At 48.7% G+C, this 69,904-nt stretch overlaps 1 protein-coding gene, 1 long non-coding RNA gene and 1 pseudogene across 6 annotated transcripts; 2 read left to right on the top strand and 1 right to left on the bottom strand.

Annotated features, from left to right (window-relative positions):
* Window positions 1-2,172: 2,172 nt before the first annotated feature.
* Window positions 2,173-5,978, top strand: LOC117087313 (annotated as a pseudogene). Its single transcript, XR_004438755.1, has 2 exons — window positions 2,173-3,296; window positions 5,549-5,978. The product of XR_004438755.1 is annotated as an uncharacterized LOC117087313 (transcript).
* A 12,738-nt stretch (window positions 5,979-18,716) lies between these two features.
* On the top strand, window positions 18,717-69,217 carry LOC117087317. Its single transcript, XR_004438760.1, has 10 exons — window positions 18,717-18,895; window positions 22,228-22,557; window positions 29,065-29,199; window positions 30,178-30,289; window positions 31,838-31,948; window positions 38,787-38,899; window positions 61,899-62,041; window positions 67,557-67,692; window positions 67,976-68,465; window positions 69,153-69,217. It is a non-coding gene; the product is annotated as an uncharacterized LOC117087317 (long non-coding RNA).
* On the bottom strand, window positions 46,822-57,634 carry LOC117087293 (ral-GDS-related protein-like). 4 transcript variants are annotated; one of them, XM_033217346.1, is made up of 14 exons: window positions 57,482-57,634; window positions 56,888-57,044; window positions 54,717-54,894; window positions 53,173-53,366; window positions 52,710-53,032; window positions 51,737-51,943; window positions 51,264-51,367; window positions 50,755-50,824; window positions 49,113-49,187; window positions 48,553-48,627; window position 48,271; window positions 47,938-47,960; window positions 47,467-47,588; window positions 46,822-46,958 (listed from the first exon to the last, which is right to left on the bottom strand). In XM_033217346.1, exons 1-14 carry the CDS (start codon window positions 57,620-57,622, stop codon window positions 46,919-46,921), a joined length of 1,710 nt encoding a protein of 569 aa, XP_033073237.1. In that variant the 5' UTR covers window positions 57,623-57,634; the 3' UTR covers window positions 46,822-46,918. The 4 variants fall into 4 exon arrangements, with proteins under 4 accessions (XP_033073237.1, XP_033073246.1, XP_033073255.1 ...); XM_033217355.1 differs by lacking the exon at window positions 57,482-57,634 and having other exon boundaries at window positions 54,717-54,890; window positions 56,935-57,107; XM_033217364.1 differs by lacking the exons at window positions 54,717-54,894; window positions 56,888-57,044; window positions 57,482-57,634 and adding an exon at window positions 53,482-53,645.
* Window positions 69,218-69,904: the final 687 nt, after the last annotated feature.

The raw sequence follows: 69,904 nt of genomic DNA, 5'->3' as shown, positions 1-69,904 counted from the left end.
TGATTCTCCAGCTCCCAACCTCTGACCTCACTGACTCCTAGGGATGGCAGGGCTACTCTAAAGGATCCAGGACAAGCCCGTGAGCTCCCACATCAGCTCTAGGAACTGAGAGGACAATATCGCAATCCCTCCACCCCCTGGGTCTCAACAAGCACAGCTCTGCTGCTCAGGGTAACCCCAGGGAGACGGACCAGCAGCCTTCCGTGTGGAACACATGGCTGGCGAGGTGGAATCACGCCCCCACGCCTGAGGGGATAGCTCTGCCTCCGCGGGTTCCTGTTCAAGTCAGGTTAGGCCAGAAATTGTCTCCAAGAGCCCATTTACCCTAGGCGCCCTGCAAGCAGGCAGAGAAAAGCCCATCCAAGGATCTAGGCCCAGCCACCACCCCACCCCCTTTGGCTGGAAAAACGTCCTCTAGGAACCCCTCAGCCAGTGACACAGAGGGTGGGGGATGAGAGGCAGGGGCTGGGGCAGTTCTCTGCCTTCCACAGGACTCTAAGCTCTGGGCACTCCCCCACACCACTGCCTAGGTTGCCCTTTTCATGGCTCGAGGTTCAGCCCTCCATCCCCTCCTCCCTCCCCTCCCCCTGCCCAGTCTTCTCACATTCAAGGGGACAGTGTCCAGGCCTGGCTCAGTCTCTGGGAGGATATGGTCAGGATCTGGGAGCCCTCCCAGCTCTGGCTCCAGCCCTGAGGCTGCAGGGGAAGGGGAGGAGGGCTTACTGGCTGCCTGCTCTGGGCAGGGGGTCTAGGAGGTCCCTGGGGCACTGGGGCTGCTGCTTAAAGCTCTGACCCACTTCAGTCACCACTTCAGCAACAGCACCTTGGCCCTGGGGGAGGGCAGGCAAAGCCGTCATGCAAGTTTGCCAAGGAGGAAACCTGTGGTGCCAAGGTGGCCCCAGGACAATACTGGCTGTACTGAAGCGGGAGGAGAGGCTGTTATGTCCAGCTGGCAGGTGCCAGGAGAGAAGGGGATATAGGCACAGGCCCAACAGGGGTTGGGGGTCCGTGGATGATCAAGAGCTAAGACATCCTGCTGTCCTCTGCCTTGTCTCAGGGGCCTAGCCCCACAGGATGACAGATCCAAAGGAAGGAACCTTGAATCTTCATAGGGTAATTAACACACACACACACACACACACACACACACACACGGGAGCTTGGCTGTCATCCCTCACTATATGCCCTTGGACAGTGCTCAGCCCTTCCTGCACAACAGGTACCCATCACAGGCTAGACACATGCTCCTTGCTTGGGGAAGTGGGGACTGCAGATCAGGGCCTCAAACATTGTGAGGATCCCAGAGTTGGGACTGGGGCTGCAGGGGCCCAGCAGGCCTCCAACAGAGACCTAGATTTCTGCTGAGGGAACCCTGGGAAGTGGGATACTCCTTGAGCTGGGTGGGTCCGTACCTCACCCTGGTCCTCAGAGGAACCAGGGCCCCCACCTAACCCTGCCTGCCCCCCACCCCCCGCCCCACCTCTTGTCAGGGAGGAAGACTGAAGCCAGTGGCAGATACAGCCCGCCTGCTGCCAGCCTGCCCAGAGCTGGGCTTAACGGTTAACCTCACTCTTCATCCGGTTTATTCCCCAGGCTGGAGTCAGAGGTGGGGGCTTGCCCCAAATCAAGAAGCAGGTGGCAGTAAATATTTGCCAGTGCAGGAGTGCCCATGCAGTGTGAGCAGGTCCTACACCACAACTGCCAGCTGCAGGGAAGATTCCTTTTTTCTTTCTTTTTTTTGAGATGGAGTCTCGCTCTGTCACCCAAGCTGGAGTGCAATAGTGCCATCTCGGCTCACCGCAACCTCCGCCTCCCAGGTTCAAGCGATTCTCCAGCCTCAGCCTCCTCAGTAGCTGGGATTACAGGCGCCTGCCACCACGCCCGGCTAATTTCTTGTATTTTCAGTAAAAACTGGGTTTCACCATGTTAGCCAGGCTGGTCGAACTGCTGACCTTGGGTTCCGCCTGCCTCGGCCCCCTAAAGTGCTGGGATTACAGGCATGAGCCATGGCGCCCGGCCTAATTTTTGTATTTTAGTAGAGACGGAGATTCACCATGCAGGGCAGATTTCTAAAACCGGGCGGGGGTGGGGGGGTGACAATAACTAAGGCTGGCACAAGCAGTGGAACCCCCACACCCGCCTAGAACGCTCTTTGCACCGTCAAAGCGACTATTCCCCAGTCAGCACTGGGGCCAGAGGGTAGAGAGGTGCCAAAAGCCACCTCGTCCCGGCCGAGCTCGCGTCTCCCTTGGCGGCTCCAAGCTCTCGGGACAGAGCTCTAGCGCCAAGAGTGACGCAGGCAGGGCCTCCTCCAGTGAGACCCGGCCAAACCGAGGAACCCACTGGACTAGCTCCGGCGCGGGATAGGGCGGGCGCTCAGCCTTAGGGTCCGGACGTGGCGGGGCCGGGGTGGATGGGGGCGGGGCGACTAGGGGCGGCCTCCTGTGGATTCGGCGCCCGACCCGCTGCCGCCATGGGGTCGCGGCTGGGCCGGCTGGCTTGTCTGGCCCGCCCGAGGCTGGCTCCGAGGCCGGGGCGGCGGCCGGCTGCGCCAGCGCCCTTCGAGCTCTGAGTGCGGTGGCTCCACGTGATCCAGTCCACGCTACGCGAGCGGCGGTCAGAGCGCGCCCGGCAGCTGCTGCCGCTCCTGCGCCAGGTGAGAGAAGGAGGCGGCAGCCCCAGGGCTGGCGGCCAGGGAGGGTCTGGGGGTCTAGGAGGCGCGGGGTTATGGGTTGTAGGCATAGATGGGCTGGGAGGCGAGGCGGAGCTGGTCTCGGGCGCGCGCGGACGGGTTCCGAGGGCGCGACGGGCTGCTGGGCGCCGGGTCTTGAGTGGGCCAGAGGGCGGCCGGCTGGCGTGAGGGCTGGGTGAGGCCGGCGGACCGTGTGTGGAGGAGGGGGCCGCTGAGTGTGTCCGGGTCTCTGGGGTTTGAGAGGGGTTGTGTGTGTTGAGGGTGGCCCCAGCCTGGAGCTAAGAGCCCAGATTCAGGCCCTGGCAAGATGGGAGGGGCCCGGGAGGAGTGGCAAGTGAGGGCGAATCATCTTGTATTGAGAGACAGTGGACGAGGGTAGCTTCCCCCTCTTCCAGGATCAGGGAGGCACTGGTGGACCCTGGAGAGGACCCAGGGCTGGTCTGCGGGTGCAACCTCACCCCAAGACACCATGGCAGCCCACACAGAGCCATCGCATGCATCACCAGTTCTCCAGCAGGCAGCTCATGCTCTTAGAGTACACACCCCCAGCATCTGTGCATCACAACACTCCGTCCGGTGGTGGCCCTGCTCCTACACACACCAGGTACACTAAACCCAGAACCCAAGCCCTGGGTTGTCCCGGGATGCTGGTCCCCCTCATCACCTGGGGAAGCCACTTCTCTCACCAGCCCATCCCCACCCCTTGCAACAGCTACCACCACTACCTGCCCCATCCTGTGAGCGGAAAGTCTGCCATGCAGATGCTTGGCCTGCAGAAGGTAGATAATTAGAAATGGGGAAACTGAGGCATGGGGCGAAGTGGTCATCCCAGGGCCCACAGAGAAAATGTGGGGCAAGCCAGGGCCAGAGCCCTTCTTCCTGTCTTCCTTTCTCAATCTCCTCCAACTCTGGGTTCAGCAGGCTGGAAAAATGGAGCTGTCTAGCCCCTCAGAAGGCAGGCTGGCAGGTTGTGGTCTGGGGCCCTGTCTGGGTCTGCCAGGCTCATCAGCCAGCCTTCCTTCTGGATCTTCTCTAGCTGGCATCCGTGGCAAACAGCAGAGCAGCACTGAATCAGCCAGGCAACCAGAGGCAGGGATCTCAGACTGTGATGCTGTCTGGAGCCCAAGACACCAGTTGGGCATTTTAGCTGGGAAACTGGAGGGAAAGAAGGATCCTCAGAGACCAGCTAGGTCACCTCTTTCTGTCTCAGAGGTTGGGATTTGAGGTCCAGGGAGGGGCTTGTCCTGCTCCATAACCTGCAGGGACCCTGCAGCTGTGACCCACGGACTTCCCTGCCTGGCCCAACTTCCTGTGCTTGGGACCCACTTCACCTAAGGATTGGAGAAGGCCCACATGGGGTCTAGAGGCCCCTCCTCGCTGTGGCTGCCCCATCAGCTGTTTACGTGTCCTCTAAAGAGACCGTCTGGGCCAGGCACAGTGGCTCACAGCTGTAATCCCAGCACTTTGGAAGACCGAGGCAGGCAGATCATCTGAGGCTGGGAGTTCGAAACCAGCCTGGCCAACATGGAGAAACCCTGTCTCTACTAAAAATACAAAATTAGCTGGGCATGGTGGCACATGCCTGTAATCCCAGCTACTCAGGAGGATGAGGCAGGAGAGTTGCTTGAACCTGGGAGATGGAGGTTGCGGTGAGCAATTGCACTCTAGCCTGGGCAACAAGAGCAAAACTCTGTCACAAAAAAAAAAAAGAGAGAGAGAGAGACCCTCTGAAAGAGTGTTCAGCCCCACACCAGTCCTGTGGGAAGAGACAGGAGGAGAAAGTGGAGGAGTGAGGCAGGAAGGCCAGGGCAGGTCTGTGCAGGTGGTGGGGTGAGGGATGGGTAGGAGAGGGGGCTGGAGGCCTGAATCCTGGCAGGAGTGGTGGGGAGAGAGAAGGGATGACTAGGTGAGCTGGGGGAGAGAGGAGGAGGGAAGAGTGTTGGGGGATTCCAGGGCTTCTGGCCGAGTACCTGGGAAGATGGGCATGGAGGTGCCCTACACTGAACTGGGGCATGGGGCATGGGTGGTGAGGCCGGCTTCAGGGTAGCATGCCTTTGAGACATCTGAGAGAGAGATCCGTCCCCAAGGGAAGGATCCAGACCTGTCCACCAACAGATGCTGGCTGCAGCTCAGGAAAACCAAGGGATAGGTGGGAAGGCAAAGGGTCTGAAGGGAACGCTGGGGAACAGGGGAATTTGAGGGGGTCAAAAGGGAGCAAACCTCCCTCCATAAGAGGAGAATTGCATGGATAAGCCCTAAGCCCAGAGAAGGCAGTGTCACAGCGCAACACTTCACCTCGAGGGAACTGGTCTAAGGGTTCTGGGATTCACTTATCACTTCCCTGATGGCTCCCATGCCCCTTCCCTGTACTTATCCAAAGGGTCCACGAAGGCCAAGTGGCTCACACCTGTAATCCCAGCACTTTGGGAGGATCGTTTGAGCCCAGGAGTTTGAGACCAGCCTGGGTAACATAGTGAGACCCCATCTCTACAAAAAAAAATGTTTAATTCACTGAGTGTAGTGGTACCTGTCTATAGCCCCAGCTCCTCAGGAGGCTGAGGTGGGAGGATCCCTTGAGGAGGCAGAGGTTACAATGAGCCGAGATCACACCACTAGACTCTAGCCTGGGTGACAGAGCAAGACCCTGTCTCAAAAAATAAATACATAAGCAAAAAAAGAAAGGGTCCACCCACCACTGGATGGTTGGCCCATGGCCCCTTGTGGGGAGAATACAGCCAACCTTAGGGAGGAGATGGAGAGACAGGAACAGCAATAAGCAGCATCTGGCTGGCTGGGGTGGCGCCTGGAGATGGGAGACCCGACGGGCTCACTCAGCTCTCTCTTCACCACTCACAGGACCTTGAGGGGACCCTCCTTACTGACATCCTCTACAGAGATGTGGCCTTCCTCAACCTGGTCGACCCCATCTCCCATGACCTGCTTGTGAACCAGGCCACCACCCCTGCCTCCACCTGGGACTCCACAGCTGCTGGGCTGGGACCCGAACCCCAGGCCTGCTGCGCCAGGTGACCCACCACCCGCCTGGCTCATTGCTACTGACTTATGATGCTCTCAAGCACATGGTAGTGGGTGATGAAGGTCAAGGAGGACTCACAGGCCCCCAGAGATCCAGTGCAAATGCTCAGCCTGAGATTAAGGGGACAGAAGGAGAATGGACTCATAGGAGGCCAGGAGGCCAGCCCCGGCTAGAGGCTCAGCCTTTCCTCAGTGAGAGGAGCCCCAACACCCATAGGGTGTGGACCCTGAAATAAAGAGTGACACTCGCCTCTGCTTTTCTGTATCACCGACCTCAGGGTCACTGAGCAACAGCCCTGCTGCTGGGGTGGGGAGAAAGGGTGGCTGTGTCTATCCAAAAGGGAGGGACAAAGGTCACATTGACCTTCCCCCAGGTGTTCCTTGGGGAAGTCCCCCATGGAGTCTAAGATGTGGGGGGTCCTGGGTCCATCCCTGTGGGCTGGGGAGTTAAAGGAGGCCTCCAGGGAACAGGCCCTCACAGCAGGGCAGGGCTTGGGCTCCTTGAGAAGGGGAGCTGCGAAGGAGCGGGTTGGGAGCCCCAGGAGGAGCAAAGCTTTACATGGAGCCCCACAGCAAGCTCATGTCGAGCCCCGGCGGCCAGCCTTGCCACCAGGGCTCTCTGGGCTGGGGACAAGGCTGCATAGACCAGAGGCAGGGGCCACGTGACTAAGTGGGAGGATTTGGTGCCTGCCTCCCACAGGGTACAGTGCTGCCTGCCACCCCCAGTACCCAGCCCTAGGCTTGTTGTACTTGGTGAAGGGCAGCTCAGTGGGGTTAGCACAGACAAAGTGCTTGTGTGTTCCCTCCAGGCCTTGGGGGTCCCCATGTGGGAGAGCATGTGGGGTTGGAGGTGGACATAGCCAGCAGCAGGGGGCCTCAGTCCTAGGGCTGTCCCTGGCAGGGGGAACTGTATCCATTCCTCCCCACGCACCATCAGGGTGGGCTCCCAACCAGAAGCCGGATGCCACAGTCACCCTCAGCCCTGTGTGAGGAGTTACAGTTCAGCCCAACCAGGAGACAGGCAGGGCAGGCGGGAAAGGAATTTAGAGATGTCCGGGGGGATACTGAGGCCCAGAGTAAGGAAATCATGTGCTGAGCCAGGAGGTAAGGTCTGGGGGCAGTGGGCCCCTGCTAGATGAGGAGAAACTCAGCAGCAGAGGGAGGCTCCAAGGCTAAGGAGGAGGCAGGGGTCCTCCTGGACCTACACACCCCAACCCACCAGCTCTGACTTTTCCTCACAGCCATGGCCCACAGAGGACTGTGAGCGGCGTATCCATCCCTCATGGTGCACAGATTCCAGCACTTTCCCAGGCTGGCTGGATGCATAACAGTTTCTCAGGAAAGAAGGAGATGGCCAAGGAGGGTGAGGACGGGACAGTGTTGGGTCCTGGGACTGGGATGGAGGCAGTGAGGGAAAGGATCTTCCTTAGGCCCCACTGATCTCACTGCTTTAGGTGGACTTCTTACCCAAAGTCTTTGGAGAGACTAGAGATGTCGCGGTTCAGCCCAGCTCTGCTCCTGACTTGCGTGGGACCTGGCCAGGCCTTTCCCTTTTTGGGGTTTCTGCTCCCTCCCCTCTGTTAAATAGGACTTTCAGCTCTCAGCACTCCATCCTGGGGTCCAGCCCCCTCCCAGCTCTCCTTGTTTTAGGGACTGGCCCTGCCCAGCAGTTCAGTAGCCATAGAAATGTTTCCCTATGCCCCTACTCTGGAACAGGGGGTTCAGGCTCCCCAGAGTGAGGCAAAATGGGGTAGATGGTGGGAGGGGCCAGTGGAGAGGATTATGAGAAAATGAAAGCTTAAACCAACATGCACTTATTCTGTGAGCAATCTATTATTTAAATCAAAACTATGAGAGCCGGCCCTGGGCCAGGCAGGCTGATAAACCTGTCACATAAGCAGACATCTGAGCTCTCCCTGAAACTCCTGTTGGAGAAATGCCAAGCTCTCTGGTCCCTTGTGCCCTGCTTTCTGCCCACCACTGGCCCTAAGCCAGCCCACAGACCTTCCACTGTCACTGAGAGATTCCTACCAGGATGGTGCGTGAGGACCTGAGCTGGTGTCCCAGGCAAGCTCTGCGGGAATCCAGGCAGCAGTAGATAGTTTCAGTCTCTCCCTCTTGGACAGAAGCACATGATGTGTAGCAAAGCCAGAGCCTGAAACGGATCAAGTGGGGAAGGTTGGCCTCACTGCCATGTAGGTGTTCACAGCTTTCATGGAGCCTTCACGACCACCAGCAAGGCCGTCCAGGGCAGGGCCACCAAGTTCCAGGAAGTGGCAGCTTGTGGCTCATGCAGCCTGGTGAGGCAGAAAGCTCTGGCCAGGACAGCTCCAGCCCAAGCTCTAAGTGGAGGAGGAAGCAGGTGGGCCATACTCAGGCCGGTCCTCACACAGGCCTAGTCTAGGAGGCAGACAGGCCTGGCCTTGGTCCCAGCCTGTCACTTGCTGGTGATGTGGTCCTCTCAGAGCCTGTTCCCTCATCTTGGGAACGAGGTACACCAAGCCTCCCATTATCCCACTGGAGTAAAGATGACATAAGTTTTGGAAAGTGTCTACCACATTGAGGGGAGGAGGGTAGGCACTGTTTGATGTCAGCAGGGCCTCCACCCAGGGCTCTCTGGGTGGCAATGACAGGAACCCACACCTTTGGGACTAGGCCAGAGATGAAGCCATTTTTTAATTCAACAAGCACTTCCATAGCCTCCCTTGGGCTAGGTACTGTTCTGATGGCCTTATACTCCTTTAATTCTCTTCTCATTTGAAGAAGGTAGGTGCTCTGTTTTCCAGGTGAGTCGACTGAGGCAGAAAGAGGTTAAGAAAGGGGACTTGTCGGTCGGGCACTGTGGCTCACTCCTATAATCCCAGCACTTTGGGAGGCTGAGGTGGGTGGATTACCTGAGGTCAGGAGTTCGAGACCAGGTTGGCCAACATGGCAAAACCCCATCTCTACTAAAAATACAAAAAAAAAAAAAAAAAAAAACAGGCATGGTGGTGAACACCTGTAATCCCAGCTACTTGGCAGGCTGAGGCAGGAGAATTGCTTGAACCTGGGGGGCAGAGGTTGCAGTGAGCTGAGATGGCACCATTGCACCACAGCCTGGGTAATGGAGCGAGACTCTATCTCTAAAAAGAAAAAAAAGAATGGGGACTACTTGTCCAAGTTCAAAGAGCCAGGAACTGGAGGAGCCAGGGTATAAGTCCAGGTGGCCTGGTGTCAGTCTGTGACGTTAATGCCTGCATGCTGCTCCCTCACCTGCAGCCATCTCAGGGACTGTCACTGAGGCTGCTCAGCCCCAGGATTCACCTACATGAGCAAGCCCCTTCCAAAGAGGCCATTTGAAGCAGGAGAACCATCATGGTCCTCCTGTGGGGAACAGACCTCCAGCCTCATTGTCCCTGGAGCAAAGCCAGTCAGGACCTCCCTGGACCTCACTTTCCTGATCTGCAGCTAGTTGGTGGAAGGAGCCATGATGATCTGGCCTTTGCCCTCCCACAGGATTGCAAGAGACTAGCGAGGAGTGAGTTTGGAAGTACTTCTCAGGCTGAGCAAAACCCAGCCGGCCCAGGCCCAGGAGTACAGGCCCATAGCCAGCTCTTGCAGTCTGCCTTCAGCTCCCTGGGACTGAGACTCCTCACACCTCAGCCTGCCTTGCAGGGATGCTGAGAACATCAAAAGCAAATATGTAGAAAAGATACTGTACTCCACAGGCCCAATGTGACCAAGACCCGGGAACTTCTTTTCTGTCCTACAAGGGAGGATATTTGAGCCCAAATAAGGTGCTTTAGGACATGAGCCTGCAGGAAAGGTCAGACGCTGCAGGCGGTCTTCATCTCAAGAATCTAGTCTTGGGCAACTGATCCTAGCTGCTGCTATCAACCCAGCATGGAGGTTTTTCTCTGGGACCTGGAAGGAAAGGAAAATGCACTTCTTCCACTTACAGCTAGTTGCCAATCACCCATGAAACCTAGTATTTTCTTTTCCAACTGTGCACTACATGTGGTTTTTTGGGTTTGTTGTTGTTTTTGAGACGGAGTCTTGCTCTGTTGCCCAGACTGGAGTGCAGTGGCACAATCTTGGCTCACCGCAACCTCTGCCTCCCAGGTTCAAGTGATTCTCCTGCCTCAGCCTCCTGAGTAGCTGGGATTACAGGCACCTGCCACCACGCCTGGCTAATTTTTATATTTTTAGTAGAGATGGGGTTATACCATATTGGCCAGGCTGGTCTTGAACTCCTGATCTTGTGCTCCATCTGCCTCAGCTTGCCAAAGTGCTGGGATTACAGGCATGAGCCACCTTGCATGGCCTGTTTTTTAAAAATAGTGTTTTATTTTTTAAAATAACCCTTCATTGAGGTTTAATTGAAACACGATAAAGTAGACATTCCAAGCCTTACAAGATTTAAGTGTGCGATATGATACATTTTGTGCATGTATACATCCATGAAGCCACTATCACAATCAAGATAGTAAATGTACCTGTCACCCCCAAAGTTTCCTCATGCCTCTTGGTAATCCCTCCCTCCTGCCTCTCCCTGCCCACCGCCATCCAAAAGCAACTGTGGATCTGCTTTCTGTTTCCATAGTTTTTTGGGATATATGGAATCATATAGGATATAGTTTTGTGTTTTTTTTTTTAAGTGAAATCTCACTTTTTTACCCACACTGGAGTGCAGTCTCAGCTCACTGCAACCTCCACCTCCCAGATTCAAGCAGTTTTCCTGCCTCAGCCTCCCGGGTATCTGGGGCTACAGGAGCATGCCACCAAGCCCAGCTGATTTTTGTATCTTTAGTAGAGATGGGGTTTCACCATGTTGGCCAGGTTGGTCTTGAACTCCTGACCTCAAGTTATCTGCCCACCTCAGCCTCCCAAAGTGCAGGGATTACAGGTGTGAGCCACCATGCCCGGCCGGAAGTACTCTTTTCTATATGGCTTTTCATTTAGCATAATTACTTTGAGACTCACTCACGTGTACTAGCAGTTCCATTTATTGCCGAGTATTCCACTGGACGGTGTGCCACAATTTATCCATTCATCTGCTGATGGACTTTTGAGTTGTTTCCAGTTTTTGGCTATTACAAATAAAGCGGCTATGAAAATTCATGCATAAGTTTTTGCATGGACATATATTTCCTTTTCTCTTGGGTAAATACCTAGGAGTGGAATGCGGGATCATAAGGTAGATGTATTTTTAATGCTTTAAGACTGTCAAACTGTTTTGCAAACTGGTGGTGCAGTTTTACATCCCCATCAGCAGTGTTTGGGAATTCTTGTTGCTTTACATCTTCAACAGCACATAGCATGGTGAGTTTTTTAAATGTTAGCCATTCTTCTGGGTGTGTAGCTGTACCTCTGTGGCTTTAACTTGGCATTTCCCGAATGACTAATGATGTTGAACATCTTTTCATGTGTGTGTTTGCCATCTGTATCTTCTCAAGTCTGTTCACATTTCTTCTGGATGTTTTATTTTATTATTGAGTTTTGTGAATTTTTTTTTTTTTTTTTTTTTGAGACAGAGTTTCACTCTTGTTGCCCAGGCTGGAGTGCAATGGGGTGATCTCGGCTCACCACAACCTCTGCCTCCTGGGTTCAAGCGATTCTTCTGCCTCAGTCTTCCTGAGTAGCTGGGATTACAGGCATGTGCATCACGCTCGGCTAATTTTGTATTTTCAGTAGAGATGGGGTTTCTCCATGTTGATCAGGCTGGTCTCAAACTCCTGATCTCAGATGATCCACCTGCCTTGCCTCCCAAAGTGCTGGGATTACAAAAAATTAGCTGGGTGTGGGGATGGATGCCTGTAATCCCAGTTACTTGGGAGGCTGAGGCAGGAGAATCACTTGAACCCGGGAGGCAAAGGTTGCAGTGAGCCGAGATTGCACCATTGCACTCCAGCCTGGGCAACAAGAGTGAAACTCTGTCTCAAAAAGAAAAGAAAAGTATAACCACAGACAATCTAAGGAAGAAAATCACTGACAAAGAATTCAGAAGGTTTCACAGAAATTAAGGACAAGAGTCCACTTGGAAAGGGGCCTGGCATCAAAACAGATGGTCACCAAGCCAGGTATTAATACATCATTGTGAAATTTTGGAACACTGGTGACAGAAGGGGAAATAAAACAGCCATATAGAAAGAATCTGGACTCCACATCACTTCAGACTTCTCTATAGCAATGCTAGATGACAAAGTAACTACACCTTCAAAATTCTGAAGGATACTGATTCCAACATAGAATTTCATACTCAATCAAATCAAGTGTGAGCACATTTTTTTTTTTTTTTCTTTTGAGATGGAGTCTCGCTCTGTCGCCCAGGCTGGAGTGCAGTGGCCAGATCTCAGCTCACTGCAAGCTCCGCCTCCCGGGTTTATGCCATTCTCCTGCCTCAGCCTCCCGAGTAGCAGGGACTACAGGCACCCGCCACCTCGTCCGGCTAGTTTTTTGTATTTTTTAGTAGAGACGGGGTTTCACTGTGTTAGCCAGGATGGTCTCGATCTCCTGACCTCGTGATCTGCCTGCCTCAGCCTCCCAAAGTGCTGGGATTACAGGCTTGAGCCACCGCGCCTGGCCCAAGTGTGAGCACATTTTTAGACATGCAGGTACTCCCCCAAAATAAGGTGATAAAAGAAAAGGTTACACAGAAAACAGAGCCAACAGAGGAGCAGTGTGGGGAGTGCCCAGGGTGACAGCAACACACCAAGCACAGGGAGAAACCAGTCCAGATTGGGGTGGGTCAAGAATAATAACTGATAAATGATGTGTCATGATCTTTAGATATGACTGGGGTTGAATTAGTGACAAATAGAAAAGTAAGAAAATAAAAATGCAAGAGGCTTACTTTCAGGGAAAAGTTCCATAGTAATCTAGTCTATGATATGACTCAGCTGTGATTATTATGACACTGCCATGTTTTTTCAAAAGTGTAATCACATCTTAATAATTTAACACTGAATATGATCTAACCAGATTACAATATCAGGGAGATGGGTGACAGGAAATATATTCATGGTGGGTAGGAGGAAGAGAGGATCAAAAGATAATGGTGGCCTGGTGCAGTGGCTCACACCTATAATCCCAGCAGGCCGAGGCTGGCAGATCGCTTGAGCCCAGGAGTTCAAGACCAGCCTGGGCAACATGGCAAAACCCTGTCTCTACAAAAAAATATGAAATTAGGTGGGCATAGTGGTGCACACCAGTATTTCTAGCTACTCGGGGCTCTGAGGTGGGAGAATCACCTGAGCCCGGGGAGGTCGAGGTTTCAGTAAGCCACGATAGTGCCATTGTACTCCCACCTGGGGGAGAGTGAGACCGTCTTAAAACAAGCAAACAAACAAAAAACCAGCAAGGAATAGCATGAAAACACGTTCATATTGAGACATGGAGGTAAATACAAACAAATCAGCCAGGAGTTGGAAGGACTATCTTGAGACAAGGAAAGTGGGGTGAAGACAGGGTAGGAGGGCTACTGTTTTTCATAATAAATCTTACGGAACAACTTGTTTTCAATATGCGTTAACTGATTTTTCCCCCTAAGATACAGGATATAAAACTGTTTACAAAGCTACATATTTTAAGTTGATCCTCCTTCACTTTTCAGGATCTAGTTAGTGTTATAGCCAGTTTCCACTGTGTGGAGAATCTGCAAGGCTGGTGCTCCTGTACAGGTCCAGGGTGAACTACATCAAAAGTCACTTTTGAGATCGAGGATGCAGTTCACTACTATTAAGTGTAATGTGTTATTATTCAAAGTACTGTTTACTGTAAAAGTATGATAAATTAATGGTTATAATAAAATAACATATTCTAGTACAGGGTCAAAATATGGCTTCAGGTCTACTTAAGATAGAATACTTAAGGTAAGAATCACTTATCTGGGGGACAAGGGAATTGTTTAAAATGCAGATTCCTGGGCCCCACTCCAGGCGTGGGGCTTGCAGTCTTCATTTCTAGCAAGAAACCACTGCTTTCATTTGTTTTGTTTTTTCTAAGAGACAGGGTCTTGCTGTCATCCAGGCTGGAGTGCAGTGGTGCAATTATAGCTCACTGCAGCCTTAACCTCCTGGTCTCACGTGGTCCTCCTGCCTCAACCTCCAGGGTAGCTGGGACTGCAGGCATCAGCTGTACTAGGCTACTTTTCAATGTTTTATAGAGATGGGGTCTTGCTTTGTTGCCCAAGCTAGTCTCAAACTACTAGGTTCAAGTGATCCTCCCTCCTTGACCTCCCAAAGTGATGGTATTATAGGCGTGGGGCACCATGTTTGGCCTGAAACCCTATTTTAAATGCCTATTGTATCTGACCAACTAACTGATGCTTATTCCTCAGAAGAATACCAGTTCTGTAACCTCCAAGTAGTATCATAAGACAAAGCTTATTAGAAACTCATTAACTGACGCCAGGTTAACTAATGTGCTGGATTTTTTTTTCCTCCTCTTCCATTACTTGAACAATCTGTTCAATGATCAATATTCTAAGAGCCAATAATTGACCACTTTTCCTCTTAATGCTTATACTGTAGCTCATACCGTACTGGATCCCTGGTAAGACCTCTTTTTGGTTATTTGATCTTTTCAGTTTGCGTTGGCAATTTCTGTGTTTTTGTCACAATTATTCACCCTGTGTATCTTATACTCTTTACTACTTCTTTTTTTTTTTTTTTTTATTGAAACAGAGTCTCGCTTTGTAGCCCAGGCTGGAGTGCAGTGGTGCGATCTTGGCTCACTGCAAGCTCCGCCTCCTGGGTTCACACCATTCTCCTGCCTTAGCCTCTCGAGTAGCTGGGACTATAGGTGCCTGCCACCATACTACTTCTTATCTTTCTTTAAAGACAAATTCTTGCTTTTTTGTCCAGGCTGGAGTACAGTGGCAAGGTCATAGCTCACTGCAGCCTCACACTCCCAGGTTCAAGTGATCCTCCCACCTTAGCCTCCCAAGTAGCGAGGACTACAGGTGTGCACCACCATGCTGAGTTAATTTTTAAACTTTTTTGTAGAGACGGTCTCACTATGTCTTGCAGGCTAGTTTTGAACTCCTCTCAAACAATCCTCTACCTCAGCTTCCCAGAGTGCTGGAAACAAGCCACTGTGCCCAGCTGCTGGTCACCCTTTCTACACTAAAAACTATGGATGTGCCAATCAATGCCGAGATGCTCCCAAGAATCTGTTTCCCCAAATCACCACAAAACTGCTTGTGTAGCCAGTATAGGAGCCAAGGAAGTTGGCCACTAGGATCCCCTGAATTACCTTTTTTTTGTTTGTTTGAGATGCAGTCTCACTCTGTCGCCCAGGCTGGAGTGCAGTGGTGCAATCTCTGCTCACAGCCATAACCACCTCCTGGGTTCAAGCGATTCTTCTGCCTCAGCCTCCCGAGTAGCTGGGACTACAGATGCATGCCACCATGCCTGGCTAATTTTTGTATTTTTTGTAGACACGAGGTTTCACCATATTGGCCAGGCTGGTCTCAAACTCCTGACTTTGTGATCTGCCCACCTTAGCCTCCCAAAGTGCCGGGATTACTTGTGTGACCCACCATGCCCAGCCCTGAATTACTTTTTAATATTGGATTACTTTTCCCAAATGCTGAACCACTGGGATATCCAGACTACAGGGGTCAGAGCATTGGACTTTATCAAGGGACAGCATCACCTGCATTGTTAAAGCTGAGCTGACGACAATTCCACAAATGTTAACTGAACAAAGTGCCACACTAAGTGCCCGTGTCTGAAGATAAAAGAGACACAATCTGTGTGTTCTCAGAGCTTCTCCAAGGTGAACTCTTCTGGGGCTTAACCTGCACCTGGCCAGGAATGGCAGCTTAAACTCTCATCAATAGCTGTGCTTTTTCAAAGTACTGGCATTCTCCCAGGACATTTGTCAAAATTTAGCCAAAGCAAACTCCAAATGAATACAAAGTCCTTATTTTCTCAAAAGAAAAAAAAAAAAAAAACAGAACAAAAACCCCCCAGTTTTATTTAGCTTCAACATTTCCCCCGATCTAAGGAGAAAGATGTCAAAAGATACCTAGGACATATACACAAGCACCCACCCCAGTGAACTCAGATAACCTGAAAGAAAAAAGGGCAAAGCTTTGTTCAATGGAGAAAATTATCTTCACTTTTGAAAGATGTTTCCATGTCCCATTCCACGTCCTCTTCCTCTTGCAGCTATTGAAAGGGAAGAAGAGAAACTAGGAGACCAGGTCAGTGTGGTCAGTGGATGCTCATAACACAGAGTAGCCAGGGCCTAGGACACCAGTTAGAAGGGTTCTGAAGGCTTACCTGGTCCAGCACCACCCTGGCCGTCACATTTCTGCTGCCTGCCTCCCCCTGCCCGCCCCCCCCCCACACCTTTTATTTTTTGAGACAGAGTCCCACTCTCTTGCCCAGGCTGGAGTGAAGTGGCGTGATCTCGGCTCACTGCAATCTCCACCTCCCAGGATCAGGTGATTCTTGTGTCTCAGCCTCCCGAATAGCGAGGACTATAGGCTTGAACCACGGCACCTGGCTAAGTTTCTGTATTTTTAGTAGAGACGGGGTTTCACCATGTTTTAGCCAGGCTGGTCTTGAACTCCTGACCTCAGGTGATCCACCCACCTGGGCCTCCCAAAGTGCTAGGATTACATGCTGAGCCACTGCACCTGGCCAACAGCCACTGCATTTCACAGAGGGGATGGAGATAGAGGGGCAGGGGCTGGGGACTGGCATCAGAGCAGGAGGTAGTACCACACTCTTGCCTTCCAGTCCCACGCTGCTCTCTACAAGAGGCTGGCAGGTAGCATGCTGAGGGCAAAGAAGGTGGTCTGAGAGCTACAGAAAAGAAATCCCTGGGGCTGGCCTCTGGTGAGCTAAGAAAACATTATAGATGCAATAAATTCATTTTTTCAATTCTGAAACAAATACAGTTAACTGTTAACATGTGTTAGATCTGGGAGAAGGGTTATATTATTTTTTGTGGTTTTTTTTCTGAGAAAAGAATTATTTCAGGCTGGGTGTGGTGGCTCATGTCTGTAATCCCAGCACTTTAGGAGGCCGAGGCAGGCAGATCACTTGAGGTCAGAAGTTCGAGACCAGACTGGCTAACATAGCAAAAGCCTGTCTCTACTGAAAACAAAAAAATCAGCTGAACATGGTGGTATGCACCTGTAATCCTAGTTACTTGGGAGGCTGAGGCAAGAGAATCACTTGAACCTGGGAGCTGGAGGTCGCAGTGAGATCAAGCCACTGCACTTCAGCCTGGCAATGGAGACTCAATCTCAAAAAAAAAAAAAAAAAAATTATTATTTCATAGTAGCAGGAAGAAAACACTCTCCATATCAACAGCATGATAAGACTGCTGTTCTCCTCTGTAACCCAGGGTTCTAGGAGAAGACAGGCTTTGAAGGACAGATAAAATATTCTTCCTCTTTTTTTTTCTTTTTTGAGATGGAGTCTAGCTCTGTCACATGGGCTGGAGTGCACTGGCATAATCTTGGCTCACTGTAACCTCCACCTCCCGGGTTCAAGCGATTCTCCTGCCTCAGCCTCCCGAGTAGCTGGGATTACAGAGACCCGCCGCCACACCCGGCTAATTTTTATATTTGTAGTAGAGACGGGATTTCACTGTGTTGGCCAGGCTGGTCTTGAAATCCTGATCTCATGATCCACCTGCCTTGGCCTCCCAAAGTGCTGTGATTACAAGCGTGAGCCACCACACCCAGCCCAGATGAAATATTCTGATGGCTACTAATTGGAGCCTCATCCCTCTGCTCATACAGAGCTTGGAGTTGTCCTGAAGAGGAAGGGGAGAGAGCTCACCTGCCAGCTGACAGGACCACAGCCAACTTAAACTCGAGCTTTCATCCGTGGTTCCTGGCTCATAACTCCTACAGTCCTTGTGATAGTCTTTTGTTGTAACGTTGGGGCACTTTAGGCCTCAGAAGCAGGACTCGGGAGACAGAATCTCTCTCTTGAAACTTCTCCTGCCCTCCTTTCACCTGCCCAAGGCCAGACCCTAATCTGAGTATGGGTCATAAGACCTTACCTCAGAGAAAGCTCCTGCCCCATACCCTGGAGGAACAAATGCTGCACAGAGAGGCCAAAAAGAATCTGGACAGGCCTTGCAGGGTCTCCCCACCCCGTCTATTAGTATTAGATCACACCCTTTTTGTCTAATGGCATCTCCACATGGTTGTCCATCCTTTAACCATGTCAATCCAATGAAGTCTCCATAAAAGGCCCAAGAGGACAGGGTTAGGGGAGCTTCGGGACAGCTGACCATGTGCAGCCTGACAGGAAGGTGAACAAGAACTCACCCATGTGCCGGGAGAGAACTCCATGGGGATAGAAGCTCTTGTGCTTGGGACCCTTCCAGATCTCACCCTATGCATCTCTTCATGCGGCAGTTAATTTGTAGCCTATAAAATATCCTTTGCAATGAGAAGAGGCAACTCAGCCCTGCAGGGTCAGGAGAAGACCCCTGGGCACGACTGTCCTTCAGCCACCAAGGCCTCTATCCCACAGGTGGGGGTCCTCAGAGGGCCACAGTCACCTAGAGCCCTCGACCTCTCTTGGTTCCCCAGGGTGTCTGTGGACAGCGCACCTTCTGGGGGCCCTGAAGCCTGCAGAACCCCTCTTGCTTGCCTGGATTGGGGTGGGGGACATGACTGCCAAGAGTCCCATTCGAGGCCTGGTAGGGAAAGGTGCAGGGTCTGAACTTGACCCTTCTCACTCTCCCAGGGACGGTAATTGAGACCCCAAAGAGAACCCCGCCCTCAGGGCAGAAGGCCAGGGCTGCTCCCCTCCTTTTTGGGGAGAGGAGGGACATTTCAAGCAGGGGTCCCAGCAGTGGGGAAAGGGAAGTGGGGGTGCACACCATGAGGGGCTGTAGACGCCGGGCCCAAAGCATCTCCTATGGGCCATGAGACCTGCAGCAGGGCCATATTTCCAGGGGCTGGCATGAAGGGAGGGTTGCAGGGAGGGACTGGGGCGGGTACCTGCACCCAGGACAGAATTGTACATCCCTGACCCTTCCCTGTCACCCGTCAAAAGAGGCCAGTCAAGGGCCAGGCCTGGGCCTGAGCCACCCCGCTGGCCCCACTCCACTAAGTGCAGTGCCTGGCACTTAAGAGCAGCAATAAATATGTACTGGCCAAGGATGTGGTGGTGCACAGGGATCAGAGAAGGAGGCCGAGAGATGCTTGTAAGTGAGATAAGTGGCAGTAGGGTGAATGGGAAATGGGGTGGGGGGTGGCCTCTGGCCAATGTCCTGGTTCTGGAGTTTGGGGCTTCCCCTAGACTTTCCCGGATTCAGCCCCACCCTGATGAGGACCCACAATCCTGGCTCCCCCTCCGTAATCCCGCCCTGTCAGGGCTGGGGATGCAGGCTGAGGCCTCTGCTGGTCTCCCCCACCTCCCTCCTAGCTCCCAGTGGGTTTAGGGTGGGCCTGGCTCAGATCTCCCATCCCCATGGGCTGTCCCACCACATGGACCCTCAGAATTTCTTCCCACCACCCCTAGCGCAGCCACAGGTGGCCTGACAGATGGACAGAGGCTGAGCCCAGAGGGGCATCTGCCCAGGCTTGGCTGCAGCCAGATGGACAGACAGACAGAGGCAAAGAAGGGCAAGGAGGCATAATTGTTGTGGGTCCAGCCCCGGGCGGGGGGCTGTCACCAGCAGCAGCAGGGCCCAGGGCAGGAGGGCTGGCTTCATGGTGCAGTCTGTGTCTGCAGCCAGCAGTGCAGTGGCTCTGAGGCGAGGTGGCCAGACAAGCTCACTCCCCGCCAGCCTGGCCCCACTTGCCCTGCACTCTGTGCACTGCCCCGCCCTGCCCTGCCCTGCCCTTCCCCACCTAGTCCCCTTTCAAAGTCCACAAGTGCTTGCACGGACAAGCAGGGCCCAACCTGCTGCATTAGCATATTCCTGGCCAGCAGGCCTGGGACACAGAGCAGGGGCCCGGACCTTGGCCCTGGAGCCCTGTGGGAGGGTGAGGAGGCCAGAGCCTCCAGCTGCAGGACATTTGGCAGGCAATGAGCCAGATGTCCAGAAGCCAAAGCTCAGACCCTGGGTCTCACCCCCACCCTGCATGCAGGGCATGCCAGGAAGGGCTGCAGCAGAGGATGGGATGCACAGGGTGGGTAAGGCAGGGCTGTTTTAGCTCCAGGCAGGATTCCAGCCTCTGTGGCCCTGTCACTGACCTCCATCTCTAGCCCTCATCTTCCTGCAGGAAGGAGGTACTCCCAACTCATCCTCCAGGGGATGCAGGAGCTGTTTGGGTCAGACACAGGCTGAGCCCTGGGGCCGAGGCAGCTCTGCAGGGGACCCCTCTGGAGGGAGGAAGGAGGGAGGGGAGAGGAGGTACTCAAGCCCAGCTGGGGGCCCAGAAAGGAGACAGGGCCCATCCCTGGGCTCCAGAGATGCCACCATCCTGGGGAGCCTTGGCTCTCCCAGTCACACCTAATCCTGCCACTCAGAATTTGCATAATCTAATCAATCTGCTCCTCTTCTTGAGCAGATGAGGAAACTGAAGCTCAGATGTGGACAGGCAAGGTCAAGCCAGGCCCATGGTGGCTTTTGGGAGCCCCTGTAGCCAGGGTGGGCGGTAAGGACTGTGGCCTGGGACTTGTCACTTGGGCCCTGCCACCTGGGCTGGATATCCAGACAGGTGGGTGGTCCTCTCCCAGCTGCAGCTTCTCAAGGTGTCCAAAAGGGACTCTTGCCACACTTTTAGGGAGTCAGAGCTGGCCCCATGGCATGAGCTTAGGCCATCTGGTCTGGGATCTGCCCCAGCACTTGGGGCCAGGCCAGTCCATTGTTCCCCGGCCTGTTCTCTCTCTTACCTGGGTGGTGCCTGCTGGGAGCCACAGGGTGTTGGCAGCCACCTGTGGCTCCAGAGAAGTGACCCCTACTGAAGGTGTTAGAGGCGTGCGCTGGGGGACTTGGCTCCTGAGTCCCCACACACAGCTGGGGGGAAGCCACACCCACATTTGATGTCTTCCCACCTCCCAAAGACATTTGGTGAGAGGCTCCCAAGACCTTCAGCTTCCCAGGGACTGTTTCCAGAGGGGAGAAAGTCCCTTAACCCACAACGGCGCTCAGAGCACCTCTGCAGGTGAGTGTCCTGTGAGTGGACGTGAGGTGCTGACCCAGGGAGAGCCTGTCTCCTGATTCCAGGCTGGCGAGGGCACTCATCCCAGGCCCAGGGCTGAGGTTGCTCCCTACAGCACTGGGTGCAGGGAAGGGTCTGAGGTGTCCGTCCTCCTGTAGGTGAGGCTCCGGGGAAGGGTGCTAGGGAGTCGACTGAGACGGTTCCTGTGAACTGGAGGAGGGAGAGCTGCTGCTTCCTGTTTCTTCCCTTGCTGCACATGTCTGGAGATGATGGAAGTGTGGTAGGGGCTAGGTGTGCAGTCTGGGAGGCTCCTTACCCCAGGCCCTGTAGGGAGGGGGTGTCAGCTGAGTAACTGCGGCCGGCTGGCTCATCTCAGCCCTCCAAAGGCAGGTTCAGCCAGAACCATCTAGGGCCACCAAGCCTCTGGTTCCACAAAGGCGGTGCCCAGCCCTTTATGCCTTCCTTCCTGGGTGGTGGGCGTGTCCAGCCCATGAAGGGCACAGGGCGGTGAGGAGGGTCCCCATCTCCATCCTGGACAGAGAGCCTGCTCCTTAGGAGGTCCCAGGGGCCAGGAGGGCCCCTCTGGTACTGGGAGGGGAAGAAGGTGGTGAAGGGTGGGTTTGGGCCCCTGAAATCTGTGCATTCCCAAGACAGATGGGCCTGGAGCCTTCAGGGGCGGGGCCAGCTCTAGGGACTTGTTTAATGCTCTGTGGGGGCTGCCTTAAAATCCTCAATCATTTTTCATCAGGCATGGTGGCTCACGCCTGTAATCCCAGCACTTTCGGAGGCCAAGGTGGGTGGATCACTTGAGGTCAGGAGTTCGAGACCAGCTTGGCCAACATGGTGAAACTCTATCTCTACTAAAAATACAAAAATTAGCTGCGCGTGGTGGCGTTTGCCTGTGGTGTCAGCTACTCAGGAGGCTGAGGCAGGAGAATCACTTGAACCCAGGAGGTGGAGCTTGCAGTGAGCTGAGATCATGCCACTGCACTCCAGCCTGGGAGACAGAGTGAGACTCCGTCTAAAAGAAGAAAAAAAAGTTCCTTAATCATTTTTGAACAAGGGGCTCCATATTTGCTTCTTGCACTGAGCCCCACAGCCATTCTCTGACTGGCCCTGTTAGGGCGACGGTGATGGGACGAAGTGCCCTTCCTGCCGGCCCCATCCCCCCTTTCCCTCCCTGACAGCCCCCACCTCCCAGCCTCTCAGCAGCCCCAGCCCTGCTTGCCCTCCCACCATACAACCTCCCACCCAGGAGATTGAGGCTGCAGTGAACCGTGATTGCACCAGGGTACTTCATCCTGGGCAACAGAGTGAGACCCTGCCCAAAGAGAAAATAAGAACTTCACAGGGGGAGGTCCACATGCATAGATTGGGGAGTTCCTGCTCCCTGATGAAGCACAACACGCCATTCTACCCTTCCTAGACAGACCTGGGCTGATGCGGACCATGAGGTGGATCATCCTGCACTGTGCACTGTGACTAGCAGGGGGCGCTGAAACCGCATTTTCTGCGCCACATGGTGCGCATGCGTGTTCTCACCGCAGAGGCTTCGTGGCGTGCGTGGCGTGGCGTCCATAATGGGAAGATGGAGAATGGCTCCTGTTCCTTCCGGACCCGCCTGAGGGCGCACTGCGGCGGCGTGGGGATGACTTGGAGACTCGTCTCGGGGAGGAAACCTCTCCTGTCTGTGGCCCTGACTGCTTAGGCGGGAGCTGCGTGCGCTCAGCTTTTCCACGGCACTTTCTTCTACACGGTGACTACAGAAGCTTGTTTCCTGGAACTTTCTCTTTATGCTCACCTTCTCACTAGTTTTCCTCTTTATCTCATAGTATTTTAGTATTTATTTTACCATTAATTTTGTTCCCTGAGGACTTTTGAGGGTGGCAAGTGTAGCGGACTGTGGTATTTTGGGGGTTTGAGGACTTTTTCTGAGGGAACCTGTCCTATATAGATGGAGAGAGAGGAAAGCCCCAGGAGGAAGGGGAAGCCCGGCCCACGTGGGAGTTGGGACCAGGCCTGGGTGTTTGGCTGCCTCCTGGCCAGGCGTCAGACGGAGGAAAAAAGATCCCAGCGGCCTCCAGGATTTGATGGATTTTTAAATTTGTCTTCCCGCCATCGGGACACATCAGGACTCTTTCACCCCCACCAATCCCCCACCCCCAAAGAAGCCTCTGTCCCCTCCTGTCCATCCGGACACGACCACCTGACCGGGAGAACGGACACCCGGCTGCGAGCCTGACGGGGACTTGCCCATGATGATGGTGATGCTGAGGACCTGGTTCTCTCCATGCTGCTCAGTGTTATGTCCCCTGTGCAGAAATGTCTGTGCTGAGTCCCTGCCCACTTTGGGGTTGATGATCTTGTTGTTGTTATTGCTGTTGGGCACTGTGAAGGCATTGCATATTTTTTGTAACAATCCCTTAGGAGATACGTGCTTCCCCCAAACTTTCTCCCCATTTGTAGGATTCTTTTTCATTTGGTTCATTGTTTTCTTTCTGTACAGAAGCTTTCCAGTTGGATGCAGCCCCACATGGTTGTTTTTGCTTTTGTTACCTGTGATTCACTTTCCCAATTTAAAAAATAAATACATTCACAAGCTCTTCCATTCTTGACGAGGTTTTACCCTCTGCTTTCTTTTTTTCCCATTTTTTCTTTTCCCGTTTCCAAACTGTGAGCCTAGATGTAAGTTGCCCCAAAACTAAGTGCTCCACCAGCTCCCCCACCCCCTTTTTTCTTACAGACGTTTAATGATGATGATGTATAATTTCAGGTCTTGTGTTTAGGTCTTCAATCCATTTCGAGTTGATTTTTGTGTATTCTATACCAGAAGGGTCCTATTTCGTTCTTTTTCTTATAAACATCAGTTTATTCGAAACCATTTAATGAAGAAAATCTCCTATCCCTATTGAGACTTTGTGGTCTCTGATACTGTTTTCATTTACTTTGGAGGTATACCCAGTAGTGAGATTGCTAGATCATATAGTAATTGCATTTTCAGTTTTTTTGAGGAATCTATAATTTTCTTTTTCTTTTTCTTTTTTTTTTTTAGATGGTCTCCCTCTGTCATCCAGGCTGGAGTAGAGTGGCGTGATCTCGTCTCACTGCAAAGTCTGCCTCCTGGGTTCAAGCGAGTTTCCTGCCTCAGCCTCCCGAGTAGCTGGGGCTACAGGCACATGCCACCACGCTTGCCTAATTTTTTGTATTTTTAGTAGAGACGGCGTTTCACTGTGTTAATGAGGATAGTCTTGATCTCCTGACCTGGTGGTCTGCCTGCCTCAGCCTCCCAGAGTGCTGGGACTACAGACGTGAGCCACCACGCTTGGCCTACAACTTTTTTCCATAGTGTATATCCTAATTTATCTTTACAGCAATAGTGTATAAGATTTCCCCTTTATCCAAATCCACACCAGCATTCTTTTAAAGATATTTTCAGTAACATGTATTCCAGTAGATGTCGGGTGGTATCTGAGTGTGGTTTTGGAGTACATTCTTCTCTGATAAATAATAATGTTGAGGACCTTTTCTCTTATGTTTTTGTGCATTTTATGTTGTTTTTGCAGTGATATGTATTCAGGTTTTTTGCCCAGTTTTAGTTTGGATACATATTTTTTTAATGCGATTTGATATATTTTTTCCTTGTACATGTTTAATAACAACCAGTTATCACTTTTATGGTTCCCTCCTATTTTCTCACAATCTTTTTCTTTTTTGAGACAGGTCACTCTCACCCAAGCTGGAGCACAGTGGCACATCACAGGCCCATGTAGATTGGAATATTGGCTACCTACAGCTTTGCAATGCAATTTGATAACAGTAATTGTGAGTCTTCCAACTTAGTTTGTATTTCTCAGGATTCCTTAGATGTTCAGGGCTGTTTGTGGTTCCATGTTAACATTAGCGTTGTGTATTTACACTTTTTTTTTCTTTCTTTTTTGGACGGATTGTTGCTTTGTCGTCAGGCTGGAGTGCAGTGGCATGATCTCGGCTTACTGCCACCTCCATCTCCGGGGTTCAAGCGATTCCCCTGCCTCAGTCTCCTGAGTAACTGGGACTACAGGAGAGCACCACCATGGCTGGCTAATTTTTTTTTTGTATTTTAGTAGAGACGGTGTTTCATCATGTTGGGCAGGATGGTCTAGATCTCCTGACCTTGTGATCCACCCACCTCGGCCTCCAAAAGTGCTGGAATTACAGGCATGAGCCACGGTGCCTGCCCACTTTTTTTTTTTTTTGAAACAGAGTCTCCCTCTGTCGCTAGGCTAGAGTGCAGTGGGGTGATCTCAGCTCACTGCCACCTCTGCCTTCCGGGTTCAAGCAATTATCTGGCCTGAGCCTGTTGAGTAGCTGAGATTACAGGTATGCACAACCATGCCCAGCTAATTTTTGTATTTTTACTAGAGACAGGGTTTCACTGTGTTGGCCAGGCTGGCATCGAACTCCTGACCTTGTGAGCCACCATGCCTGGTCTAGAATGCCTAGGATACCTTCTCTTTGGGTTCATTTGTTCTCTCCTGTGCACAGGCTCTAATGTTGTACTTAGTCTCTCTTGTTTATATTTGCATTTGTTGGCAGTGATTTCAGTATCCCATCCCAAAAAAGAGATTATTAGACCATTTTATTGTCTACAAGTATTTAATCCCTCATTTTTCCTTCTCTGTTTCTTCTATCTTTTTGCAACCTGTGTGCACAGGGTCAAGTTTCCCCTGAATATATGCTTATCCCATGTTTTCTCCTTGGAGTGTTTTGCTTTCAGGATTGAATTTAACTGTTTTATTTTTCATAGATGTTTGTGTATTGGGCAACATAGGGGTGCTAGTTCAATCTCGTGCACATGACTACCCAGTTTTCTCAACTGTTGTGCCTTTGGTGTGCTTTTGAAAAATGTCTGCCCTAAATGTAATTTTGGGTTGATTACTTGGCTCCCTCATTTTGTCCATTCGGTTGTCTTTCTATGTTTATGCCAGTCAGTGATTGCTTGGATGACTGTAGGTTTTGTTTTATCTATCATCCATGTATCTACCTATCTGTCTGTAATATATCCTAATCCTATTTTTTGTTTGTTTTTTTGAGACACGTTATCGCTCTGTCACCCAGGCTGGAGTTCAGCGCTGCAATCTTGGCTTATTGCAGCCTTGACCTCTGGGGCTCAAGTCTTCCCTCATCAACTTCCCAAGTAGCTGGGACTATAGATGCGCACCACCGTGCCCCACTAAGTTTTTTGTACTTTTTGTAGAGGTAGGTTTTGCCATGTTGCCCGTACTTCTCTCGAGCTCCCGGGCTCAAGTGATCTGCCTGCCTCAGCCTTCCAAAGTGCCATGATTACAGGCAGGAGCCACTGTGCCTGAGGCAACCCTGTTTTAAAAAATATATGTAATTGACTTATTTTGATTAAATTGCAGGTTAGTTACATGTGGACATTTGATGACACGGAGGCTTGTGGTCTCTGACCCTGTCACCCAGGCAGTGAACAAAGTGCCAATGAGGTGGTTCTTCTGCCTGCACCCCCTTTCTGCCTCCTTTTTTCATCTGATAGTCCCCAGTGTCTATTGTTTCCATCTTTATGTTCGACTGTATTCACTGTTTAGCTCCCAGTCATAAGTGAGAACATGGAGTATTTGGTTTTCTGTTCTTACCTTGGTTTGCTGAACATAATAATCCCCATGTCTATCCATGCTGCTTAGGACATGATTGTGTGTTCTTTTTATGGTTGCATAGTATTTTATGGTGTGTATGCACCACATTAAAAAAAAAAAAGTCAAATGCGCTGTTGCTGGTCACCTAGGATGCTTCCACGTCTTTGTTCTTGTGAATGGCGCAGCAATGAATGCAGGAGAACATGTGTCTTTTTGAAGAAGGATTTATTGTTTTTTGGGTAGATACCAAATGTAGTGGCATTGCTGGGTCTGATGGTAGTTCTGTTTTAAGTTCTTTGAGAATCTCTAAACTGGTTTCCACAGTGTGAACTAGTTTTCACGTTGACCAAGAGTATAGCAGTGTTCCCTTTCCTTTGCTGCCTCCCAGCATGTTGTTTTGACTTTGGAAAAATGGCCATTCTGACCAGCGTGAGATGGTATCTCATTGTGTTTGGGAGTTGCATTTCACTGATGATTAGTGACATTGTGCATTTTTTCATGTCGATTGGTCACTTGAATGTCGTCGTCTTTTTTTTTTTAATTTATTTTTATTGTTTTATTTTATGAGACAGTGTTTCACTTTGTTGCCTAGACTGGAGTGCAGTGGCATGATCTTGGCTCACTGCAACCTCCGCCTCCCGGGTTCAAGCGATTCTCTTGCCTCAGCCTCCCAAGTACCTGGGATGACAGGCGTGTGCCAAGACGCCCAGCTAATTTTTGTATATTTGGTAGAGATGAGGTTTTACCATGTTGGCCAGGCTGGCCAAGGTCGAACTCTTGGCCTCAAGCTATGTGGCTGCCTCAGCCTCCAAAAGTGCTGAGATTGCAGGTGTGAGCCACCATTCTGAGCCTGTTTCCTTAAATTTCTTTACAAAAATTTACCCTATGGTAAAAGTGTACTACCAGAGAGTAGAATGAGACACTTTGGTCCATGCGTACATTGTGTAATGATGAAATCAGGCTGTTTAACATCTCTCTTGCCTCACAGAGTTATTATTCCTTTGAGGTGAAGACATTCAGGATCCTCTTTTCTAGCTTTTTTGAATACTACACTCTAATAATGTTAAACCTAGTGACTCTGCTGCTGTGGAATAGAACTACAGGTTTCATTCCTTTCATGGAATATGTAACTTTGTTCCCATTTCCAATCCCTGACCATGCCCCACCTTTGAACCCTAAACTGTGGTAAGAACAGTTATGCTTACTAATTCTAAGAGATAAAGTTTTTTAGATTGCTCCTGAGTGAGTCGATGTGGTTTGTCTTTTACTGCATAGTTTATTTCTTCTCTTTTATTTTACTTACTTATTTATTTATTCAGAGATAGTGTCTGGCTCTGGTTGCTCAAGCTGGAGTTCAGTGGTGTGATCTTGGCTCACTGCATCCATGACCTCCTGCTGCTCAGGTGATTCTCCCACCTCAGCTTATCCAGTAGCTGGGACTTTTGAGAAATGTCTCTTCAGGTGCATTGCCCAGCTTTGGCTGGGTTACTTGGTTTTGCATGTTTTACTTCTTAGTAGCATTAGTTTCTCATGCATACGATGTAACAACCTCTTTTGGATAAATGATTCCTCATCATGCCCTCACTATATGAAGAATGCCTTCTCATTGTTGATTGGTTCATTGCTTCCTTTACCATGCCATAGTTCTTAAGTTTTCTTTTTCACATGTTGAGTTTTCCTTTTGTTAGCAACGATTTTGGGTCAGGCCAGAAAAATCACAATTTTGAAGCATTTCATTGATTTTGAGTGTATTTTCCATATATTTCCTAACTACTTTTTGTTTTTGCAACCTATGAGCATAGATTAAGTTGCCCTGAACTTCCACTCACTCTGTGTTTTCCTGTAGAAATTTTATGTTTTTGGGTCTTGTGTTTAGGTTTTCATTTACTTCGAGTTGGTATTTGTGTATTGTGTAACATAAGAGTCCCATTTCGTCCTTTTTCATGTGAATATCCAGTATTTTCAGGTTCATTAATTGAACAGACATCCCACTCCTCATTGCGTCTTCCATGCATTCTTTTGAAAAACAGGTGTTGACTCCATACAGGCATACGTTTAGATTCTGTTATGTCTGCATGGTTTCACTGTTACGTCTCTACCATAGTCTTTGGATGAGTAGAACTTTTCCATGTAATTTGAAATGGAACAGTGTGAGGCCTCCAAATGAGGCTGTATTTCCTAGGATTGCTTTGCATATTTGGAGTCTATGGTAGTTCCATGTGAATTTTTAGTTGTGTGTAGTTACATTTCATGACAAGTTTGGTTCATACTGCATGTCCAGAATTAGGGGTACAATGGGGACATTGCGGTACTAGTGTACCTTACATAAGGATAAAGGATAAACTTGAGATTTCCATGTTTTGTGAGTTTCTAGTTTTTTCAAAATCATTTGCAGAATGGACTAGCTATTTCCCAGTTTATTTGTTTGGGATTCTTTTTTTTTTTTTTTTTGAGATGGAGTTTTGCTCTTCTGCCCAGGCTAGAGTGGAGTGGAAGTGGTATGATCTCAGCTCACTGCAACCTTCATCCCCAGGATCCAAGCAATTTTCCCACCTTAGCCCCCGAGTAGCTGGGATTACAGGCACACACCACCATGCTGGCTAATTTTTGTATTTTTATTTTAATAGAGACGGGGCTTCACCATGTTGACCAGACGGGTCTCAAACTCCTGACCTCAAGTGGTCAGCCTGCTGTGGCTTCCCAAAATGTTGGGATTACAGGCGTGAGCCACCATGCCCAGCCTTTTGAGAAATCTATTGACTGTAAGTACATTCAGATTTGTCTGTTGGCTGCCTGATATTGTCCAGTGGCATGTTTCCTATTTTTATGCCAGTTCCTTGCTGCCTCAGTAAGTATAGCTTTTCAATGTCGTTTGACATTAGGGAGAATGAGGCATTCAAGTGAGTTTCTATTTCTGGGAAGTGCTTTGGATTTTCCGGGGTCTTCCATGGTTCTCTGTGAATTTTGCCATTGTTCATTTATAGTTTTAAAATTGGGTTTGTCGGCCGGGCGCGGTGGCTCAAGCCTGTAATCCTAGCACTTTGGGAGGCCGAGACGGGCGGATCACGAGGTCAGGAGATCGAGACCATCCTGACTAACACGGTGAACCCTGTCTCTACTAAAAACTACAAAAAAAACTAGCCGGGCGAGGTGGCGGCGCCTGTAGTCCCAGCTACTCGGGAGGCTGAGGCAGGAGAATGGCGTGAACCCGGGAGGCGGAGCTTGCAGTGAGCTGAGATCCGGCCACAGCACTCCAGCCTGGGTGACAGCGCGAGACTCCGTCTCAAAAAAAAAAAAAAAAAAAAAAAAAAATTGGGTTTGTCATACATGTCCAAAATTAGGGGGTACAGTGGGATTTTTTTTTTACTTGCATACTTTGAGGAAGGATGAAGTCAGGGTGTTTTGCATATCTATTCCCATGTCTAGTTTTTATTTGTTTGTGGTGTGAACTTTCAGTATTCCTCTCCTTTCTAGCTCTATTGAAAGAGATCCTACCATATTGTTACTTGTAGTCACCCTCCTATGGAGTAGATCACTAGCATTAATTCCTTCCCCGGAAGTGCAACTTGGTACCTATTACCAATGCCAGCCCATGCTCTCTCCTCCCCCCAGCATCTGATAACCACTATTGTACTTTCACTTTCCATTAGATAATTCTTTTTTAGTCTCCTCGTGGGTGAGATGATGCAGTGTTTGTCTTTCTCTGCCTGGCTGATTCCACTAAATATAATGTCTTCCAGGTTTATCCGTGTTGCCACAAAGGATGTTATGTCATCGATGTTTGTTAATGGGATGTATTTTGTTGTGTCTGTATGCTGAAGTTCCTTCATCCCTTCATCAGTTGATGGACAGGTAGGTTGATTGCTTATCTTGGCTATTGTGTGTAATGCTTCGGTCAACCTGGGAAGGCAGCTATGGCTTCCTTCCATGCAGTGATTTCACTGTCCGTAAGTATATACCCACTGCTGGAATTGCCAGATGAAATGGTAGTTTTCTTTTTGATTGTTTGGGAAGCTCCAAGAGGTTTTTGTAGTGCCTATAGTAACAGTGATTTCTCCCAATAGTGCATGAGAGTATCTTTGTATGCACCTCCCTCTGGGGAATTTGTTTGAAATAATTGGTTTCTTTTTTTCAAATTATAGTGAGTCTGTACCTGAGTGTGATTTTCAGTTACAGTTTAGAGATGACTAGTAATGTTGAGAACCATGTTTTTTATATGTTAGTGAATTGCACATTGTCTTTTCAGTGATGCCTGTTCAGGTTTGTTGTCCAGTTTTGGCTGGGTTCCTTGGTTTTGTTTTGTTCCTCAGTGGCGTGTTAGTTTCTTCTGAATGTCAGATAATCCCTTTCAGATACTTGATTCCTTGTAATGTCCTTTCTATCTGAAGAATGCCTTCTGAGTGTTGGTTGGTGCATTGTTTTCTTTACTGTGCAGTATTTCTTCAGGTTTTTTTTTTTTTTTTTGGCTGGTTGATTAATATTTTAGTTCACAGTGATTATTCTTGTAAGATATAGTCAATAATAAAAACAAGAATTTTTGACTTCTATTATTGGAAGTGTTTTCCTTCTGTTGTTTTTCTCACTATTTAATATTGATTCAGGAGTTTTGAAACTTAAGCTCACTCTGTCTTCCTGTAGGCATTTGATGCTTTGGGGTCATGTGTTTAGGTTTTAATTTGTGAGCCATGGCACCCAACCTCATTGCATCTTGTAGGCATTCTTTTGAGAAAAACGTGTTGACTGCATACAGGCGTACGTTTAGGTACTGTTATGTCCATAGGTGCATGGTTTCTTTATATGCCACTGCCGTAGTCTTTGGATAAGTAGAGTTTTTACCTGTAATTTGAAGATGAAGAGTGTGAGGCCTCCAAACTAGTTTGTATTTCCTAGGATTGCTTTGCATATTCAGGATCTTTGGTGGTTCCATGTGAATTTTTAGCTGTGTATGGTTAACATTTTGTAAAATGTGTGGTTCATACCACATGTCCAGAATTAGCAGTGAAGTGGAATATTTTGATACTTGTATATCTGGCATAAGGAGAGAATCAAGAAGTTTCTTGTGCCTGTGACCATGTATAGGTCTTACATCTTTGAGATGTGAATATTGGTATCTCCTTGGTAGCTATTTTGAGAAAGACACGACCATATTGTTATGCACAGTATTGTTATACTCCCTGCTGTGGAGTAGAATACCAGAATGTATTCTTCTCCTTTAACTCTCTGCATACCTGTTGCCAATCCTTGCCTGTGTCCTCTCCTCTACCCAGCCTGTGGTGACCACTACTGTATTTCCACCTTTAGTGAGTAAAATTTTTCAGCTCCCACATGAGTGAGAATGTGCAGGGTTGATCTTTCTCTTTTTTCTGCCTTTCTGATTTGATTGAACATAATATCTTGCAGGTGCAGCCATGTTGCAGGAAAGAGAAAATGCCCTGAATTTTGATGGCTGAAAAGTATTCCATTGTGCCTGTGTCCTGAAGATTCTTCATCCCTTCATCTGTGGATGGACAGGTAGGTTGAGTCCATCTTTTGGCTGTTGTCAGTAGTGTGTCAAGAAAGAGGAGAAGGAAGCTTTGTCTCCAGCATATGAATTTCATTTGCTTTCCATGGATAACCATGGGTGGGATGATGACATTACATGTTAGGTGCATGTTTAATTTGTTCAGGGACCTTCCAGTGTTTTTCCTAGATCGCATCCTAATTAAAGTTCCACCCAGTAGTGTGTAAGATTATCCCTTTCTTTGCCTTCTCACCAGCCTTTGCCTTATTTCAAACAGTCTTTCTTTTTGGCAATATTCATATCAGTTGGATTGAGATGGTGCCTGAGTGTGGTTTTCATTTACATGTTTGAAATGAGTTGATCTCAAACAGTGATATTGAGAAACCCATTCTTTTACCTGTTTTATTTTTTTGTTTTGTGGAGACAGTTTCTCTCTTGTTGCCCAAGCTGGAGTGCAGTGGCACCATCTCAGCTCACTGCAACCTCCATCTCCTGTGTTCAAGTGATTCTCCCTCCTCAGCCTCCCGAGTAGCTGGGAGTAGAGGTGTGTGCCCCCATACCTGGGTAATTTTTGTATTTTTAGTAGAGATGGGGTTTTACCACGTTGGCCAGGCTAGTCTCGAATCCCTGACTTCAGGTGATCTGCCTTACTCAGCCTCTCAATGTACTTGGAATCCAGGCATGAGCCCTTGCACCTGGCTCTTGTACCTGTTAACTCATTTCATGTGTACTTATCCAAAGTGACTACGCAGGTTTCCTGCCGAGTTTTTGTTGTGTTACTCAGGTTCCCTGCCCAATTTTTGTTGTTACTCAGGCTCCTTGCCCAGTTTTCATTGGTTGTGTGTGTTTTCATTGATAGTGGTGTTAGTTTCTGGTAAATGTTCAATACAAACCTCCCTCTGATATGTGATTACTTACCAGTTTCTTCCAGTGTGTACTATGCCTGCTATTTCACTTGTTTTTTTTTCTTTCTATTCCAGTGAAGAAGCTCTTCATTTTTGGTCTGTTACATGTTTCTTTTATTGGCAGTGGTTTTGTGTTTACTCAAGAGAAATACTAATTTCTGTTTCTTTCCCCTGGCAGTGAGTATATTTTTTTGATTTTCTTAATCTTCCTTTCTCTTAGCCACCTGTGATGATAGGTACAGGTTTCACAAAGCTAATGCTCACCTTCAGTTTTCTCAAAGAAATTTTAAGCTTGCAGGTCTTGTGTTTGTTTGTGGAAGTGATTTTGCATGGATTTCTGTGTGTCATGGAAAGCAAGGTTTTATTTAATTCTTTTGTGTGTGGATTTCCCATTTCCTCAAAGCCATTGACAGAATGAACTAGTCTTTTCCCATTTTATTCGGGGTTCTTTTTAGAAATCTGTCGACTATAAGTACATGTATTTTTGTTGCTTGGCTGCCTAATACTGTCCAATGGCGTATGTTTCTCTTTTTATGCCAGTTCCTTGAGCTTGAATAAGTATAGCTCTTCAGTGTAATTTGACATCGAGGAGGGTGAAGCCTTCAAATGAGTTCCTATTTCTGGGAATTTCTTTGGATTTTCAGGGTCTTCCATGGTTCTATGAATTTTAGCATTGTTCATTTATAGTTTTAAAATTAAGTTTGTAATACATGTCCAAAATTAGGGAGTATAGCGGGTTATTTTCCTACATGTATATCCTTGAGGAATCATGAGATCTGCATGTTTTGCATGTCTATTCCCGTGTCTAGTTTTCATTTGTTTGTAGTGTGAACCTCAGTGTTCTGCATCTTTCTAGCTCTATTGAAAACAGGCTACCATATTGTACTTGTAGTCACCCTCCTGTGGAGTAGATCACCAGCATTGGTTCCTGCCCTGGAAGTGAAACTTGTACCCATTACCATTGCCAGCCCATGCCCCCCCCTCCCCACAGCCTCTGATAACCACCACTGTACCTTCATTTCACTTAAATAATTCTTTTTTAGCTTCCACTTGGGTGAGATGATGCAGTGTTTGTCTCTCTCTGCATGCTGATTCCATTGGACATAATGTCTTCCAGGTCCATCCGTGTTGCCGCAAATAATGTTATGTCATCAGTTTTGTTCATGGGACACTTTCATTGTGTCTGTATGCCGATGCTACTTCATCTCTTCGTCAGTTGATGGATGGGTAGGTTGATTGCATATCTTGGCTATTGTGAGTAGTGCTTCATCAACTTGGGAAGGCAGCTATGGCTTCCATATAGTAATTTCACTGTCCCTAAGTATTTTATATTTTTAGTAGAGACACAGTTTCACCATGCATGCACATACACACTGTTGGAATTGCTAGATGAAACGGTAGCTAGCTTTGTGATTGTTTGGGAAGCTCCCAGAGGTTTTGTAGTGCCTATGGTAACAGTGATTTCTCCCAACAGTGTATAAGAGTATCTGCATATGCAGCTCCCCCCGGGGTATTTGTTTGAAATAATTGGTTTCTTTTTTTTGTTTGAATTAGAGTGAGTTTGTATCTGAGTGTGATTTTCATTTACAGTTTAGAGATGATTAGCAATGTTGAGAACCATCACTTTTTTTTTTTTTTTTTACCTGTTAGTGAATTGCATATTGTCTCTTCAGTAATGTCTGTTCAGGTTTGTTGCCCAGTTTTGGCTGGGTTACTTCATTTTGGGTGTTTTGTTTCTCAGTGGGGTGTTAGTTTCTTCCAAATGTCAGATAACAACTGCTTTTAGATGCAGGATTTATTGTAATGTAATGTCCTTTCTGTTTGAGAATGTCTTCTGAGTGTTGGTTGGTGCGTTGTTTTCTTTACTGTGCAGAATTTCTTCAGGTTTTTTGTGTCTTTATTTCTTGATTATTATTTTAGTTAGTGGTAATTTTTTATTTTTATTTTTCCTTTTTTGGGGGGAGTTTTGCTCTGTTGCCCAGGCTGGAGAGGGGTGGCACAATCTTGGCTCACTGCAACCTCCACCTTCCGGGTTCAAGCGATTCTTTGTCTCAGCTTCCTGAGTAGCTGGGACTACAGGTGTGCACCACCACTCCTGGCTAATTTTTGTATTTTTAGTAGAGACACAGTTTCACCATGCTCCTGACCTCAAGTGATCTGCCCACCTTGGCCTCCCTAGGTGCTGGAATTACAGGTGTAAGCCACCATCCCCAGTCAGCAGTGATTATTTTTGTAAGGTAAGATCAATAACAAAAAACTAGAATTTTTGACTTCTATTATTGGAAGTGGTTTTTTTTCTGTTTTTATTTTTTCCTATTGTTTTATTTTACAACCTGCCAGCTTAGATTCGGGTTTTCCAAAACTTAAGCTCACTCTGTGTTTTCCTGTAGCAGTTTTATGCTTTTGGGTCTTGTGTTTAAGGTTTAATGTATTTTGAGTTTATATTTGTGTATTCTCCCAGTCTTTAGGATGCCTTTTTTTGTTTGTTTCATTGTTTTCCTTTCCCTGTAGAAGTTGTAAAGCATCCCTAATCTCGCATGGTTATAGTTTCATATGTTAGCAGTGATTTTTGTGTTCAACACCCCACTTCTACAAAACACACACAAACACGCACACACACAACCAAGCCTTGCATTGTCTGTGGGTGTAGTTTCCCTACTTTTTTTTTTTTTTTTTTTTTGTATTTTTAGTAGAGACAGGGTTTCACCATGTTAGCCAGGATGGTCTTGATCTCCCGTCCTCATGATCTGCCCGCTTTGGCCTCCCAAAGTGCTGGGATTACAGGTATGAGCCACTGCGCCCAGCCTTTTTTTTTTTTTTTTTTGAGATGAAGTTGTGCTCTTGTCTCCCAGGCTGGAGTGCAATGGCACAATCTCGGCTCACTGCAACCTCTGCCTCCTGGGTTCAAGGGATTCTCCTGCCTCAGCCTCCCAAGTATCTGGGATTCCAGGCAGCTGCTACCACACCTGGCTAATTTTTTACTTTTAGTAGAGATGGGGTTTCACCATATTGGCCAGGCTGGTCTCAAACTCCTGACCTCAGGTGATCTGCCTGCCTCGGCCTCCCAAAGTACTGGGATTACAGGCCGGAGCCACCTCACCCAGCCACTTTTTTTTTTTTTTAATGTTATGAGGCTTTTTTATCTTTTGCAGCATGTGTGCATAGACACAGGTTTCCTAAAATATATGTCCACTCTGTGTTTTCTTATAGGATCTTTACAGTTTCAGGATTGAGTTTAGGTCTTTAATTCATTTTGTGTTGATTTAGTGTATTGTGAAATGTAGGGGTCCTATTTCAGTGTTTTGCCTGTGGATGAAATCATTGACTGAACCAGACTCTCCCTTTCCCACTGTGTCTGTTTGGGGTTTTGAAAAATGTGTTAGCTACATATCATGTTGGATTGAGTATCTGGCTATCTCATTCTGTCCCTTAGGTCCTCGTTCTGTGTTTGTGACAGTCATGGATTGTTTGGATAACTGCAGATGCTATTTTCACTTATTATTTTCTTTGCTTCTAACCTTGGATTTTTCTTTTTCTTTTCTTTTCTTTTTTTTTTTTTTAGACAGAGTCTCGCTCTGTGGCCCAGGCTGGAGTGCAGTGATGTGATCTTAGCTCACTGCAACCTGTGCCTCCCGGGTTCAAGCGATTCTCTTGCCTCAGCCTCCTAAGTAGCTGGGACTACAGGCACCTGCCACCACACCAGGCTAGTTTTTGTATTTTTAGTAGAGATGAGGGTTCACCATATTGGCCAGGGTGCTTGTGAACTCTTGACCTTGTGATCTGCCCATCTTGGCCTCCCAAAGTGCTGGGATTAGAGGCATGAGCCACAGTGCCCTAACCTTGGATTTTTCTTTTAATGCTTTCTACTCTCGTTATTATAGTTTAAAGTGTATATAATCAAGTTAGTTACATCTGTTGATTGCATGATGCTGAGTCTTGGGGTGCCAGCAACCCCATAACATAGGCAGTGAGCAGTGGGTCCACAGGGTGGGTCTTCAGCACATGCTCCCCCCTCCTAGTTTTTTTTATTGGTCTGGTGGTCATTCCAGGTGTCTGTTGTTCTCTTCTTTATATTTCAGTCCATTCAAAGTTTAGCTCCCGCTTACAAGTGAGAACATGTGGCCTTTGGTTTTCTATCTGGGCCTTAGTTCACTTATGACGATGGCCTGCAGTTTCCATCTTCTGGGCTCAGGTGATCCTCCCACCTCAGCCTCCGGATTAGATAGGACTACAGGTGCCCACCACCACATCCAGCTAATTTTTTTTATTATTGTAGAAATGGGATTTCATCATTTTGCTCAGGGTGGTCTCGAATTCTGGACTCAAGCCATCCACCTGCCTTGGCCTCCCAAAGTGCTAGAATTACAGGTGTGAGCCACTGTGCCGGCCTCTCATCCACTGTTGATGGTTAGATTGATTCCATGTCTTTGACATTGTGAATAACGCTGCCATGAACATACGAGTGTCTGTGTCTTTCAGATAGAAGGATTGATTTTCCTTTGGGTAGATGCACAGGAGTGGGCTTACTGGGTGAGATGGTAGTTCTGTTTTCAGCTCTTTGAGAAATCCCCGATCTACTTTCAACGGTGTCTGTACTAGTTTTTATCCCCCGCAAAAGTGTACCAGCGTTTCCTTTCCTCGACTGCCTCGCCAGCGTGTGTTCTTTCCCTGCGTGGTCCTCACCACTGTGACCTGCGTGGGATGGCATCTCATCAAGCTTTTGATTGGCAGCTCTCTGGTGATGAGTGAGTTTGAGCATGTTTTCCTATTTGTTGGTTGCTTGTTGACTTTTGAGAAGTGTCTGTTCACATCCCTGGCCCATTTATTAATGGGATATTATTTTTCTGTTTATTCCTCTGGTTGACTTGTTGAAGGGCCTTGTAGATTCTGCATATTAGACGTTGGTCAGATGCACAGTTTGGGAATGTGTTCTCCCATTCTGTACGCTGTCTGTTTACTCTGTTGTAGTCTCTCTTGCTGTGCGGCAGCTCTTTCAGGTGTTAAGTCTGACTTGTCAATTTTTATTTTTGTTGCTGTTGCTTTTCAGGACTTAGCCATCTAAATGCTTTGCCAAAGCCTATGTGGAAAAGGATATTTTACAAGTTTTCTTATAAGATTTTAATAGTTTGAGTTTTTACATTTAAATCTTTCATTCATCTTGAGTTCCTCTTTGTGTCTGGTGTGAGGTAGGGGCCCAGTGTTATTCTTCTGCACATGGCTAGCTGCTTATTTCAGCACCATTGATTGAATAGGGTGTCCTTCTCCTTTTGCTTACACATGTGGATTCTATGTTAGATCAGATAGTTTTCAGTGTGTGGTTTTACTTCTTGGTCCTCCCTTGTGTTCCACTGCTTTGTGTGGAAGCGGGTCCCTAGCTTTTCCCTGAAATTTGAAATCAGGGAGTAATGTATCCGACATAGCCTGGATGTCTCAGGATTGCTGAGGATGAAACTCAGGGCACTTCATGGTCCCACATAAATATTAGCAGCGCGTATTTCTATTTCTTTCAACACATGTGTTGTATAGTAAAGGAACAATACAATGAGAGAATAGAGTGGGGGCGTTTTGGTCCATGCATACATTGTGGAATGATGAAATCAGGGTACTTAGTGTTTCTGTTACCTTTCCCCATTGTTTATTCCTTTATGGTGAGAATCTTCAGTATTCTCCTGTCAAGCTGCTTTGAAAGTGATGTGCCGATACTGTTAACCCTGATCACCCTGCAGTGGACTAGAACAACAGAATTTTCCTCCTCTCATTTATGTGTAACTTTGTACCCTTTTACAATTCCTGCTCATTACCCCTCTTTTACCCCAATCTCTGGAAACCAATATTGTGCTCGCCAGGTCTTTGAGATAGAGTTTCTCAGATTCTGCATGTGTGAGATGACTCAAGGTTTGTTTCTCTCCCCCTCACTCATTTAATTTACCCTCATGTTCTCCAGGTGCAACCGTGTGGTTCCCCACGATATGATTTCATTGTCCTTTTCTGTGTGAAGAGTATCCCGGTGTGTACATGTGGAACAGCTTCTTTCTCCCTTCGTCTGTGGATAAGCAGGTAGGTTGATGCTTACACTGGCTCTTGGGAATAGTGCTGGATTCCACATGGGTGGGTAGATCTATCTTTGGTGTCCTGATTTCAATGGCTTTGAGTGTGTTCTTGGTAGTAGAATTGCTGGTTGAAGTGGTAGTTGGAGTCTTTTAAGGTTCGGAGAAACCTCCAAGTGGTTTCTGTAGCGTGTGCAGTAGTTTACCTTCTCATGAACTGTGGAGAAGAGTGTCTCTCTATCTCTCTCTGGAAACACACACCAGCATTTGCCTTTCTTTCAATGATTTTGTCTTTTTTTTTAACACTCATTCCAATTAGAATGAGATGGTATCTAAGTGTGGTTTTGATTTACACTTTGCTGTGGTTAGAGATGTTTGCCAAGTTATCGTGAGCTTGTTTCAATTTGATGTGTAAGACTGGGCAAAGAACGTGAAGACCTGAGATGGATGCACAGGTAAAAGATTCTGAATCAACATTACTCATCCTCATGAGAAGTCAATCAAAATCACCCTCAGATGTCATCTCACTCCGGTGAGAATGAATGTTACCAAAATGGGACAGCAGTTTCATTGCTGTAGAGTATGTGTGTATAACCAGCGGGTGCAAGGGACCATTTGATCTGTGTAAACGTAGCATATAATGAAATCACAGTGTCTGGCACCTCTGTGAGCTCCAGACTTATGATTTCTCTGTGTAGAGAATATTCACAACTGACCTTTGTAGCTGTTTTGAACATTTTGGTTTTCTGTTCTTGCCTTCTGTTCATAATGGTGTACGGCTCTGTCCAGGTTTCTAGTAAGGGCATGGATTTGTTTTTTATGACTGTGTAGTGTTCTGTGGTGTGTATGTACCACATTTCCTTTCTCTGATCCACTGCTGATGGGCACCAAAGCTGATTCCATGTCTTTACCAGTGTGAGTAGTGCTGCCGTGAACATGCGAGTGCATGCGTGTTTTGGATGGAAGGATTTTCCTTCGGGTAGATCCTCAGGAGTGGGGTTGCAGTGTTTGGTGGTAGTTCTCTGTTAGGTTCTTTGAGAAATGTCCACACTGCTCTCCAGGGGGTCTGAACTACTAGTTTGCATTTCCCCCAACAGTGGACCTGCATTTCTTTGCTCATCTGTCCCAGCAGCCTCTGTTGTTGTGGACATAATTGCCATTCTGACCAGTGTGAGATGGTATCTCAGTATGTTTCTGATTTGCATTTCTCTGATGATCAGTGAGATCGAGCATGTTTTTATTCTCATTGGTTACTGGTACACCTTCTTTTAGTGTGTGTTCATGTCCCTTGCCCATTTATAAGTTTTTTTTTTTTCTGATTTTATTTGTTTAAGCTCTTTACGGTAAATCCTGTATATTAGATGTTTTTCAGATGCGTAGTTGGGGAATATGTTCCCTCATTCTATAGGCTGTGTGCTGACTCTGTGGTTGTTTCTTGTGCAGCAGCTCTTTTGTGTATTAGGTCCCACTGATCAGTAATTGCTTTTGTTGCCATTGCTTTTGGGGACTTGACATATAAATGCTTTGCCAAAGCCTCTGTCAAGAAGGGTATTTGCTAGATTCTCGTGCAGGATTTTTTCATTTCAGGTCTTGCATTTTTATGTGTTCATATATTTATTTAGAGATTGAGTCTCGCTCTATTATAAGGCTGGAATGCCATGGAGCAATCTCAGCTCACTGTCCCCTTCTGGGTTCAAGTGATTCTTCTGCCTCAGTCTCCTGAGTAGCTGGGCGTACAGGCACATGCCACCATGCCTGGCTAACTATTTTTTTTTTTATTAGAGATGGAGTTTCACCATGTCAGCCAAGCTGGTCTTGAACTCCTGACTTCAAGTCATCTGCCCACTTTGACTCCCAAAGTGCTTAGATTCCAGGCATGAACCGCAGCACCCAGCCCAGGGTTTTGCCTTTCAATCTTTGATTCATTTTGAGTTGCTTTCTGTACATGGTGAAACATAGGGGCCCAGTGTTATTTCTTCTACATCTAGAGAACCACTTATCCCAGCACCACTTACTGATGGGGAGTCCTTTCTCTTATTTTTGTTGATTTTTTTCAAATGTCAGATGGTTTCAGGTGTGCAGGTTTATATCTAGGTCTTCTAATCTGTCCCACTGTTCTATGGAACCGGATCCCCAGCTTTTCAGTGAAAATGCCAAGCTACTACATTGTCTATGGGTGTTTCCTTGTTTTAACGTATTTTAAATACCTTTAGCAGCCTACGTGCATGGATTTCTTTTCTAAAATACATGCGCACTGTATGTTTTCTTGTAGGAGTTTCGTGGTTTCAGAATTGAGTTTTAGGTCTTTAATGTATTTTGTATTGATTTTTGTGTTGCATGACATAAGGCTCCTATTTCAGTGTTTTGTATGTGAATATTCAGTCTGCTCAAAATCATCTATTGAACAGGTTCTCTTTTGCCCATTGCGTCTTTTTGGTGTCCTTTTGAAAAATGTGTTCACTATATGTAAATTGGAGTTGAGTATTTGGTTTACTCATTCTGTCCACTTTTTTAGTTTATGCCAATAAAATACTGTTTGCATAATTATAAAAGTTGGTATTTTTCAGTCATGTTTTTACCTTCTAATTTTGTATTTTTTTTAACATAGTTTCTATGTTTATTATAGACTAAAGGGTACAAAGACAGATTAGTTACTGCCTTTGGTATATTGCATGACACTGAGACTTGGAGTCCAAGCAACCTTATCATGCAGGCAGTGGGTGGACCCACCAGGTAGGTCTTTAGCCCATACCTCGTCCCTTCTTCCTTTTTCATCTGATAGTCACTAGTGTCTGTTGTTTCACTTTTATGGTAGGGTGTATTCAGTGTTAGCTCCACCTTAGAAGTGAGAACATGTGGCATTTGGTGTTCTGTCTTTTCCTTCTTTCTCTTTAGATAATGGCCTCCAGCTCCTTTCATGTTGCTGCCAAGGACATGATTTCCTCGTTTTTTTTTTTTATGGCTGCCTAGTTTTTTGTGGTATGTTATGTACCACATTTTCCTTTTCTGATCCACTGTTGATGGGTACCTAGGTTGATTTCACGTGTTTGCCATTGTAAATAGCGCTGTCATGACCATTTGTGTGCATGTGTGCTTTGGACAGAAGGATTTATTTTCCTCTGTGTATACCCCAGTGGTGGGATTGCTGAGTCAGATGGTAATTCTGGTTTAAGTTCTTTGAGCAATCTCCGAAGTGCTTTCCATGGTGTCTGAACTACTTTTCATTTTCACCAAAAGTGGACCAGTGTCCCCTTTCTCTGCTGTCTTGCCAGTGTCCTTTTTTGTTTTTAACTCTGTAATCGCCATTCTGACCAGCATGAGATGATACCATTGTGTTTTGATTTATATTTCTCTGACAATTAGGTTGAGCATGTTTTCACTTTTGTTGGTTGCTTGTACTTCATCTTTCAAGAAGTGTATGTTTATATCCATTGCCTATTTATTAATTGAACATTTGGGGAGTTTTGCTAATTGATTTGTGTAAGGTCTTTAAGATAGATTCTGGATATTAGACCTTGGTCAGGTGCATAGTTTGGGAACATATTCTCTCATCCTGTATGTCATGTGTCTACTCTGTGGGTAATTTCTTGTGTGGTGGCTCTTTAGTGTATTAGGTCCCACATGTCGATTATTGCTGTTGTTGCAGTGTCATGTGGGGTCTTAGGCATATAAATGCTTTGTCAAAGCTGATGTCGAGAACAGTATTTCTAAGGTCTCTTGTAGGATTTTTGTACTTTGAGGTCTTCCATTTACATCTTTCATCTGAGTGAACTTTGGTACATGGTGAGAAGTAGAGGCCTAGAGGCCTAGTGTTACCTACTCTTCTGCATATGGCTCACCAGTTATCCCCAAGACTGTTGAAAAGGGAGTTCTTTCCCCATTACTTATCATTGTGTATTTCATCCAGAATCAGGTGGTATGAGGTGTGTGGGTTTACTTCAGGTTCTCTGTTCTCTTCCACTCATCCACGTGGAATCAGGTCCCTAGAGTTTGAGTGAAATTTCACATCAGGGAGTGTGATGCATCCAGTGTAGTTTGGATTTCTCAGAATTTCTTTGGAAATGCCCTGTATGAACTTCAGTTCATATGAACTTCAGCATTGTTTCTTTCTATGTCCTTAAAAACTATTTGTCCTGTAGTAAAAGTATATGATTAAAGAGTAGAATGGACATTTTGATCCACGCATATATACCTTGTGTAATGATGAAAGCAAGGCATTGACTCTCTCTGTTACCTTGTGTAGTTATTATTTATTAGTTCTCTGTGGTTGCAATATTCAGAATCCTTCTTTTCAGCCTTTTTTTGGAAAATATGGTAGGATACGGTTAACTCTAGACATCCTACTGTGGAATAGAACTGCTGAATTTATTCCTGTCATCTGAGTGTAATATTGTATCCATTTCCCAGTTCCTGCCCCAGCTCCCCAAACCCCAGGCTCTCTTCACCACTGCGGAACTTTCTATATCTAGGAGATAAGGTCATTTAGAGAGAAAGTTGATCTCATTCTCACATGCATGAAATCATGGCACGTTTGTCTTTCTCTTCCTGGCTCATTTCATTGAAAGTCATGTCCTCCAGGTTTCTGTACATTGCTGAGATGACATGGTTTCATGAATTTCTCTGGCCGAAGAGGATGCCATTGTGTACTGCAGTTTCTTTATCCCTTTATCTGTGCATGAACAGGTAGGTTGATTGGATACCTTCGCTATTGTGCATAGTGCTTCAGTCACCATAAGAAGGCTGATATCTCTTCAACATAACAGATTCCATGTGCTTTCTGTGTATAACCAGTGGTGAGATTGCTAGATGAACAGGTAGTTGTAAAATGTTTAAGACACCTTCAACTGTTTCGCTTCGTGTGTATAGTAATGCACATTCCAACCAATAGTGTATAAAAGTCTCTTTTTCTGCATTTCTACATTGGCCACTGCCTGTGAATGTATGGGTTTTTTTTTTGTTTGTTTTTGTTAAGTTTCATTCTAATTAGAGTGAGAGGTGTCTGAGTGTGGTTTGCACTTAGACATTTGTGTGAGGATTAGTGAAGTTGAGCAACTTCTCTGTGACCTGTTAGTCAATTTTGTGATTACTTTTCAGATGTGCCTGTTCAGGTTCTTTGCCCAGTTTTAGCTTGGATATTAGGTTTTGTTCATTTTCCGAGTTAGAGTAGTGTTAGTGTCTCGTACATGTTAGATTGCAACCCCTTTCACAGATATGATTCTGCTGAACTTTCTTTTAATCTGTAGAATGCCTTCTTTTTTTTATTATTATACTTTATGTTCTAGGGTACATGTGCACAATGTGCAGGTTTGTTACATATGTATAACGTGCCATGTTGATGTGCTGCACCCATTAACTCATCATTTACATTAGGTATATCTCCTAATGCTATCCCTCCCCGCTCCCCTGAACCCACCACAGGCCCCAGTGTGTGATGTTTCCCTTCCTGTGTCCAAGTGATCTCATTGTTCAGTTCCCGCCTATGAGTGAGAACATGTGGTGTTTGGTTTTCTGTTCTTGCGATAGTTTGCTGAGAATGATGGTTTCCACCTGCATCCATGTCCCTACAAAGGACATGAACTCATCAGGATGCCTTCTTTAATGATTCTTTGTTTCTCTTTCCCATGTGGAAGCTCTAAAATGATGTATAGTCCCATGTGTTTGTATTCACATTTATTAGCAGTGATTTTTGTGTCCCATCCAAAAAGAACAAAGAATGAGAAAGAAAAGGTATTGCCAAATCAATTGCATGGTCCAAGGGTTTTTTGCCATAGATAATTTTTGCTTTTGTTTTCTTTCTTTTTTGCAAACTGCATGCATAGATAGAAGTTTTGCTGAAATACAAACTCCCACTTTTCTTATAGGAGCTTTGCGGCTCCAGGACTGGATATAGGTGTTTATTTTGTGTTGATTTGGGGGTACTACATGTTTCAGACCCTGAAATGTTGACTTCTTTGGCTTGTTTTTGTCTGATATACCACAATGGGGGTTGTGTTCAAATTAAGCTGTGGGACATCCTTTAGATACTGGGCTCAAACAATTCTCTCCTTCCTTGATGTTCACTTAGGGGAGAGGTGTCAGAAAGTCTGGGAAGATCCACAGTGGAAAACGTTTATCTGTATTTCGTGGAGATGGATGGCCAGCTCCTTTCTGCCCAGGACTTCTGGAGAAGGCCAGCCCTACTACTTGCTTAGATACCACCCATCTCCAGCCCTTCAGTAAATATTTAAGTGATTCATTAAGTATTTACAACTTTAAAAAGTAGAGTAACCCAGTGGAACTTACATTTAACTAGAATTTAAGTTTGAGAGTAGCTGGTCAGTAAAACAAGTGTGGTAGATTGGGTGACATACTATGGTTTTTAGGGGTTTTTTGTTTTGTTTTTTGTTTTCCTTAAACAGAGTTAACAATAATTAATTTGAATAAAGAAGGAAAAGATAAAATGGTTGGCACGTGTAACACGAACGCTGTTCCATGACTTGTTCAGCCATAGCCTCAATTTGACATGCTAGACTATGAATCCAAAAGACTGGTATACGGTTACTGCACTGGAGTTACTGTTCTCATTCTAACACTATAGAACATTTTGAATAGTGTTTTAAAATTTTATTTATTTTTTTTTTTTATTTTTTAAATTTTTTAATCTTTCTTTTTTTTTATTATACTTTAACTTCTAGGGTACATGTGCATAACGTGCAGGTTTGTTACATATGTATACTTGTGCCATGTTGGTTTGCTGCACCCATCAACTCGTCAGCACCCTCAATTCGTCATTTATCAGGTGTAACTCCCAATGCAATCCCTCCCCCTCCCCCTCCCCCTCCCCATGATAGGCCCCGATGTGTTATGTTGCCTTTCCCGAGTCCAAATGATCTCATTGTTCAGTTCCCACTGTGAGTGAGAACATGTGTGTTTGTTTTCTGTTCTTGTGATAGTTTGCTAAGATTGATGGTTTCCAGCTGCATCCATGTCCCTACAAAGGACGCAAACTCATCCTTTTTTATGGCTGCATAATATTCCATGGTGTATATGTGCCACATTTTCTTAATCCAGTCTGTCACAGATGGACATTTGGTTGATTCCAAGTCTTTGCTATGTGAATAGTGCCGCAATAAACATACGTGTGCATGTGTCTTTATAGCAGCATGATTTATAATCCTTTGGGTATATACCCAGTAGTGGATGGCTGGGTCATATGGTACATCTAGTTTCTAGATCCTTGAGGAATCGCCATACTGTTTTCCATAATGGTTGAACTAGTTTACAATCACCAACAGTGTAAAAGGTTCCTATTCTCCCACATCCTCTCCAGCACCTGTTGTTCCTGACTTTTAATGATTGCCATTCTAACTGGTGTGAGATGGTATCTCATTGTGGTTTTGATTGCATTTCTCTGATGGAGAGTGATGATGAGCATTTTTTCATGTGTCTGTTGGCTGTATGAATGTCTTCTTTTGAGAAATGTCTGTTCATATCCTTTGCCCACTTTTGATGGGGTATTTGTTTGTTTTTTTCTTGTAAATTGTTAGAGTTCTTTATAGATTCTGGATATTATCCCTTTGTCAGATGAGTAGATTGCAAAAATTTCTCCCATTCTGTAGGTTGCCTGTTCACTCTGATGGTAGTTTCTTTTGCTGTGCAGAAGCTCTTATAGTTAATGAGATCCCATTTGTCAATTTGGTTTTGCTGCCATTGCTTTTGGTGTTTTAGACATGAAGTCCTTGCCCATGCCTATGTCCTGAATGGTACTATCTTAAAATTTTATTTTAATGAAAGGTAAAAAAAAAACCTCTTACTTATACACTAAAGAAAATAAAGATAAAATGGTCTCCCGCTTGCCTGGCAAAAGTCCCATGACCTGATCCTGGCCAGCAGGAGCAGTTGGTGTTGAAGAGCAGGGGCCAGATGCAGCTGAGCTGCCAGCCACCTAGATGTGGTTCCCTGGTGTCACGGTCTGGGTGAAGGATGGTGCAGAGCCGGTGTTCTGGCCAGCATCCCAGTGGGGCCCCAGCCACTGCAGGATGTTTCCAGCCTACTGGGATTTGGGCTCCAGCTGGCAGGACAGCTTGTAGCTGCAGAACAGAGAGGTAGCTGTGAGGCCACCATGAGCCACACATCAGGTTCCCTCTCAGTGCCTGCCCAGCTGGAATCCTGAGTCTCCAGCAGTCCATATGCAGCACGGTTTGATGCTGGCCATGGAATCATGGCCATAGGCTCTCTGCAGCTCCCCACAGGAGAGCCTCCTCTAGGCCAGGTTGGGTGGCTCACACCTGTACTGTCAGTACTTTGGGAGGCTGAGGTGGGTGGATTGCTTGAGGCCAGGAGGTTGAGACCAGCCTGGACATCATCGTGAAACCCCACCTGTGCCAGAACAACAACAGCAGAACAACAGGACACGGTGGTGGACAGCAGTAGTCCCAGCTGCTTGGGAGGCTGAGGAAGGGCTTGAGCCCAGGAGGCAGATATTGCAGTGAACAGAGATGGTGACACTGCAGTGCAGCCTGGGTGACAGAGCCAGACCACGTTAAAAAAAACACAGAGAGCCTTCTCCCACCCTCTGCCCATGTGCCAGGCCCTCACCTCTCCTTGTCACTGAGCTGCTCCATTCTTGAGAAACAAGTGACAAATTTCTCCAGAGGCCGAAATTTGTAATTCATGGCAGCCACTTGGAGCAGCTGCATTTCCTGCAGAACTCGGACCTCCTAGAGACAGAGGACAGGATGCTGACAGAGCCTGGGTGGAAGATGCTGAGGGGCCCTTTGACAGGCAGGGAGAAGGGGCTGGTCTCTGGGGCCATTCTCTGAAGGGGCCCCATGAAGGCCCCAGCCTGTTCTCAGAGTTGGATGTAAACAGCCCCTCCTGCAGGAATTGGTCTTTGATTCCAGTGCCTTTCCCATTTTGTCTACTGTATAGGTCTCCTCCTCCTGTGTGTGTCAAACCCTCCCAGTAAACCTAAGATGTAGAGGATGGAGCCAGGGAGTGTCTTGCCCAGGGTGGACTGTGACGTCCACATCCCCACCCTCATTCAGAGTGAGTGCCCCAGCTGCTCACCTTCCTCCTCTTGTTGGTGTTGCCTGGAAGGCAGACAGAGTCCATCAGAAAGGTCCCTGGCCCACAACCAGCCCCGCCCCACCCGTTCCCATGCTGCACTACTGCCAGGGCCACAAGAGTCAGGGGATGTGCACATGACAGAACTTGAACCTGCCTCAGGCTCCGGGCTCTAGGGCAGGGGACATGGGAGCTGAGGCTCAGGGACCTTCTGCCCCAACCCTCTGTGATGACAGACAGAGAAACTGAGGTCTCTCATAGAAAGAAAGTGCTCGGTTACCCTGGAATTGCCTGCCCTTGGAAAGGCTCAATTTCACCCTCCTATTATGGGACTACCCTAGGGAGAGGCTGAGTCTGGTTCAGCCCACACTTCAGCAGTGTTGCAGTCAGGCAGCTCTGCAGCTTCACCACTCAGAGATAGGGACTGGTGGCTGCCATGGAGCCTCTATCAGTCAGAGGTAATGAGATGAGTCTGACACCCCCACCCACAGGAGCAGCTGTGAGGCTCTCAGGAGAGGAGATTTTCCAAGGGCTGAGATCTAAAGGCTCCATCCAAGCCCTTCTCCTCCCAAGCCTCAGGATCCTGGTTCCCAACCAGCCTGCCCCAGGCTCACTCACATCCAGATTGTCCGGGATGGCCGAATCCAACCTGCGTAACTCAGTCAGAAAATCCCCCAGGAAGGGGACCATGCCCTGTGCCATGGAGGAATGGGTAGATGGGAGGGGTAGTGGTGATGAGTATTGACCCTCAGGTGCCTGCCCAAGGCCCTGTCCCATGAAATCCCATCAGCCCCTGTGTCCCAGAACCCCCGTCCCCAGGTCTCCCAGTTGTAGCAGCCAAAGACCCTCAGCTGCCCTTTCCAGTTCTCTGCCTCCTCTATTCCAGCTGACCTCCAAGTCTAGCAATCACTCCTAGTTACCTCTATGGTGGGATTTTTACAAGTCACAGGGGCCTGTGGTCCCAGCCTTACCCTTCCCCACATCCACTCTGAGTTCTGCTTTCCCAGACCCTTGCTCTGGTCTCTCCAATGGAGGTTTTCCAGGCCTAGTGGCCATAGGAGGGCAGGGCTGGGGAGGAAGCCCCCACTGTCTTGATATGGAGGTCTCCAGCTGTTGGGGGCCAAAAGAGCCCTGTCCTCCGATCCCCTGCGGTCCCTCCATGTCACAGTCTCACTCACCTTCTTCTGCCTCCGCAGCCTCATCTGGGCTCTCTGGGGGTTCCTCTCCTGGGTGGCCACCTTAAAGCTCCCCGTCTGCCAGGTGTCAGGGACAGGGACAGTCAGGCTCTCCTCCCTTCCCCCAGTTACACCCCAGCCACCCCACACTTGGATCCCCAGGGACTGGCGTGAGCCACCTGGCACAGTGCTCATACCACCAGCCCAGCTCCACACTCCCTGTGTGTCTCACCCGATCATGCAGCCAGGCCTCCCTGAGACTGTTTCCTCTTCTGTAAAGAGCCATGAAACCACAGCTACCTCACAGGGCCTCTTGAGTGCTCAGTTCCCTGCAGCTGTTGTCATTGTTCTCCCCCTCATCCCTCTGAGGAAGAACCATTCACGAGCACCCTCCAATTGCTTTCTTTTCTTGAACCTCATTTCCACCCTGTGAGGCCTGCACTACTGGCTCAGCATCCCTACATTTTCCAGATGAGGAAACAGAAACCCAGAGCGGGCAGTGACTCCCCAGGGCCCCAAAAGAGAGGGCATCTCCTCCCCCTACTGGAGGCTCTGTCTCGGCTGCCTTCACCCCACATCCCAGCACCACCACCCATCAGGGTCTTGTTCTCTGGAGTCTCTGAGTGTCTAGGACTCCAGCCTTGCAGAGTCGTGATGGAAAAGGCGCAGGGCATTTTACGAGACCTGGTTAAGTGGCACCTGCGTATCTGAGCCCCACTGGAGTCTCTGCCACACAAACTGGGTTTGCGCCATGCCAAATCCATGGTTTGGCCTCGCCAATGATCCCCCAGGGGAGTTCCGTGCACAGAACTCTCTCTTCCTCCACTCAGGATGTGGCCTCCTGAGGCGACATCTCTGACGGATATGGCAGGGTTTTCCAGAATCCTGGGTGGGGTGACATGTTGCCTTCTCATTTGCATGGAGGTTTCTGAGATCTGGTCAGGGAGGATCCCCTAGGAATGCATGAATCCCCCAGATACTTGTCATGAGCATGTGTCACTGCTAACTGGTGAGCATCCTGTGACATGACAGTTTTCAGATGTCTGCAAAGGGCAGAGCGGGGAGTCCCAGCAAGCACATACATCTGTCCTGAGGTTGCCCATTGGTACCCATAGCTGGGCTGTCTACTGGACTCCCTGGCACATGAGCTTCCTCTGTTGTCATTCCCTCTTTCCCCCAGTGTGGGCAGAGGCCCCTTGCCCATGGAAGTGTGCTGCAGACAGAAGCAGCAGCAGAGGCCTGGCTTCCTGAGGAATTGCTGGCCAGTTTGAGGAAGGAAGAAAGTCCCACTTACAGTGACCACCCCCAGCCTGGAGGAAGCTCCATGCCAGCAGCATGGACCAGCATGGGAACCAGAGCCCTGCTAGTGCTGCAGCTCATCACTCCCGCTCAGCAGCCCAGCAGCCATTGCCACATCCCATTTCCAGGGCCTCCTGCCCCCGTGCTCCCATGTGCCCATGGACCTACACACCTCTCCTCCTGTTTGCCCAAAGTAGGCCTGGAGGGAATTTTTCAAGTCCACTTTCTGTAGGTAAGTCAAAACATTACCAAATAACCACTGCACACCGGGTCCAATGCCCTTCCAAACTCACTCTTTTCTCTGACCCTTAACCACTTGTCCCGCATTTCCCAGACTCCACTGTACCTTGATCAGCAGGTCCCTCTTCACTGCAGTGTCTTTTTTGCAGAGTTCTTTTAGATATTTTATGCTTTTGCTATTGACAGAAGAAAGAAAAAAGGTAAATTTGGGAATCAGGGGGAGATTTGTGAGTTCCAATCCCTTTTGTTTGAAAATCCAGTGAATCTCAGCTTCCTGCGTGAGAGTTTCCTGTGGGGCTATCTGATGACAAGGGCTCCAGAGGACCAGGGTGGGACTGTCATCCTCCTCCCCTGGGCCATCTCTACTTCACATGAGCCTCTGTGTGTTCACAGTTAGCTTCCAGCTGGACACAGTTCCACTGCTGGGTACAAATACCTGACACCCTCCAGTTGGCTCCAGTCTGTTCCAGGGCAGCTTAGTGACCACACCCACCAGCCCATCCCTGCCTCCAGCATCCCTGTTCTCCAAGAAGCTTTCAGAGTCGTTGAGGGCACATGGGGAGACCTATGGGTCCCTAAGTCAACACTGGTACTCCCTTGGAGGGAGCTCCTCACCTGGACACTCCTGCCCACATCTTGTGTAGCCGATGTATTGGGTTGCTGTGGAGAACAGAGACAATGGCATGCACCGAGGAGAAGTTGTTGAGGCTTAGGCACTCCTGGAGAGGGAAGAATGAGCTGTGAGGTCCAGAGTTGGAGTCAGACCCACTTCAGCCTCAGCCCCCTCTGCTGAGATCTCCCTTCCTGAATGAAGCAGAGGCCCAGGGAGCCTCAGGAGGGTACACCTGGGGCTGAGTGAATGTCACTCATCTAGAAAGATTTCAGTTCAACCCAAGGAAGATCCCAGGTCAGAAGTGAGCAGCCACCACTGGGCCATGGGGGTCAAGGTCAGGGAAGCTCTGGGAAGAAGGGCTTAGGGGATGTGCAGGGCTCAGGCTAGAGATACAGATGCCAATCCTGAAAGCCAATGGAGAAGAGGTAGTTCCCCATTTTTAGAGAGGGAATTCCAAGGCCCAACCATGGCTTACCCTGGCCACCTTGATCCAGTGCTCCACCACCCTGGCCCTGTCCCGGGCCCTCATGCTGTGGCAGGAGGTGGTGACACTGTTGGTGAGCCTGTTGAAGTGTGCAATGGTGGCACAAACTGTGGGTGCCACGAGCTCACTCCCCTTCTGATGTCGTTGGCCCCACATGGAGCCCAAGCATTTGTAGAGCTCTACCTTCTTGAACAGCTCCTTTGGGGGAGGAGGAGAGTGTCACGGACACAGCACACCCCAGCACAGAGTCATCCACAGTCCCAGGCAGGAACTGAGCTCACAGTCATCCACAGTCTCTGGCAGGAATTGACCTGGAGCTCAGAAAGCTTTAAAATATGCTCCAGAATTGGGGGAGTCCCTGGGTTTGGTTTTCTGCCCACTGAGGGCCCTGAATGCATTGTGGCCCAGAACCCAACAAGGGTGGGAAGAGAGAGTGACGTTTTCTCCCAGGCCATCCACACTCCAAGAACTAGAAGGTAGGTCAGGCCTCCTCATCCTGAGGCCTCGTCTTCTTCCCATCCCAATCAGCCCTCTACTCCTTCTCTCCCTACTGGTGCAGTTTCCTTGCAGCAGCTGCAACCTTGGGCTCTGTTTGGGTGTCTGCCATATAATCTAGTATGCATCAGGTACCTAACAAGTGCTGAGGGTGGTGAGGCTCCTGAGCAGCTGGGTGAGTGACCCATGGCCCTGCCTGTCCCTCAGTGATCACCTGCCCTGTTCTGCTTTCTGCCCATCCCCTGTCATTCAGTCTGCACAGTCACTCTGTGCAGCTGGCACGGGTGATGTCTCATCTCTGCTGTCTACATGCAGACAGGGAAGGCTTGTGTGAGGAAAGTCATCCAGATCCCATGGTTGGTAAGAAGTGGGACTGAAATTGGACCCAGGGCATTGGCCGCTCCTCGGGGAGAGGCTGGTCTGAGACAGCTGGTGCCAGAGCCACAACCTGCTAAGCCCAGCTGCTCACCGCATCCATCAGGGGCAGCTGCTCTGCCAGCAGCCTGGGAGGGAAGGTCGTGATGTCAGGCAGCTCCTCAGTGGGTTGGCTGTTGACAGTCCCGGGACAGGGAGAGGGGGACTCTGGGGCTGACTGCGGCTCCAGCACTGTTCCTGGAGGGGACCCTTGCCCTGGTGCTGGTTCTGGTGCTGGTGCTGAATGTAGATATCCTGGTGCATCCAGGGTTGCACATGACTCTGGCTCCAGAGCAGGCCGCAGGTCCACCAGCAGTGGTTGTGCTGGCTCCAGGGCCAGCATTGTTAATGCGTGTTGCCCAGGAGGTGGAGCAGGATCTGGAAAAAGAGAAAAGGTCACCACACAAGTCACTTTTCCCTGGAATTTCCAAGTGCAGAAATGACTAGATGGAATTTAAGGGAATTGTAGTCCCAAAACACCACCCCCAGAAAGTCTTCCAGACTGCAAGCCTCCTCACCTTCTGGCTTGGCCTCCTTGGACTCTGGAAGCACCAACTGGCCTAGAACAATTTCCTGATGGTCCTCCAAGCCCAGTCCAGGCCAGGCAAAGGTCCTGAAGGCCAGGTTTATCCAGAAAGCTGACCATTTCAGGGCCTGGCAGCAAACTGAAGTGTTTTCAGGGGGCCAGGTGAACAAAATGGAGGTGGTGGTGCTGGTGATGGAGTGAACAGCTGAGTCAGAGGCCTGGCCTTCTCCCACACAACCCTCCAGGGCACCCTTGTGTGGTTCTGGGTCCCTGGCCTCTTGCTGTCTGTGTAGAGGACAGCCCCAAGCCATCAGTGCTGTCCTGGCCATGTAGCAGGGCTGTACAGACCCTTGTTCGCCCCAGTGTCCCACTGACATTCTCTTTCCAATGGCCCTGGAGCACAGCAGTGTGCACCTGGGCACTCAAGACTGCAGCTCCAGGCTGATTTGTGAGCAGCTTGCTCATCAGAGCTCCAGCTTTGGTTCCCCTGGTCCTGGGGTTAGGAGGGTAGGGACAGATGTTGGGTGGAGGAGGACAGGGAGAGCTGGGAAGGCACGGTGCTGGGGATGGGGGTCTCAGTGGCCTGTTGTGACCCGAGCCTCACCTCTCCTTTGCAGGGGACCTAAGTCTCCATTTACAGAACTCACTATTTGCCTCTTGCAGGGGAAGTCCCCTGATGTCTGCCTTGTCGTGGGAATTATAAGACATATGAACCCCAGGGCTCCTTTACTCTCCCCAGCCAGAGTCCACATATTTCCCCCCATGTTTTGTGAGTGAAGAGGCCCTTCAGAACCCTAAGTCTCCCCAGTTTTTACTTGTTACTGGGCTCCGTCATTCTAGTCAGAATCTGGGAGGATGCCACCATACGTAGAGGAGGCCATGAGGGTTTCACTTCTAACATTCTGTAGATATGACCTGTTTATTCTGTCTACTGTGAGCGCCTGACTCTGAGTAGAATTGAGGCCCAGGGATTGTCATCTGCCTTGTTGATGAAATTATGCCAAGTCACAAGAAGAACGATGCACAAATGAGGTGTTTTGTATGTGTGTGTTGAATGAGTGAACAACCATTGGAGAACCCCAGTGAGCCTCTCTAGATGTCTGAGTGGGCCTGTGGCTCCTTTTTCAGCATGAAGGGACCCCTCTTCTGTCCGTGTCAAGGAGAAAGTCCAGCCGGAAGGAATCTCAGACATCCTTTACCAATGCCATTGCAGACTGCTTTCTCTGTGCCTTTCCAAACAGCAAGAGAGATGGGCCATTGTGGCAAAATGCTGAGAGCTGCTTCAGTGAGTGGGAAGAGAAATGTAATAAACATGAATCACAGCACCCACAGCAGATTGTCCAGTGTTTTAGGCTCTAGGGACCCTTTGATTGCCGTGTCTTAGATCATTCAGTCCCTACAAGAACCCTGTGAGGTTCATCTTCTCACTACTCCCTGTTCCAGAGGAGCCAACTGAGGTTCCAAGAGGTGCATCTTCAAGACACAGCCAGTATGGGACAGAGGCACCTCCGTGCCTTGGAGGGGATGGACACTCACCTTCTAAACAGTAGTTCCAAAAAGTGTGGCACGGTGATAAAGTCCCAGGAGGGACCCAGGCAGGTGGCATAGGAGGAGATGGGTTTAGTTAGAAAAGCTGGAACCAGGGACTCCAACAGTTTCTCCCCTGTGTCGGGCTGGAAAGTTGGCATCCTGCACATCTCATTTTCATAGTAGGGGGACAAGGAGGGACATGGGAGTCAGTGGTAACACCATGAACCACCAGAGGATCAGGATCTGGAATTCACACCAAGAAGCACCAACCCTTCAGGGACTTGTGCGTGTGGAGAACCTGGGTGCCCATGGTGAAAAGGGTTCTAGGCTTTCAAGGTAAAATTGCATGTGAGGATGGAGAAGGATAAAATGATTCATGCCTTCAAGGCATTGGCACGGTGAATGTCAGCTGTGGGGCTGTATCAACAGCCTGCATGAAGAGCATCATCCCTGCAATCCTCAAAAATCACTTTCATGGTGGAGAAGAGGAGACGCGGGCTTTTGGATGTCAAATGCTTGCTCAGCATTTGACAAGGTGGGTCAGAAGAGAGCACCTTCCTCAGGGAGGACTGGATGAAATTCTCTCTAGGCCACCTGAGGCTCCACTTCTGATATGGTAGGGAAGGGCCTGGGGAGGTCTCATCCCCTCCTTATTTCAGTGACAGCACACCAGACAAGATGCTCTAGAAGAACCCTTTGACTTAAAGGGATATGATTGTTTTTGTTCTTTAACATGAATGTGAGTCTGGAGAAACAGCTACGGCCATCCCAGCCCTGGCTAAGGGGAAAATGCAGGAAGACTCCAGGGTGGGAGGAAGTGCATCCCAAGGCCCAGGATCTGCCAGGTGACTTGTGGAAGAGAAAACGCAGGCAGGTATTGAAACCGGGAAAGGTTATGGAAATGTATGTTTGAAAGTGGAAATGAAACAAGGTGATTTTCTTTGCCACACAGCAGATTGGCAAAAAGTTAAGAGCATGTTAGTATTCAGGGGAGGTTGCATTCAAAGAAGCAGCTACCTTCAGAAGATGCTGGTGACCCTGTGAGCAGCTGGAGCCCTTTTGGAAAGTCAACTGACTGTTGAACTTGGTATCTGCGCATCCTTTCACCCACATATCCCTTTCCCGGGTGTGTGTCTTCCGCAGGGGATTTGTATATTTTATGGGTTGAATTATGTCCCCTCCCCCAAGTGTAACTGTTTCTGTTTTCAACCCCAGAGACTCAGAATCTGACTGTGTTTGGACATAGAGTACTCCAAGAGGTAATTCAGGTGAAGTGAGTTTGCTAGTGTGGCCCCTAATTTAATATGTCTGGGGTTCTTACAAGGAGAAGTGGTCAGCGCACAGAGAATTTCAAGAGAGAAGACCCTGTGCTGACCGCGATAGAAATCAGCCATCTCCAAGGCAAGGAGAGAGGCCCAGAGAAACCACCCCAGGCTGACAGCTTGACATTGGACTTCCAGTCTCCAGAATTGTGAGGAACCAGATTTCTGTGGTTAAGCCCTTCCGTCAGAGTGCATGTTATGGCAACCCTGGGAAACTGCTCCAGCCTATTAGGACACACATAGGATTATGCTGCCTGTAGAAAGGCTGCCTAGAAAGGGAATTTTATCACGACAGGCTCCACCGGCACTGAGAGGCTGACCCGCTGTGGAACATGGCCTCCCTTAAGGAATATTACAGTGACATGCGAGCGTGCAGCTCCTGCCCAGTGGGTCTGCAGGGATGAGTTCACTGAGATGACACTTTAAACACAGATGCATAGAGTCGCTTCACCTTCTTTTGTTGTAATCACCACCCCACCAACTTGTTTGTGTAGAAGTGTTGGATTTTAAGTCCTGGAAGAGGTCGGCAGGGCAGGGGAGCTGCCTGTTGCCGGAGCTACACTTAGGGTGGGGATTTAAAATGATAACAGTATGAGTATGTTGCTACAGTGTTACCATCATACCCAATTCTGGTAGCAACATGCTGAGATACTCCTGGAATAGCATCAAGTGAAAACAGAAGGATTTTCTCTGATCTTCCTCTGATAGGTGAAAGGAAGTAACCAAGTTGCCACTGGGGATTAATGGTAGCCAGATTCCTTTGGGAGAGGACAGTGGCTCACTCAAGTGTGAAAGCCCTAGGACAGAGCCTAGGGAGTCCCCATATTTGTGTTTGAGTCCTGGGCCCACCCTGGTTTTCTGGAGTCCCTGTCTGTGGAGACCCTTCTGTGTCCAGTCTCACCCCAGAGCAGCACTGTCTGTGGTTGGTAGCAGGGGGCCCCTTCCCTTCTTTGAAGAAGATGGAGAAATGGAATCCATCCAACAGCTTCTGCTTGATCTGCTGTGTGGAGCTCTGCAAAGAGAGTGCCCGAGAGCCGGGCCAAGAGGTTTCAGTGGCCTGTCTGGCTGACCCCATAGTGGGATACCCCCATTAGAACTCCTCCCTGGCGCCCCCTTTCCCAACAGGATTTGGCACATAGGAGCATCTCCATAGACCTCCAGCCAGAGGAGGTTGAGATCTCTGGCAGATGACAGCTCTGGGTCTTGGGATTCAGATCTGAGCAGACAAACTGTGTCCTCGACACTCACCTTCCCATCCTGAAGGCACGGCCTGGGCTGTGAACCTGACATACTGACCAGGCTCCAAACCCCCGGCAACCTACCTGCTCCTGTCCAGGGAGGGCCCCTCTTCTCCTGTTTCCCCCAAACACATGGGGAGGGTCTCAGCACTGCCCTGATGGACACAGCTGAGGTCTGGCCTGGATGGGCCTGCCCTGGGCCCTGTGTTACCTGTGGGTGCCTTCTGGCAAAGGGCCAGAGGCGTTGAGGGTGAGGGTTGAACCAATGTCTATATTCTCGGGAAACAGTCTCATTTTGGCCTCTTCTGCGATGAGGAGGTTGGCAGCATGTCGGGACACAGCAGGAGAACATGTTGTTCTCTCGAGTGTCAAATACCAAGTGAGCTGGAAATGGGGCTGTGTGTATAATATGGGGGCCTAGTTACCAGAATTCTAAGTTCTGTTGGTGTCTGTCAGTAAGGAAGTGAGGTCACATCTTGTAGGTTCCATCCTGTAAGTGCCTCCTTTCCATGAGACCTACTCAAAGGCCCCTCTAGGCTTCTGGCCACTTACCCTCCCCCGTCAACTCCTTACCTTTCACCGTTACGCCAAAGTGTGCCCCTTCAGCATCTTGGGAAGACCTGGATGTAACCAGGGTCCCAGGTTTGAGGAGACAGTTCTGGGTCAAACAACCTTTATCTTAGCAGTTGTGAGACCCTAGAGAACTCTTTTGCTGTTTTGGGCCTTCCCATCATGCACAATGGGGGTTATGCTAGCATCTTCTTCCTAGGGAACTCATGAGGTGTGTTTGAGATAGATCTTATAAAACTCATGGTGTGGTGTTCCCTGTAGATATTGCACAGACTTAGAGATGGAAGAAATACAAAAAGGAGTGAGAGGTAGCATGGAATATACCTCCAGTGGGCCTGGGGTCCACAGTGTGATCTCAGGAGAAGACACTTTTGCTCTGGGCCTCCTCTTTCATGCTGCACCAGTAGAGGTTGAGATTAAATGCAATTCAGACATCCTCCTCCTCTGACATTGCACCTTCCAGTGCCTTCCCATTTTATTTAGACCCAGACCCTGTGTCTCATCTCAGCCTAGGTTGGTAGTATCCACAAAGACAGCACTGAGGGGTTAGTGACTCCCTTCTGAATGATGGAATAGGACACAGGTGATGGAATAGCACTTCTGGGGTAGTTCAGGATGTTACACCAAAGAGCCATAGCCTGGGGAGCTCATCAAAAACAGAATTATGTTTCTCCCAGTTCTGGAGGCTCAAAGTTGGATATCAGGGTACCAGCCTGGTCAGGCCTTAGTGAGGACCCTCCCATCCCATTCACTGAGCTTTTACAGTGCTGTCCTTTCCTTGGAGGACAGCTCAAATTTAGGAGCATGGGTAGACCTCCATTCAAAGCCCGGCTCCCACTTGTAGCTTTGTGATCGTGAGGAAGTCATAGGACATCCCTGTGCCTGTTTTCTCCTCTGAGAAATGGTTTAATGAGAATTGCTTCCCTTTTTAGTCACAGAAAATAAAGCATGTAAAGAAGTTAACTCGGTGCCATTGGGCAGAGAGTGAGAGCCCAGCAAACCAGAGAGATCAGCTTGGCCACAGCAGTGGTGAGGAGTGTGGAGAGTGGGTGAGGCTGGGGCAGGAAGCAGGCCAGCCTGCCAGAGCCCAGGAACAGGTGAGGGGCAAGCGTGGGCTCCTCTCCCTGAATTCTCAGGGGACGTAGACATGCAGGAGCTGTGGGGAGCACAATCACCAGGTCTGTTCTCGTTGCCCTGGTTCTCTCCGTATCTGACGTGGTCCCAGGACACCCTCTCCCTGTGTTTCCTCTCTGCCCTGCTTTCTTCCTGGCTGCCCTCCCAGGACTCATTTTTGTCCCTGGTCAGGAGGAGTCTTGAGGTAACTATAGGCTATTAATAACTCCTCTGAGGTTCAACCCGCCGTTTGTTGAGACCTGTGAGCTTAGTCAGAGCCCTCCTCCTGCTGGGACCTGAGAGAGGGCTGGAGGGAGCGGACAGTGCAATGGCAGTTTTCCCTGGGGTGCCGCTCCAGGCCCACTGGCAGGTATCTGCTGAATTCAAGCTTTCTTTTGGGTCTCTGGGGTTCTGAGGTGTGATTTTCCCTCTGAAGACAGGTGGAGCCCCTGGTGGGTGCCGTCGCCTCAGAAATGGGTCCCCCTGAGCTGGGAGCTGTGCTCTACCCTCAGTGTCCTAGGACACCTCACACCTGGCCCTGTCCATTCCAGCTTCCGAAGCCCACAGAGAGGGTCTGTAGAAATTGGTAGATATGAAAGGGCTACAAATAAGTCATAGGAAGTGTATTTACATAACTCAGTGGTTTTCAGCCATTACTATACATTTACTTCAGCAAAGGAGATATTTTGAAATGTGAATACCCTGTATCACCCTGCAGAGATTTGGATTTATTTGATGGGGCAGAAAACTGACATCTTTGGTTTTTTGTTTGTTTGTTTGATTGTAACAGGATCTTGTGTTGTGGCCCAGGTTGTAGCGCAGTGACATGATCATGGGCACTGCAACCTTGACCCCCCAGGCCCAAGGAATCCTCCCTTCTCAGCCTCCCAAGTGGCTGGAACTATGGGCATGTACCACCATGTCATGCTAATTTTTGTGTTTTGTAGAGACAGGGTCTCACCATTGCACGCAGGCTGGTCTTAAAGTCCTAACCTCAAGCTCTACTCCTGCCTCTGCCTCCCACAATGCTGAGTGTATCTTTTAGGATCTTCTGTAGTGCTTTGAATAGGCACCCAAGCAAGAAGGCTTTGCTTGCAGAAGGCTTGTGGAACCCTGTTGAGGCTGCATCTTCTTCACAGCCATCAGATTGTTCCCTGAGGTGTCTGCTTAGCAGTGCACAGGCTATTTACATCAAGGGCTTTGGGGAACTGTTGTGTTTGGGGGTTGGCTGGGGCATGAATGTTGGCTGTGGGATCTGTCACAACCTGGTCCTATGGGACACCCAGTCTAGGATCCTTCTTCCCAGACCACCATCCTGCCTCTCACCACTCCTATGGCAAGAGGCCAAAGATCATGACCCCGTGGACAGAGGCATCCAGGTGCAAGACTGATGTTGGGTGAGTCATGTGGGGAGGAGCGAGGCACAGCTGCTTGCTGGAAGTGTGTTGGGAAGTATTGGTCGCCAGCTGTCACGTCCTCCTGTTTTGCTGAATCCTCGTGATCCTCACTTGGAGTCTGGGTCTCAGAAGAGTGTGGTCCTGGGTTCTTGGCTGGCTGAGCTGGTATTCTTGCAGCCTCTTTTGGGCTCTTGTATGTGAGGCCTGACCCGAGTTGCTTCAGGAAACCTTTGCCCCTGAGGCTACCTCCTTCTTAAGAGCAGAGACTTTGTGTGGAGATCTGGCTGGCCTTTCTAGCACCCAGCCTGTCCTGTCCTGTTATGTCTGGGTTTGAGGCCGTGTGGAGGGGTCTCTTCCCATAGAGGAGGCAAGGCCAGTCGTGTGGGTCAGAGTGAAGCATGGCGATCCCAGCTGGCTGTGCCCGGCCTTTGACTGGAGGAGTCTGAGAATGACCAGGCCTGGGGAGCTGCTCTTCCTGGGAAACAGCTGGTCTCCTCCCCTATTGTGGAGTTTCTGAATGTGACCCAGAGTGTGCTGGGCCTCTGTAGGCTGTACTGGGTGTAGCTGTGTGATTCAGGCTGAGAGGTGCATGGGATCATCTGCTCTGAGCCAGGTAAGGCCCGGACAGGACTGGGGCAGCCCTCAAAGAAGCCAGGTCTGATGGGAGAGGAGGCATGGATAGGGAGGGGACAGGGTCACCAGGGTTGTGTGTCACCTGTTCTTGCTGCTTGGTCTGCCCTGGGAGTGAGAACAGAGGTGGAGGCTGCTGTGGACCCACTTTGGCTTCCCGCAAGCAGGTGTTCACGTGGGGCACAAGGCAGGTGGGGGACAAAGCTGGTCTCTGAGGTGTTGAGTGGTTCTTTGTATGTCTTTGTCCTTTTTCTCTCTGCTGTCCCCAACAGCTCTGCTGTACCAGCCCATTGACCAAATACGTCACTGAGAGCATCCTGGTCCTACGCACCAGTGTTAAGGCCCCTGAAGGGCCAGAGAGGGCTTAGGAGTTTCTGAGAAGCCTGAGCCCGGTGTGGGAGGGCACCAGAGTCACTGAGAACAGACCATTTGAAAAGTCAGGCAGAGGGATCCTGGGCCCTGAGTATGCCTCCCTGGCCTGTGGTAACCATGCCAACAGGGCCAGGGCCTCAATAGAGCTTAGCTACAGAGCTTGACATTTGGCCAATTGCTGTCAGTGGAGGCAGGAACGTCCTGCTTCCCCAACCCCTGTCTTTTGGTCTCCAGGATCCTTGGAGCAGCTGCAGGTTGGGTAGAGGGGTGTCTCTCCCAGCTGCTTGGTGAGATGAGCCTCCACCTGGCTGCCTCTGCCAGGGGAAAAAAGTCAAGACTGCAGCAGGGAGAAAAGCTAGCTGGGGCCCTTTTAGAGTCAACCCTGCTGCTCTGATTCTAATTTTCAGTTCAGATTTTGCAGGCATGAGTGTGGGTCCCTGAGTGCCTGCCCTTTGAATTCTTTTGGTGAGGACTGAGCACTCCCCAGGGGCTTCTCACTGAGCTCCAGGAGCACGGCCCCGAATTCACCACCTCACCCCTTCCCAGGAGCTGCCAAAGTGCACACCTGTGGACCACCCAGACTGCCTGCCACTACAGGATGTCCTCCGCATCTCCCAGCACTTCTTTCCAACATCAGTGAGGACATTGATCCCTCTGGACTGCAGTCACAATGGACTCCCCAAGGGCAGGTGAGCTCAGAGCTCAGCAAGGCCTCACACTCAGGTTGAGGAGCCCGGGGTGGACCAGATCCCCAATTTCTTCTCTTACGGCACAGGTATCACTTTGTGCCCCTGGTCTCTGCAACCCTGATCCCCCATTCCCAGCCAAGGAGAAGTCTTTGGTCCTTGGTCACCCTGATTTGATTCCCTGTGGCATTTTGGGCCCTAGGCTGAGAGCTTTAAGCCCAGTGTCTCAATAATTTTCCTAAGAATCCAGTAAGCCAGAAGAGGAGACAGGCCTGGAAAGTCTCTCCATGTCCATAACACAGTATTTGAGCTGTGTCAGAGCTGGATTCTTTTACTCGGGTGGGCTGTCTGGATACCCCAGGCATTGTTCCCCAGACCAGGGAAATCAGCCTGTGGGTACCTCATTCTTGATTGCAGACACCCGCCTCTAGCGAGTGTGACGCCATCAGGGTGACCTGGGAGGCTGAGGGAGCAGGAGATCTCAGCCGCTTTAGATTGGCCTGCACAAGCAAGAGTCAGGGAGTGAGCCCCACAGAGGGAAAGGCTAGTACTAGAGGTAGCCAAGGCCATCCATGATGCTGGAGCATTTTACATGAGCTCCTGGATGTCAGACAGCAGTTCCCTGGGGGCCCTTCTATATGCAAGGGTGGGGGTTAGCCCAGTGAGGGGAAGCAACGCTCAGCATTAGAGGCACAATTCACCCCTGTGGGTCAGCAGCCTGGCCCAGATCAAAGGCTTCCTGATGGACAGAGGTTGTTAAGTGGCCCTTAGGAGTGAAGACTGCCTGGATTCATGCTCATGTGTTACATTTGTGAGTGAGGGGCGGGTCTGGAGAGTGTCTGATGGTGCATAGGGAGCTGTTTCTGTGCAGTTGCTGGTGCCAGTTTACAAAACCATGGAATGTCACTAGTTTGCTTTGGTCTGGGGATATCTGAAAAATCTCTGGAAGACGTAGCGTAGCATAGATTGCAGGTCATTTAACTGTACGCTTTCAGTACACGCACCTACATATTGCAGTATATGTAGGTCACACGGTGTGTCATGGAGACAGGAAAGGCTGGGACAGATGGTCACAGCCCCAGAGAAGCCCTCCTGACCCTGAGGGTGGCTGAGGGGAAACTCGGGAAATCCACATGGAGTAGAAACCATCTGGAGCCCAGGTGAGAGGTGGCTACAGGTTGTCCCAGGACACTTCTGTGGCCCCACTGAAGGCAGCCTGGAGTCTCCCATCCCCTGGGTGTTCTTTTTATGAACGTGTCCACCATACATGAATTTGGGTTTGGTTCCCTTGTTGTTCTTGTGGTTCTGTATTTTTGTGTGAATGCCAATACCACGTTGTCTGGATCACTATAGCTCTTTTATGTCATTTGTAATCAGGGAGCACAATACATCCATGTACTTTGTATTTTCCAGTGGTGCGATTGCTAGATGACATAGTAGTTGTATTTCTAATTCAAGGAGGAACTGCCAACTATTGCTCATAGTGCTTGACCTGGGAGGCAGAGGTTGCACTGAGCCAAGATTGTGCCACTCCATTCTAGCCTAGGCAACAGAGGGAGACTCTCCAGAACAAAACAGAGATTCTCTGTGATGATGACTGCATCAGCCCCTCAGGAGGGAGCGCTTCTCCAGGGCAAGGTGAGGGGAAGCCCAGTGATGGGAGTGCTGCCGAGAGAGGAGTCAGTTCCAGTGGCGGGGGCCCTGGGCTTTGGCCGAGGACTGTGCATTGGCAGCTGCTCTGCCTCTCATAGCCCTTCCAGCTGCACACGTCGTGAGTGTCAGTGTGCAGTCACAGGCCTGCCTCCTTTGGGCCACTCTGTGGCCATGATTTTTGCCTATGGGGCAGGGTAATTTCAGGATTTAACTTGATGCGCTTGGATGTTCTTAGCCCCAAGAGGCAGCTCTTCTTATTCTAGCCTTTTGTTTTGTTTTATTTTGTTTTGTAGAAATGGGGTCTTGCGATGTTGACCAGGCGGGTCTCAAGCTCCTGGGCTCAGGTGATCCTCACACCTTGGCCTCCCAGTGTGCTGGGATTACAAGCATGAGCCACTGTGCCATGCTAATTTCCTTACTACTAGTTTTTGTATAGCTAGGGTCTCGCTGTGTTGCCCAGGCTGGTCTCGAACTCCTGGCTGCAAGTCACCCTCCTGCCTCAGCCTTCTAGAATGCTGGGATTACATCCCCTTCTTACCTTCTCTGCCAGAAGAGCCCCCGTAGTGTGTGAGTGCTGAGTCATGCCATCTTCTGGGTGCTGAACGGGCTTTGCCGCTCTGGTCCTGGGCTCCGTATGTGGACGTGATCTGTGTGAACAGCTACTACACTTGGTATCATGACTACGGGCACCTGGAGTTGATTCAGCTGCAGCTGGCCACCCAGTTTGAGAATTGGTGTAAGACTTATTGCAAACCCATTATGCAGAGCAAGTACAGAGCAACAGAATTGTAGGGTTTCACCAGGTAAGCGGTGTGGAACTTTGTGATTGTGTGTTCTCTCTGGGCAGAGGTGTCACTCACCTCCCATGGCCTGCCCTGTGCCCACTACAGTGCTCCCCTTCCTTCACCTTTGGGCTCCCCTCCCGCTACCCCGTCCACGTTCCCTTCTTGCCAGCAGCCAGGCCTCTGCCCCAGTCGCTTGGTCCTCAAAAGTGGCCTCCTTACCGGCCTTGTTTCCAGACAGCCTCCTATCACCCATGCCCAAGTGGTCTTTCTAACTCCTGACCTCAAGTGATTTGCCTGCTTCAACCTACCCAAATCCTGGGATTATAGATGGGAGCCACCACGCCTGGCCTGTCCTCATGTTTTTATCCCTCTCATTTTTTTTTGTCTTCCTCACTAAAGATAGGTTGCTTTATCTTGTGGTTTTTTTTTTTTTTCATGTGGATTCCTGAACCCTATGCAGCCCCTCGTTCCCTCCCCAGCCAGCTCACACTCGTTTGTCACAGCTCCTGGGACTCCCGTTGACACATAAGGAACAGCCACCCACAGTGACTGCTCTGTTCTGTTTGCACCCTTAAATTTATCATGCTTACAGAAAGCCACTTCTGCGAACTAGTCAAGTAGGGGGAAGTGGCTCGTGGATATGCACCCTTGCTCATCCTCTTTGAAAAGGTAACCAGCTCTGATTTCTTTTTTCTTTGAGACAGAAGTTCATTCTTGTCACCCAGGCTGGAGTTCAGTGGCACAATCTTGACTCACTGCTACCTCCGCCTCCTGGTTCAAGCGATTCTCCTGCCTCGGCCTCCCATGTAACTTGGATTACAGGTGTGCACCACCATGCTCTCCCAATCTTTTTTTTTTTTTAGTGGAGAGGGGGTTTCACCATGTTGGTCAGGCTGGTCTTGAACTTTTGACCTCAAGTGATCCACCTGCCTTGGCCTCCCTAAGTGCTGGAATTACAGGCATGGGCCACCATGCCTGGCCCCAGTTCTGAATTCTTAAGAAACTCTCGAGAGGTTCTAGGTCAGCACTGATAGACCTGGGTGCTGCAGGTGCTGGGTGTGGTGGCTCACACCTGGAATGCTAGCACTTTGGGAGACCAAGATCAGAGGCTCTCTTGAGCCGAAGAGTTTGAGACCGGTCTGCACAACATAGACCCCATCTCTACAAAAAATTAAGATTGGTTGTGGCCAGGTGAGGTGGCTGACACCTGTAATCCCAGCATTTTGGGAGGCTGAGGTGGGTGGATCACGAGGTCAGGAGTTCGAGTCCAACCTGACAAACATGGTGAAACCTCGTCTCTACTAAGAAAATACAAAAATTAGCTGGATGTGGTGGTGTGTGTCTGTAATCCCAGCTACTGAGGAGGCTGAAGCAGGAGAAATGCTTGAACCAGGGAGGCAGAAGTTGTAGTGAGTCAAAATCGTGCCACTGCACTCCAGTCTGGGTGACAGAGAGAGACTCCGACTCAAAAAATTAGAAAAATAGAAAATAAAATTAGTTGGTTTATGGTTGTGCTTGCCTGTAGTCCCAGCTATTTGGGACGCTGAGGTGGGAGGATTGTTTGAGCCCAGCAGGTCAAGGCTGCCGTCTGCCATGATTGCACTACTGCGCTCCCACCTGGGGGACAGAGTGAGACCTTGTTTCAAAAAAGAACCCTTGCAATGATGGAAATGCCCCATATATGCACTGTGTGAAATGGTGGCCACTAGCTACATGTGGCTATTGAGGTCTTGATATATGACTGGAATAGCTGAATTTATTTAGTTTAATTAAAAATAATTTTTGAGACAGCCTCACTCTGTCGCCCAGGCTGGAGTGCAGTGGCATAATCACAGCTCACTGCTCAACCTCCTGGGCTCAAATGATCCTCCCTCCTCAGCCCCCCAAGTGGCTGGAACCACAGGCATGCGTCACCACACCTGGCTAATATTTAAACTTTTTGTAGAGACTGGGTCTCACTGTGTTGCCTAGGCTGGTCTTGAACTCCTGGGCTCAAGTGATCCTCCTGCCTTGACCTCCCAAAATGCTGGGATTACAGACCTGAGCTGCCATGCCCAGCCTGGTTTAATTTCATTTTACATACAACATTCATACATTATCTATTTATTTAAGATACGTTTCGCTCTGTCACCCAGACTGGAGTGCATGATGCAAACACAGCTCACTGAAGCTTTGACCTCCGGAGCTCAAGCAGTCCTCCCACCTCAGCCTCCCAAGTAGCTGGGACCCCATGTGTGTGCCACCATGCTTGGTTATTTTTTGTAGTTTTGTAGAGATGGGATCTTGCTATATTTCCCAGGCTGGTCTTGAACTCCTAGGCTCAAACAGTCCTCCCACTTCACCTCCCAAGTGCTGAGATGACAGGCATGAGCCTTCATGCCTGGCCCAAGGCATATATTTACTTCTAGTTAGTTCAGCCTTAAGACTGTACCAGCATATAGAGATGGAAAAGTGAGATGAATTGAGTGTCAAATAACATTGATAAATAAAGCAGTTACTAATTAATGACTTTCTTTCTTTCTTTTCTTTCTTTATTCCTTCCTTCCTTCCTTCCTTCTTCCTTTCCTTTCCCTTTCCCTTCCCTTTCCCTTCCCTTCCCTTCTGTCTTGCTGTGCCCATGCTGGAGTGCAGTGGCATGATCTCTGCTCACTGCAAGCTCCACCTCCCAGGTTCACACCATTCTCCTGCCTCAGCCTCCTGAGTAGCTGGGACTACAGGCGCCCGCTACCATGCCCAGCTCATTTCTTGTATTTTTTGTAGAAATGGGGTTTCACTGTGTTAGCCAGATGGTCTCAATCTCCTGACCTCATGATCTGCCTGGCCTCAACCTCCCAAAGTGCTGGGATTACAGATGTGAGCCACCATGCCTGGCCATGTTGTTTTTATTTAAACCTCCTTTTTTATTCTGGGTTAGATCATTCCCTGGCTGTCTTTACCTTAGCATTAATTAGTCCTGCAGTCACTACAGCCCCCTATGGGATCAGATATTTTCATCACCATCAAGTGGATCTTTATTTTTTATCTAATATTTACAATTCTGCCAGTTCTGATTCTTAAATATTCTTTGCTTTGAATTCCAGGATCCATCTCTGATGTTCAGTGAAGACTACTAGAACAGTCTGCTGGAGCAGTACCATCTGGGTCTGGATCAAACATGCAGAAAATACGTGGTTGGAGAACTCATCTGGAATTTTGCCGATTTCATGACTAACCAGTGTAAGTGGCAGTTTGGCTCATGGGATAATGTACCTGTCCTCAGTTTTTCAGGTTGCCTTGCCCTTTCTGGATATTTTGGTTGTAAGAATATTGGAAACAAAGTGAGGAAGCTGCTTTAATCCATGTAGTTGCGCTGAGGATTTCCTAGGTAAAGGAAGTTGTGCTTAGGACGTAGGAAAGCAGTCAGGCCTCCGCTTCAAAAATACAGTCAAAAAGCAAACAGGAGAGTCTCCTACAGTGAGATGGAAATGGCTAGCTTGCCTTTTTCTTGTCTATTTCATAGCCAAGGAGGAAGGAAAAACTGGACCTCATTATGGATTTACTTTTGGGATACACTGATTATTCCAGAGGAAGGTACAAAGTCTGAGAAGCTTAAGGTATTTCAGTATGTTTTATATTACTCACTTGCAAACAGCAGGCTCATCAAACACAGGTGAGTTTCAACGTATCTGAATATGGTAGCATTTAAAAGTCTTCATAGGGGGCATGGTGACTCATGCCTGTAATCCCAGCACTTTGGGAGGCCAAGGTGGGAGGATCCCTTGAGGCCAGGAGTTTGAGATCAGCCTGTTAAGCATAGCAAAACCCCATGTCTACAAAAAATAAGCACATTAGCTGGGCGTGGTGGTGTGTTCCTATAGTTCCAGCTACTTGGGAGGCTGAGGCAGGCAGATCGCCAGAGCACAGGAGTTGGGGGCTGCAGTGAGCTGTGATTGCACCACTGCACCTGAACCTGGGTGACAGAGTGACACCTGTCTTAAAAAAAAAAAAGGGTCTTCAAAGACCAGAAGATCTGTGCTGTCACGTTGGGTAACAGGGGCTGCAAAGTTTGCAATGAATGTTTCCCTTTTCTTGTCAGTTTATGGACTTACCATAAACTCAGACAGTTTGGTGGGTTGGAGAAGGATATGGTGATGGCGGGAGTTACAATACGTTACTTATAGGGGAAGACAGGCTTTTGAAAGGTTAATGCTTAAAAGTGAGAATGGAAAAGGGATGAATGAATGAACAAGATGGGAAGAGGTAAAGGGAAGAGGAGAACAAGAAGCTCTTCTCTGCATGGCACCTGGGATGAATGGTTTGTGGGGACATCCCTGATGGCAGTTTTGTGGAGAGGTGCAAAGATCTCTGTGGTAAGAAATGAGCTGTAGGCCCAGCGCAGTGTCTGACAGCTGTAATCCCAGCACTTTGGGAGGCCAAGGAGGGCGGATCACCTGAGATCAGGAGTTCAAGACCAGCATGGCCAGCATGGAGAAACCTTGTCTCTTCTAAAAATATAAAAACTAGCCAGGTCTGGTGGCAAGTGCCTGTAATCCCATCTACTCGGGGGGCTAAGGCATGAGAATCACTTGAACACAGGAGGTGGAGGTTGCAGTGAGGGAAGATCATGCCATTGCACTCCAGCCTGGGCAACAAGAGTGAAACTCCATTTCAAGGGAAAAAAAAACAACAAAAAAAAGAGGGTCTGGGCGCAGTGGCTCATGCCTCTAATCCCAGCACTTTGGGAGGCGGAGGTGGACAGATCACGAGGTCAGGAGTTTGAGACCAGCCTAGCCAACATGGTGAAACCCCGTCTCTACTAAAAGTACAAAAATTGACTGGGCATGGTGGTGGATGCTGGTAATCCCATATACTTGGGAGGCTTGAACCCAGGAGGTGGAGGTTGCAATTAGCCGAGATCGCACCACTGCACTCCAGCCTGGGCAACAGAGCGAGACTCCACATCAAAAAAAAAAAAAAAAAAAAAGATTAAGTGAAGAAGGAGTAGGAGGAAGTGGAAGAAAAAGAAGAAATAGCTAGGTGCGGTGGTTCAGGCATGTAATCCCAGCAGTTTGGGAGGGGGAGGAGGAGCAAGAGGAGGAAAGGAGGAAAAGGAAACAGCCAGGCCAGTCGTGGTGGCTGGTGACTGTGAGGAGGAGGAGGAGGAGGAGGAAAAAGAAATGGAGGAGGAGGAGAAAGAAACAAACAGCCAAGCCTTGTGTAGTGGCTCATGCCTGTGAGGAGGAGGAGGAGGAGAAAAAGAAATGGAGGAGGAGGAGAAAGAAACAAACAGCCAAGCCTTGTGTAGTGGCTCATGCCTGTGAGGAGGAGGAGGAGGAGGAAAAAGAAATGGAGGAGAAGGAGGAAAAAGAAATGGAGGAGAAGGAGGAAAAAGAAATGGAGGAAAAGAAAGAAAAGGAGGAGGAAAAAGAAGTGGAGGAGGAAAAAGAAA

The sequence above is a fragment of the Trachypithecus francoisi genome, unplaced genomic scaffold, assembly GCF_009764315.1.
Source record: "Trachypithecus francoisi isolate TF-2019V2 unplaced genomic scaffold, Tfra_2.0 Contig00643, whole genome shotgun sequence".
Lineage (NCBI taxonomy): Eukaryota > Metazoa > Chordata > Mammalia > Primates > Cercopithecidae > Trachypithecus > Trachypithecus francoisi.
The sequence above is the reverse complement of the archived record's forward strand: the minus strand, read 5'-3'. Positions and strand labels throughout refer to the sequence as shown.

Excerpts from the sequence above, each read along its gene's own strand:
- LOC117087293 (XM_033217346.1), bottom strand. The coding sequence starts at position 57,622 with ATGTTCTCCTGCTGTGTCCCGACATGCTGCCAACCTCCTCATCGCAGA. Across the intron at positions 51,368-51,736 it reads ACTGGATCAAGGTGGCCAGG|GAGTGCCTAAGCCTCAACAA; the intron begins GTAAGCCATGGT and ends TTCCCTCTCCAG. Across the intron at positions 49,188-50,754 it reads AGAGGGACCTGCTGATCAAG|ACGGGGAGCTTTAAGGTGGC; the intron begins GTACAGTGGAGT and ends GACACCTGGCAG.